This window comes from Mesoplodon mirus (genome assembly GCF_964341445.2).
Source record: "Mesoplodon mirus genome assembly, chromosome: 2".
Taxonomy (NCBI): domain Eukaryota; kingdom Metazoa; phylum Chordata; class Mammalia; order Artiodactyla; family Ziphiidae; genus Mesoplodon; species Mesoplodon mirus.
In genome coordinates, this window is record NC_138977.1 from 135326519 (window position 1) to 135398607 (window position 72089).

Below are 72089 nucleotides of genomic sequence, written 5' to 3' on the forward strand. Positions count from 1 at the left end.
ATTTAGCAAGCACACATTCTAGTGGAATTTATCAAGCACAAACGTGTGGAAGTAAAGACTTTTACTTCTGAATGCCATTCCACTTTATGTAACATGAGATTATGATACAAAATTTTCACCTTATATTCCAAGTATTTATATGCAATGCACTTCTATTTTCTGCACTTAGTGTGCTTCTTAATGAGAGGTAATATGCCTGATTACATTATAAATCACCCTTACCATTATCCTACTTCCTTTCATACTATATTTGGTAAATAAATGCAAATAATGTTTTCATTTTAATAAAAATTTAATGCTTTTAAGTTTTTGTTATATCACCAGTGATAAAGGTGGTACTCAATTTCAATTTAATAATTAGTAAGACATATTTAGATTAGATTGTAAAAAAATGGTACATCACAATTTCAGAGGACAAAAACAAAAGGACAACTCTCATAAAATGATATAATAGTATGTGAATTTGAAAAACTGTCTCTATATTCACTAATCCAAAAAGTTCAGTGATCAAATGTGGCAGATATGCTTATACATACAAAAGCAACAATATCCTTGCTTTGTGAGAGTTGATATAACAATAAGGAAAAGCAGCTGAACAGTGGTAAATGTTATAAAGAAAACAGGGAAAGAAATATGATACTGTGATAAATAAGAGGAAGGTGAGGAATTTTAAACTGGGTTATCAGGACTAAAGATTAAATAAAATAACAAATAAAATTATGTATATATACACATATACACAACAATATATATAGCATATGGTGAATGCTACCTCTCTCTATATATATACAAATAGAGATAGATATCTCACAGGATCAAAGAAAATGGAGAAGTCAACATATTTTGGGGTGATGAAAAGTCAATATATTTTGGATTGAGCTACTCTACAAAAGACACCATCAAGAGAATAAGAAAACAAGACAAACTGAGAGAAAATATTTGCAAAAGACATATCTGTTAAAGAACTGTTATCCAAAATCTACAAAGAACCCTTAAAACTCAATGATAAGAAAACAAGTAACCCAACTGAAAAGTGGGCAAAAGATCTAAACAGACACCTTACCAAAGAAGATATACAGCTGGTAGCCAAGCATATAAAAATATATTTAATATCGGTTGTTATTAGGGAATTAAAATTTTGAAAAACAATGAGATGCCACCATAGAATGGCTAAAATCCTAAACACTATAATGTCAAATGTTGGTGTGGATATGGAGCAACAGGAACTCTCACTCATTACTGGTGGGAATGGAAAATGGTACAAGAACTTTGGAAGTCAGTTCTACAGTTTCTTCGAAAACTAAACATACTCTTACCAAAAAATCCAGCAATCATGCTCTTTGGTATTTACTAAAATGAGTTGAAAATTTATGTCCACACAAAAAACTACACCTGAATGTTTTATAGCAGCTTTATTCAGAATTGCCAAAACTTAGAAGCAACCAAGATGCCTTTCAATAAGTGAATGGATAAATTATGATACATTCATACAATGGAATATTATTCAGCTCTAAAAATAAATGAGTGTCAAACCACACACTCACAAAAGGAGAAAACGTATAGGCATGATTTTAAATGAAAGAAGCCAATTTTAAAAGGCTACATAGTTAATGATTCCAACTACGTGATGTTGTGGAGAGAGCAAAACTACAGAGACTATAAAAAATTGGTGGACATCAGGGTTTTCAGGGGGAAGGAGGGATACATAGGTGGAGCACAGGAGACTTTTAGGGCAGTGGAACTATTCTAGATGATACAATCAAATTGGATACTAATTATTACACATCTTTCAAAACTCAGAGAATGTACAATGCCAAGAATGAACTCTAAACTATGAACTTTTTGTTAATGATGTGTCAATGCTGACTCATCGATTACAACAAATGTATAACCATACTAATATAAGCTGTTAATAATGGAAAACTGGGGGGGGGGTGGAGGGAGTATATGGAAACTCTCTGTACTATCCATTCTGTTCTGCTGTGAACCTAAAACTGCTCTTAAAAATAGTCTATTGATCTTTTTCAAGTGGATGGTGAATGATTTAGCAGACTGTCTGAAGTAGAGGATGCTGATAAGAAGTTAACCTGTTCATTATCACAGCAGAGTAGATGTTGCATTCTCAGAAACAGAAAAGGATGCAATTAAAAATGCAAACTCAGGGAAGAGTTTGCAGATATAAAATACATATTGTATTAAAAAATTATAGAAATATAAGTTAAAGTTGAGAAAACCTCCAAGAAAATAGAACCAAAATGAAAAGAGATGGATAATAGAAAGGAAATCTTAGGAGGATTAATCTATGAAGTTTAATACATACCTAGTAAGAATTCAGACAAAAGAATGGACAGGAAATTACCAATAATTCAAAAATATTTTCAGAAATTGAAAGAAATCACTCACTAAACCCTAGAAAAAAATGGATTAAAACAGTTCTACAAAGTGCACATTTTAATGAAGTTTTAGAATACCAGGGTTAAGAAAAATTCTAAAGTTGTTTAAAAAGGATAAAACAACAAGTCACATAGAAAGCAATTTGTATATAAATGACATCAGAATTCTCTAATGCTGAAAATTTGAAAACAACAAAACAAAGCCATCAAAATTCTGAGAAAAACAATTTCAACCTAAAAATTCTGAAACTTGACAAACTATGATGAGAGAGCACAGAAGAAAGAAATTTTCAAAGTGATTTCAAAAATTTACTGATCATATACCTCATCTCAAGAAGCAACTAGAATAGGTTTCCCAAGTGTGATGCACTAAATTACAAAAAAAAAAAAAAAAAAAAAACGAAAGAAAGAAAGGAAGAAAAGAAAAAGACATGGGATCCAGCAAATAGTGCATTTACCATAGTAGAATGACAAAAAGAAATTTAGTATGGAGTGAAGAAAATTCTCAGTGTGACAGCTCTGCAGTAGTCTTAAGTTTAGGAAATTAATTATTAATAGATATATCCAAAAATACATGTTTTTTAGAAATTTCTTATTATCTACAGGAAAAGAAGAAAGGAAATGCAATCATGGTAAATGCTTACAATATTTACATAGTTTATCATGAGGCAGGGATGTTGATTCAATAAAAAATCATAACATTAATTTAGAAGGGTGGAGGAAGGGAGCAAGAATAGAAATTAAGAGTGAGAATTTGGGCCTCCCTGGTGGCGCAGTGGTTGAGAGTCCGCCTGCCGATGCAGCAGACACAGGTTCGCGCCCCGGTCTGGGAAGATCCCACATGCCGCGGAGTGGCTGGGCCTGTGAGCCATGGCCACTGAGCCTGCGCGTCCAGAGCCTGTGCTCCACAACAGGAGAGGCCACAACAGTGAGAGGCCCCCGTACCACAAAAAAAAAAAAGAAAAAAAAAAAGAAAAGAAAGAGTGAGAAATCTTTACCTTTCACAAAATGAGACAAAGTCTGAAGTTGGTACTTCAAAAAATAGAAGCAAAATATATAATTTTTAAATATAAAATAAACAAAACTTTAAAAAAAGTGAAAACATTTGTCTGTCGGGAGTCAGACAGAATAAATGAGGCTACTAGTTGACTTTTTAAACTATGTGCATTTATTACTCTCATAAGAATAAAAATAGTTAAAACAAAAGATTAAATAGAATAATAGGATGAGGAGGAGTAAAAAATTTCAAAGGGTGATGGTTCTGACAGTTCCCCGCTTTGGGTGCAAATAAAGCAGTTACCAGTACTGCATAGCTATTGTTGGAACTGAGACAGGCACCCAACTTCTCTCTAGGTAGAATATTTTAAGGACAAAGAGATTTTCAAGTTTTCATAATTATATTTAATAATGTATCTTTTTAGTAACAAATGATGTCCCTCAATTACTTGAACTTTTCCAAAGTACTTGAAATATTCATCTGAACACACACATACACACACGCAGAAGCATGCACCAAAAAGTCAATTTCTACGGTTTATATTCGCTTTACTGGCTTTTACATTTCTTATAGTACCACACATCTAAACTAAAGAGTAAAGATCATAATGTTATTTCTACTATATTAGTTACTATATTTCACAACTGGAAACTTATTCACCTGTTTGATTTCAGCAGTTTATAATTCTTGAACATATTTTGTTCTCCTTTATTTGGTATAATAACACGGAGCAAACATTCACATACTAACATACCCATATACACGTTGGTGTCCAACTAAATAGATTTAGCCACTTTCGTTTCTTTAAAATAACAGAAATTTTATTTTTAAAAGACTAAAAAACATATTAATCTTTGTTAAGAGAATGAAGTGAGGCGATCGTATTTCTCACCAATTAAATAAGAACAGAGCTAGGGATGGGACTAGACAAGGATTCACATGTGCAGGCTGGAGGGCTGTGGAGCTCAAACTTCCTTCCAGTGAAGAGGGATCAAGAAGGGCATGTGGGGGTCGTCCCTGGTGGTGCAGTGGTTGAGAGTCTGCCTGTCGATGCAGGGGACACGGGTTCGTTCCCCGGCCCGGGAAGATCCCGCATGCCACAGGGCGGCTAGGCCCGTGAGCCATGGCCACTGAGCCTGTGCATCTGGAGCCTGTGCTCCGCAACGGGAGAGACCACAACAGTGAGAGGCCTGCATACGGTCAAAAAAAAAAAAAAAAAAAAGAAGGGCATGTGGGTTTCCTTATCTAAAGTAACTAGATGTGTGGTGGCGAGTAAGGGAAGTATAAAGCCTAAATCCTGTCAATGGTCAAACATCAAAAATCATGTCAGAATTGTTATTACATCTTCACTTATAAACGTCAAATATAAGTTGATGTTTTTCAGCATCACCAAGGACTGTATCTCTCACTTAATCACTACTGCTGTTAAATCCCAAGATGATAGATGCATCAGTGTGTCCTACTTGACAAAGTGCAGCTATAAGTTTAAGTAGTTTAAATATCTTGAAAATGCACTAAGAATGTTGGGGCACCCTTCCTGTCAATATCCATTTTTACTTACCATGTAATTAAAATTTTTACTATTTTAATTACTTCCTTTGTCTTTTTTTTTTTTTTTGCCTTATAACAAATTTAATCAGTTATACATATACATATGTTTCCATATCCCCTCCCTTTTGCGTCTCCCTCCCACCCTCCCTATCCCACCCCTCCAGGCGGTCACAAAGCACCGAGCTGATCTCCCTGTGCTATGCGGCTGCTTCCCACTAGCTATCTATCTTACGTTTGGTAGTGTATATATGTCCATGCCGCTCTTTCACTTTGTCACAGCTTACCCTTCCCCCTCCCCATATCCTCAAGTCCATTCTCTAGTAGGTCTGTGTCTTTATTCCTGTTTTACCCCTAGGTTCTTCATGACATTTTTTTTTCTTAAATTCCATATATATGTGTTAGCATACAGTATTTGTCTTTCTCTTTCTGACTTACTTCACTCTGTATGACAGACTCTAGGTCTATCCACCTCATTACAAATAGCTCAATTTCATTTCTTTTTATGGCTGAGTAATATTCCATTGTATATATGTGCCACATCTTCTTTATCCATTCATCCGATGATGGACACTTAGGTTGTTTCCATCTCCGGGCTATTGTAAATAGGGCTGCTATGAACATTTTGGTACATGTCTCTTTTTGAATTATGGTTTTCTCAGGGTATATGCCCAGTAGTGGGATTGCTGGGTCATATGGTAGTTCTATTTGTAGTTTTTTAAGGAACCTCCATACCGTTCTCCATAGCGGCTGTACCAATTCACATTCCCACCAGCAGTGCAAGAGTGTTCCCTTTTTTCCACACCCTCTCCAGCATTTATTGTTTCTAGATTTTTTGATGATGGCCATTCTGACTGGTGTGAGATGATATCTCATTGTAGTTTTGATTTGCATTTCTCTAATGAGTAAAGATGTTGAGCATCCTTTCATGTGTTTGTTGGCAGTCTGTATATCTTCTGTGGAGAAATGTCTATTTAGGTCTTCTGCCCATTTTTGGATTGGGTTGTTTGTTTTTTTGTTATTGAGCTGCATGAGCTGCTTATGAATTTTGGAGATTAATCCTTTGTCAGTTGCTTCATTTGCAAATATTTTCTCCCATTCTGAGGGTTGTCTTTTGGTCTTGTTTATGGTTTCCTTTGCTGTGCAAAAGCTTTGAAGTTTCATTAGGTCCCATGTGTTTATTTTTGTCTTTATTTCCATTTCTCTAGGAGGTGGGTCAAAAAGGATCTTGCTGTGATTTATGTCATAGAGTGTTCTGCCTATGTTTTCCTCTAAGAGTTTGATAGTGTCTGGCCTTACATTTAGGTCTTTAATCCATTTTGAGCTTATTTTTGTGTATGGTGTTAGGGAGTGATCTAATCTCATACTTTTACATGTACCTGTCCAGTTTTCCCAACACCACTTATTGAAGAGACTGTCCTTTCTCCACTGTACATTCCTGCCTCCTTTATCAAAGATAAGGTGACCATATGTCCGTGGGTTTATCTCTGGGCTTTCTATCCTGTTCCATTGATCTATCTTTCTGTTTTTGTGCCAGTACCATACTGTCTTGATTACTGTAGCTTTGTAGTATAGTCTGAAGTCAGGGAGCCTGATTCCTCCAGCTCCATTTTTCGTTCTCAAGATTGCTTTGGCTATTCGGGGTCTTTTGTGTTTCCATACAAATTGTGAAATTTTTTGTTCTAGTTCTGTGAAAAATGCCAGTGGTAGTTTGATAGGGATTGCATTGAATCTGTAGATGGCTTTGGGTAGTAGAGTCATTTTCACAATGTTGATTCTTCCAATCCAAGAACATGGTACATCTCTCCATCTATTTGTATCATCTTTAATTTCTTTCATCAGTGTCTTATAATTTTCTGCATACAGGTCTTTTGTCTCCTTAGGTAGGTTTCTTCCTAGATATTTTATTCTTTTTGTTGCAATGGTAAATGGGAGTGTTTCCTTGATTTCACTTTCAGATTTTTCATCATTAGTATATAGGAATGCCAGAGATTTCTGTGCATTAATTTTGTATCCTGCAACTTTACCAAATTCATTGATTAGCTCTAGTAGTTTTCTGGTAGCATCTTTAGGATTCTCTATGTATAGTATTATGTCATCTGCAAACAGTGAAAGCTTTACTTCTTCTTTTCCGATTTGGATTCCTTTTATTTCCTTTTCTTCTCTGATTGCTGTGGCTAAAACTTCCAAAACTAGGTTGAATAAGAGTGGTGAGAGTGGGCAACCTTGTCTTGTTCCTGATCTTAGTGGAAATGGTTTCAGTTTTTCACCATTGAGGACGATGCTGGCCGTGGGTTTGTCATATATGGCCTTTATTATGTTGAGGAAAGTTCCCTCTATGCCTACTTTCTGCAGGGTTTTTATCATAAATGGGTGTTGAATTTTGTCGAAAGCTTTCTCTGCATCTATTGAGATGATCATATGGTTTTTCTCCTTCAATTTGTTAATATGGTGTATCACGTTGATTGATTTGCGTATATTGAAGAATCCTTGCATTCCTGGAATAAACCCCACTTGATCATGGTGTATGATCCTTTTAATGTGCTGTTGGATTCTGTTTGCTAGTATTTTGTTGAGGATTTTTGCATCTATGTTCATCAGTGATATTGGCCTGTAGTTTTCTTTCTTTGTGACATCCTTGTCTGGTTTTGGTATCACGGTGATGGTGGCCTCGTAGAATGAGTTTGGGAGTGTTCCTCCCTCTGCTATATTTTGGAAGAGTTTCAGAAGGATAGGTGTTAGCTCTTCTCTAAATGCTTGATAGAATTCGCCTGTGAAGCCATCTGGTCCTGGGCTTTTGTTTGTTGTTGGAAGATTTTTTATCACAGTTTCAATTTCAGTGCTTGTGATTGGTCTGTTCATATTTTCTATTTCTTCCTGATTCAGTCTTGGCAGGTTGTGCATTTCTAAGAATTTGTCCATTTCTTCCAGGTTGTCCATTTTATTGGCATAGAGTTGCTTATAGTAATCTCTCATGATCTTTTGTATTTCTGCAGTGTCAGTTGTTACTTCTCCTTTTTCATTTCTAATTCTATTGATTTGAGTCGTCTCCCTTTTTTTCTTGATGAGTCTGGCTAATGGTTTATCAATTTTGTTTATCTTCTCAAAGAACCAGCTTTTAGTTTTATTGATCTTTGCTATCGTTTCCTTCATTTCTTTTTCATTTATTTCTGATCTGATTTTTATGATTTCTTTCCTTCTGCTAACTTTGGGATGTTTTTGTTCTTCTTTCTCTAATTGCTTTAGGTGCAAGGTTAGGTTGTTTATTCGAGATGTTTCCTGTTTCTTAAGGTGGGATTGTATTGCTATAAACTTCCCTCTTAGAACTGCTTTTGCTGCATCCCATAGGTTTTGGGTCGTCGTGTCTCCATTGTCATTTGTTTCTAGGTATTTTTTAATTTCCTCTTTGATTTCTTCAGTGATCACTTCGTTATTAAGTAGTGTATTGTTTAGCCTCCATGTGTTTGTATTTTTTACAGATCTTTTCCTGTAATTGATATCTAGTCTCATAGCATTGTGGTCGGAAAAGATACTTGATACAATTTCAATTTTCTTAAATTTACCAAGGCTTGATTTGTGACCCAAGATATGATCTATCCTGGAGAATGTTCCATGAGCACTTGAGAAAAATGTGTATTCTGTTGTTTTTGGATGGAATGTCCTATAAATATCAATTAAGTCCATCTTGTTTAATGTATCATTTAAAGCTTGTGTTTCCTTATTTATTTTCATTTTGGATGATCTGTCCATTGGTGAAAGTGGGGTGTTAAAGTCCCCTACTATGAGTGTGTTACTGTCAATTTCTCCTTTTATGGCTGTTAGTATTTGCCTTATGTATTGAGGTGCTCCTATGTTGGGTGCATAAATATTTACAATTGTTATATCTTCTTCTTGGATCGATCCCTTGATCATTAGGTAGTGTCCTTCTTTGTCTCTTCTAGTAGTCTTTATTTTAAAGTCTATTTTGTCTGATATGAGAATTGCTATTCCAGCTTTCTTTTGGTTTCCATTTGCATGGAATATCTTTTTCCATCCCCTTACTTTCAGTCTGTATGTGTCTCTAGGTCTGAAGTGGGTCTCTTGTAGACAGCATATATATGGGTCTTGTTTTTGTATCCATTCAGCCAATCTGTGTCTTTTGGTGGGAGCATTTAGTCCATTTACATTTAAGGTAATTATTGATATGTATGTTCCTGTTCCCATTTTCTTAATTGTTTTGGGTTCATTATTGTAGGTCTTTTACTTCTGTTGTGTTTCTTGCCTAGAGAAGTTCCTTTAGCATTTGTTGTAAAGCTGGTTTGGTGGTGCTGAATTCTCTCAGCTTTTGCTTGTCTGTAAACATTTTAATTTCTCCATCAAATCTGAATGAGATCCTTGCTGGGTAGAGTAATCTTGGTTGCAGGTTTTTCTCCTTCATCACTTTAATTATGTCCTGCCACTCCCTTCTGGCTTGTAGAGTTTCTGCTGAGAGATCAGCTGTTATCCTGATGGGGATTCCCTTGTGTGTTATTTGTTGTTTTTGCCTTGCTGCTTTTAATATGATTTCTTTGTGTTTAATTTTTGACAGTTTGATTAATATGTGTCTTGGCGTATTTCTCCTTGGATTTATTCTGTATGGGACTCTCTGTGCCTCCTGGACTTGATTAACTATTTCCTTTCCCATATTAGGGAAGTTTTCAACTATAATCTCTTCAAATATTTTCTCAGTCCCTTTCTTTTTCTCTTCTTCTTCTGGAACCCCTATAATTCGAATGTTGGTGCGTTTAATGTTGTCCCAGAGGTCTCTGAGACTGTCCTCTGTTCGTTTCATTCTTTTTTCTTTATTTTGCTCTGCAGCAGTTATTTCCACTATTTTATCTTCCACCTCACTTATCCGTTCTTCTGCCTCAGTTATTCTGCTATTGATCCCATCTAGAGTATTTTTTATTTCATGTATTGTGTTTTTAATCGATGCTTGATTCATCTTTAGTTCTTCTAGGTCCTTGTTAACTGTTTCTTGCATTTTGTCTATTCTATTTCCAAGATTTTGGATCTGGGAAATAGAATCTTGGATCATCTTTACCATCATTATTCTGAATTCTTTTTCAGGTAGACTGCCTATTACCTCTTCATTTGTTAGATCTGGTGGGTTTTTATCTTGCTCCTTCTCCTGCTGTGTGTTTTTCTGTCTTCTCATTTTGCTTATGTTACTGTGTTTGGGGTCTCCTTTTTGCAGGCTGCAGGTTCAAAGTTCCCGTTGTTTTTGGTGTCTGACCCCAGTGGCTAAGGTTGGTTTAGTGGGTTGTGTAGGCTTCCTGGTGGAGGGGACTAGTGCCTGTGTTCTGGTGGATGAGGCTGGATCTTGTCTTTCTGGTGGGCAGGTCCACGTCTGGTGGTGTGTTTTGGGGTGTCTGCAGACTTTTTATGAGTTTAGGCCACCTCTCTGCTAATGGGTGGCGTTGTGTTCCTGTCTTGCTAGTTGTTTGGCTTAGGGTGTCCAGCACCGTAGCCTGCTGGTCGTTGAGTGAAGCTGGGTGCTGGTGTTGAGATGGAGATCTCTGGAAGATTTTTGCCGTTTGATATTATGTGGAGCTGGGAGGTCTCTTGTGGACCAGTGTCCTGAAGTTGGCTCTCCCACCTCAGAGGCACAGCACTGACTCCTGGCTCCTCAATTTGGGATGATGTGTTGTCTATTCATGTATTCCACAGATGCAGGGTACATCAAGTTGATTGTGGAGCTTTAATCCGCTGCTTCTGAGGCTGCTGGGAGAGGTTTCCCTTTCTCTTCTTTGTTCTCACAGCTCCTGGGTCTCAGCTTTGGATTTGGCCCCGCCTCTGCGTGTAGGTCGCCGGAGGGCGTCTGTTCTTCGCTCAGGCAGGACAGGGTTAAAGGAGCAGCCTCTTCGGGGGCTCTGGCTCACTCAGGCTGGGCGGGAGGGAGGGGCACGGAGTGCGGGGCGAGCCTTTTGGGAGGTCTGGGGTCTTCTGCCAGCGTTCAGTAGGTGTTCTGTAGGAGTTGTTCCACGTGTAGCTGTATTTCTGGTGTATCCGTGGGGAGGAAGGTGATCTCTGCGTCTTACTCTTCCGCCATCTTACCCGGAAGTCCACTTCCTTTGTCTTAAAGCTTTTACCTGGGATCACAGTGCACTTGCCTGAGGAATACATTTTAACACTTGCTTTAAGAGAACTTGCTGGTACAAATTTTCTTAGTTTTTGTTGTAAAAGACATCTGTATTTTGCTTTTATTCTTAAAATAATACTTTTAATTAGATATAGAAATCTAGGTTTGCAGTTAATTTTTTAAACACAGAAGACAGTAATACATTGTCTTTTGGTTTCTATTATTTCTTTGATAAGTCTGCTCACTTTATCACTGCTTACAAAATAGTGTGCCTTTTATCTGCCCTTCTGAATACTGCTAATATTTCGCTTTGTTTTTGATGTTCAGCAATCTTACTGTGATTTTCTGTGGTGTAATTACTTATAATTAAACTGATTTGAACTAGTAGTAATTTTTAAATCTGTGTCTTGATATTTATATCAATCTTTTAAAAATTCTTAATCTTAATATTCTTAATTCTTAATAATTTGGTTTTTTTTTTTTTTTTTTTTTTTTTGCGGTACACGGGCCTCTCACTGTTGTGGCCTCTCCCGTTGTGGAGCACAGGCTCCGTATGTGCAGGCTCAGTGGCCATGGCTCATGGGCCCAGCCGCTCCACAGCATGTGGGATCTTCCCGGACCGGGGCACGAACCCATGTCCCCTGCATCGGCAGGTGGACTCTCAACCACTGTGCCACCAGGGAAGTCTTAATTTGTTGCTTTTATTCCCTTTCTCTATACCTTTCTCCTGGGTATCAAATTATATTTATGTTCAGACATTTCTGTGTCTTCTAGGTCTCTCACCTTCTCCTCTGTATTTTCTACCATTTTGTCTCTCCTTGTAACCTAGATATTTTCTTCAATTCTGTCTTCTAGTTCCACTTATACTCTTTTCAGACATATCAAATATGTTATTGCCTTTGTCTACTGAGGTTTAGAAAAAAATTAATAGACTTCAATTGTTAGAATAGTTTTATAATTATAGAGTTTGTCCTTTTATTAACTTCCTGTGTTAACGTGGTATATTTGTCACAATTAATAAACTAACATTGATATATTACTATTAACTAAATTCCACTGTTTACTCAGATTTTTAAAGCTTTTATTTATTACTCTTTTCTGTTTTAGGATACCATGAAGGAAACCACATTACACTGAATCATTTTATATCCTTAGGTTACTCTTGACTGTGACAGTTTCTCAGATTTTCCTTGTTTTTTTTTTTTTTTTTTTAATGACCTTGACAGTTTTAAAGACTGTTGTTCAGGTATACTGCAAGATGCCCCTATGAAATTTGTCTGATGTTTGGAAATTGTCATGGTTATACTGGAGTTATAGGTTTTAGGAAGCAACATGCAGGTAAAGTGCCATTTTCACCTTATTATTTCAAGGGTACATGTTGCGCCAATGCTGACATTGACCTCCTCGTTGAAGTAGTGATTGTCAGGTTTCTCCACTGTAAAGTTACTCTTTTTTACTCCCTTTCCAAACTATTTTCTCTGGAAGGAAATCACTCTATGCTGCCTATACTGAAGGATTGAGGAATTATTTTTCTCTTAATTTAGTGCACAGTATCTACATGAATTATTCAGAATTCTAGATGGGAAATTTCTCTTTCTTTCCTTTCTTTCTTTCTTTCTTTCTTTCTTCTTCCTTCCATCCTTCCTTCTTTCCTTCTTCCTTTCTTCAATCATATATTTTTATCAGTGTGAGTCATAAATATTTATACATTGCATGTTAATAAAATGCTATCTTATTTTATTTTTCTGCTCAAATTGTCCCAGTTTTGGTCATTGGTACCTCTTTCATTTGGCTCCTATATCCCTTTCACATACCCCCATCATTGCATTTGCTTGTTATTTTACCTCCTTATTTCTTGGCACTACAAGTTGCTCTAGTATCATCTTGTATATTTCCTGCCCCAATCCTAGAATAGCCATTTCTCCATGGTGCCCTGGTTCCTTTTATTGGAGCATGATTCTAGAAACCAAATCTCGGTATTGGTGTGCTCATTGTTACTGGTGTAATCCACTGAGGTTTTGGTTTTTCAGTTTTAGTTTTGGAATTACTTTATTTCTTATTTTGCAAATGCATTGTATCTTGTTTTCAGTGTTTTCTTTTCCAATACCTTGTCAAAATTATATTTCATTTCTGTAAACAGAGAAAATATAGTTAAAGTTTCTGTCTGATAATTCAAATATTTGGAGTACCTTTGGGGATGTTTTACTTGATATCATTTCTTCCTTTCGTTGCCCATGTGGTCTTGCTTTTCACTTAACAATTTTTCATTGTCAGGATACTGCATTTGAAAAATTATGGACGGACTTCCCTGGTGGAGTAGTGGTTAAGAATCCACCTGCCAATGCAGGGGACACGGGTTTGACCCCTGGTCCAGGAAGATCCCATGTGCTGTGGAGCAACTAAGCCCGTGTGCCACAACTACTGAGCCTGCGCTCTAGAGCCCATGAGCCACAACTACTGAGCCCAAGTGCCACAAGTACTGAAGCCTGTGCACCTACAGCCCATGCTCCGCAACAAAGAGAAGCCATCACAATGAGAAGCCAACTCACCACAACAAAGAGTAGCCCCCACTCGCCACAGCTAGAGAAAGCCTGCACGCAGCAATGAAGACCCAATGCAGCCAATAAATTAATTAATAAATAAATTAATTACTTAAAACAAGAAAAATTATGGAAGTAATTAAAGACCTAGGAGTATATTATCTTTCTCCAGAAACAGTTAACGTTTGTTTATGGTGGGTGGCTAGGGGCACTAGCAATTTGGTAACTCCTGACTAGATCAACTCAAAACCCCAAATTAAAGGCCTAGCAGAAAGAAATACATACCATTTTAGGCATTAAAACTATTTATCTCCATTTCCACTATCCCACACTTTATGTCTGACTTTCCAGACAACTTTAAAGGTATACAAAAAAGCAAGATAAACAACACAATGCCAAGAAATAGATTCAGATATGACACAGATGTTAGGAAACAAAGATTTTAAAATAATCATGATTAAAATTATAAAGGCACTAAGAAGGAATCTTCATAATGGGTGTTTCCAAAGAATTCATTAAAATATCCATGACTTATATAATGAGCTGCAAATATTTTCCAAGATCTGAGAGCACTGATGCTAGACCACTACCACAATGCAGTAAATCCCCTACATACGAACGAGTTCCTTTCTGAGAGCACGTTTTGAGTCCAATTTGTTCATAAGTCCAACAAAGTTAGCCTAGGTGCTCAACTAACACAATATGCTATATAGTCCTGTATTGTAATAGGATTATAATACTTTTCACACAAATAATACATAAAAAACAAACAAAAAATAAAGAAAACATTTCTAATCTTACAGTACAGTACCTTGAAAAGAACAACAGTACAGTACCTTGAAAAGTACAATAGTACAGTACAACAGCTGGCATACAGGGGCTGGCATTGAGTGAACAGGCAAGAAGAGTTACTGATTGCAGGAAGGAGAGGAGGGGGAAGATGGCAGAGCTGAAGGATCATCAGGAGTAGGAGACAGAGGGCAAGCTGCAACTTCACTCACGCCTGACGTGGATGGCATAGGTTCTGGTTCCTTGCTCAATTCAATCTACCCCCGTGAAAAAATGGTCCATTAATGTCTGGGTAATAGCTCTTTTTTTCTCGTCATAGATGACATGGTAGCATTGGACTATATTCTGAACAGCTGCTGCAACTTTCGTGTGCTGTTCTACGTTCAGGTCCTGTGGCTCAAAATCTAACAGTGCCTCCTCAAATAAAGACAATCCCTTGCCATTTCCTGTGTAATGAATCTCTTTGGTTCTTCAGTTACTTATTCCACTTGTCTCTTTGTCCTTTCTCTGGGTCTCCAATTCCATCAGGTCTTCATTAGTAAGCTCCTCGTGTTGCACAGCAAGGAGTTCAATGAGGTCGCCCTCTTGCAGGTCGAGCTCCGGCTTCTCGCTGAGGGTCACTAAGTTGATGAAGATCTCTTTGGACTCCTCATCCAACTTCTCAAATCCACGAAAATCATGAACAAACTGAGGGCAAAGGTTCTTCCAAACCCCATTCATGGTTATGGCCGTAATCTCACGCCAAGAAAAGTCAATGTTTTTTATGGCCTTGTAGATGTTATAGTCCTTGCAAAATTGTCACAAGGGTTTTCCCTGATTCATCACTTGCCTTTACTGCCTGACAAAAAGTGTGACGTAAATAATATTTCTTGAAAGTTGCTGTAACTCCCTGGTCCATAGGTTGGATAAGGGACATAGTATTTGGTGGCAGATGCACTACTTTGACATTGGGATGAAAGTCATCCATGAATGGGGAGTGGCCCAGAGCACTGTCAAGCAGCAAAAGAATATTGAATGGGACGTCCTTCTCCAAGCAATATTTCTCCATCTCCGGGATAAAGTCATGGAAAAACCAATCCTGGAAAATGGCCTGTGTAACCCAGGCTTTGGGGTTACTCTTCCACACAATAGGAAGAGAGCACTTAGCTGTGTTTTTAAGGGCTCCTGGGTTCTCTGAATGATAAACTAAGAGAGACTTCAGCTGCACATCACTGGAAGCATTGCCACCAAACAACAGAGTTAGCCTATCCTTCACTGCTTTATAGCCTGGCATCAACTGTTCCTCCTTACTGATGTAACTTCAGCCTGGCATCCTCTTCCAGTACAGTCCTGTCTCATCCACATTAAAAACCTACTTGGGTAAATATGTGCCTTCATCAATAATTTCTCGGGCTTCCCTGGTGGCGCAGTGGTTGAGAGTCTGCCTGCCGATGCAGGGGACACAGGTTCGTGCCCTGGTCCGGGAAGATCCCATATGCCGCGGAGCGGCTAGGCCCGTGAGCCATGGCCACTGAGCCTGTGTGTCTGGAGCCTGTGCTCCACAACGGTAGAGGCCACAACAGTGAGAGGCCCACGAACCGCAAAAAAAAAAAAAAAAAAAAAAAAAAAATTCTCAAAGCATTTCAGGAAATCCGGGCAGCTACCATATCTGCACTTGCTGCCTCGCCACTTACTTTTTACGTTGTGAAGGTTAGCTGTAGCCTTGAACTGATGAAACCAGCCATGGCTTGCATTAGAAGATGTGCCCTCTATTTGTAAAGCAACTATACTCCAATAAAAATTAACCAAAAAAAAAAAAAAAAAGATGCTCTGCCTGATTCTTCACCATGTTTCTTTTTCAAGTCTTCATAAAGGCTTTTAGCTTTCTTTTGAATCAGCATTAAGTTGAGGGGGACTCAATGCTGATGCTGATCCTGCATCCACACCCTAGAAGTTTCTCCATCTCCTCCAGCATTTTTCCACGCTTCTTCGATATTACTTTTGACATCATTGGCACAGCAGACTTCACGTGTTCAGTGATCTAGTCCTTGTTCTTTAGAATTGTGCCTATGGTTGAACAATTCATGTTACAAGAACGAGTGACGTCTACCATCTTTTTGCCTTGCTCCAGTCTCTCAATTATTTTCACGGTTTTTTCCATCATTATTGCTTTGCACTTCTTAGCAGTACCAGCTACATCACCTCTGCTTTTACGCTTGCTTCCAGACATCCTGGGCTTGAAATAAAAGATACTGTACTTCTGTACTATATACAGTACTATAAAGTACACAAAAACACAACCACTTTTAGAGGATGCACACATGTGACAATGTATGCCAGACATGTGAACTAACACATGATTGGACATGCGAACACACGTTCGCAAATTTTTAAGTTCACAACTTGAAGGTTCGTATGTAGGGGACTTAACTGCACCCACTGAGTAAAAACTTTTCTTCTCTGCTTGTCCCCCATCAAACTGTTTAAGCCTTTTTCCAACTTTTCCTTGATATAAGCTTAGTAAACTTAGAGATTGCCACTAGCCATATGGAGGCAAGAAGTAAAAGTGGCTGGTGAGAAAAGAGAAAAGGATCAGACCATGGATTCCTATCTTCTTCTTGATTTTAGACTATCCATTGTGAAGGCCAAGGGATTAGAGAAGACTCACCTTTAACTCATGTTATAGTTGTGGTTACTACACAGTAACAAACACTTAAGAGTACTGGAGTGGGGCTATTTTATAACTTAAACTAATCATAGGAGTTTTCATTATTTGAAAGTAACCAGAGAAGACCTAGGGCCTGCTCAGTTTTAAACTCAGGGGCTAAAATCCATCAATCACCTAATAATCTAGACCCATAATATTTTTTTTAAAATAGAGATTAAAAATTAAGTGAGATCCTTAAAAAAATAACAAATCAAATCCAACAATGTGGGACTTCCCTGGTGGTCCAGTGGTTAAGATTTTGCCTTCCAATGCAGGGGGTGTGGGTTAGATTCCTAGTAGGGGAGCTAAGACCCCACGTGCCTTGCTGCCAAAAAATCGAAACATAAAAAATAAAACAGGGCCTCCCTGGTGGCGCAGTGGTTGAGAGTCCGCCTGCCGATGCAGGGGATACGGGTTCGTGCCCCGGTCTGGGAGGATCCCATATGCCGCGGAGCGGCTGGGCCCGTGAGCCATGGCCGCTGGGCATGCGCATCCGGAGCCTGTGCTCCGCAACGGGAGAGGCCACGGCAGTGAGAGGCCCGCATACCGCAAAAAGAAAAAAAAAAAAAAAATAAAAAAAAAAAAAAAAAAATAAAACAGAAGCAATACTGTAACAAGTTCAGTAAAAACTGTAAAAATGGTCCACATCAAAAAAAAAACTTAAAAAAAACAAAAACAAAAAAATACAAATCCAACAATGTATAAAAAGAATTATACATCATAGTCAAGTAGGGTTTATCTTGGGCATGCATGGCTGGTTCAAAATTGAAAAATCAATTAATACAATCCATCACATCAACAGACTGAGGAAGAAAAGTCATATGATCATATCAAGTAGATACAGAAAAAGCACCAGACAAAATCCAACATGAATTCATGATAAAAACTCTCAGTAAACTAAAAATAAAGGGAAACTTTTTCAACTTGATAAATACCTACAAAACAATATAGCTAACATCATCATACTTAATGCTGAGAAACTCAAAGTCTTCCCACTAAGATCAGGTACAAGGCAAGAATGATACCACTCATTACTCCTTTTCAACATCATACTGGAATTTTAGATAATGCAATGAAACCAAGAAAAAAAAAGAAAATGAAAGATATACAGATTGGGAAAGAAGATATAAAACTGTCTTTGTTCACAAATGACATGGTCATCTATGTAGAAAATCTGAATGAATCAACAATAACAACAAAAAACCTCCTAGAACTAATAACTGATTATGGCAGGTTTACAGGATACAAGGTTACCATACAAAAGTCAATTGCTTTCCTATATGTCAACAATGAACAAGTGGAATTTGGAATTAAAAACATACCATTACATCATCATCTCCCCAAAATAAAATACGGAGGTATAAATCTAACAAAATATATACAAGATATAGATGAGGAAAATTACAAAACTCTGATGAATGAAATCAAATAAATGGAGATATCTTCTGTCTTCATGGACAGAAAGACTCAATATTGTCAAGATGTCAGAATTTCTAACCTGATCTATAGATTCAATGTAATTGCAATAAAAATCTCAGCAAGTTGTTTTGTAGAGATTAAACTGATTCTAAAGTTTATATGAAGAGGCATAAGATCCTGAATATCCAACACAATACTGAAATATAAGAAGAAAATTGAAGGACTGACACTACTCAACTTCAAGTCTTACTATAAAGCTATAGTAATCGAGACAGTGTAGTACTGAAGAGAGAATAAACAAATAGACCAATGGAACAGAAAAAAGAGCTAGACGTTTACCAACATAAATATAGTAAACTGATCTTTTACAAAAGAACAAAGGCAGTACAATTGAGATAAAATAATCTTCAATAAACAGTGCTGGAACAACTGGACATCCACATGCAAAAAAGATGAATCTTGATATCAATCTTACACTTCTAACAAAATTTAGCTCAAAACGACAGATATAAATATAAAATGCAAAACTGTAAACATCCTAAAAGATAATATAGAAGAAAATCTAGATGACTTTGGCTTGGGCAATAACTTTTTAGATGCAACACTAAAGTCACTATCCATGAAAGAAAAAAAAATGATAGGTTGGACTACATCAAAATTAAAAATTTCTGCTCTGCAAAAGGCAGTCAAAAGAAAAAAAAGAAAGCCACAAACTGGGAGTAAATATTTGTAAAAGATTTACCAGACAGAAGATTGTTATCTAAAATATAAAAAGAACTCTTAAAAGTCAACAATAAGAACACAAACAACCCAATTTAAAAACGGGCCAAAGACCTTAACAGACATCGCACCACAGAAGAATACAGTGGCAAATAAGCACATGAAAAGATGCTACACATCATGTGTCATAAAGGAAATGAAAATTAAAACAACATATTACTACACACCTAGTAGAATGGCCCAACTCAGGAACACTGACAACAACAAATGCTGGTGAGGATGAGGAGCAATAGGAACTCTCAGTCACTGCTGGTGGGAATGCAAAATGGTGCAGTCCCTCTGGAAGACAGTTTGGCAACTTCTTACATAATTAAACATATTTTTACCATACAGTCCAGCAACTGCACTCCTTGGTATTTACCCAATATATTTCCAAACAAAAACCTAAAAATAGGTGTTTATACCATCTTTATTTATAATTGCCCAAACTTGGGAGCCCCTAACGTGTCTTTCAGTTAGGTGAATAGATAAACTGTGGTACATCTTTATAATGGAATATTATTTAGCACTAAAAAGAAATGAACTATCAAGCCATGAAAAGACATGGAGGAAACTTAAATGCATATTACTAAATGAAAGAAGCTCATCTGGAAAGTTTACATACTGTATGATTTCAACTATATGGCATTCCAGAAAAGGCAAACCTCTGGAAACAGTAAAAAGATCAGTGGTTGGGGGGAGGAGGGGAGGGATGAATCAGCAAAGCATAGAGGATTTTTAGGGCAGTAAAACTACTCTATATGACACTAAAATGATGGATATGTGTATTATACATTTGTGCAAACCCATACAGTGTACACCACTGAGTGACCATAACATAAACTGTGGACTCAGTGATAATGACATGTCATTGTAGGTTCAGTTGTAACTAAGGTACCAAACTGGTGGGTGACGTTGATACTTGGGGAGGCTATGCATGTGTGTGGGCATAGTGTACACCAGAAATCTCTGTACATTCTGTTCAATTTTCCTGTGAACCTAAAACTGCTCTAATAAATAAAATCTATTAACAAGTTAAGTGACAGACAAACATTAAATTTCTTTATTGTTACACTCATGATTATAATTGTCTGTATAATGATTATAATATGAAGGTCTCCAGATAAGACACTGGGCTAGACAAAGAAGAATATGTTCTAAAAATGAACTTGCCCCTGGAAAAACAGACAACTAGTTTGATCACTACATAGAAAAAAAATTCCCAATTTTTGGAAAACTGGATTACTCAACATGTAACTGAACAAGACTCATACTTTATGTTATTTTTACTGTTATTATTAAATTATAATTATGAGATTTTTTGTCTGAATTTTTCATCTGATTATATTTGACCACTGAGGTGATTTTAAAAGACCAGTTATAAAAATATTGCTGCAAAGCACACACAAACATTGTTTGTGCACTAAAATGAGTCAGTCTTGAATAAGCTTTTCAAACCAGGAAGACATCACCTTAGCAAAATGATCAAAATCATCATAATTAGTACAAGGACAAACCGACACCATGTGCCTCTTGATTTGTTACACTGAGAAAAACTTCACATTGTTTTTGTGCTATTATGTTCCCCCAAAAAATAACCTGAGTATAATTGTAATAAACATTAGAAATAGGGAAATTATGAGACATTCTGTTAATAACTGAACTGTTTCAAAATAAAGAATACTAAAGAAACATGAAATATAAATGTACTCCATATCCTTGGCCTAGAATAATGATAATTACTATTATTATTATTTGCTATGAAAGTCTTTAATGAGATAATTGGCAAAATCTGAACATGGTTTGTACACGAGATAACAATATTATACTGGTGTTAATTTCCTGATGTTGATTTCACCATAATTATATAAGAAAATATCCTTATTTTTAATTAAATATACACTAAAGTATTGGGGGCGCATTTCTCTCTTTCTTCCTAAGTCTCACCATCTCTCTGTCTTTCTCTTCTCTCGATATCCCTAAGTATCTGAGAGAGAGTTTTAGGTATTATAGATCAGAGGAAAGGGAGAGACACAGAGACAGAGATGGAGAGACAGGGAGTTGAGATAGAGAAAGAAGGACAGGGAGAGACAAAGAGACTGAGAGAGAGAGAAAGTAAATATGGTAAACTTAATAATCACGGAATATGGTTGAAAGATATATAGAAGTTGTGTATACTATTTTAAATTGTTTTCTGTAAGTTTGAAATTATTTACAAATAAACTTTATTCCCCAAAGAGCATCTTTGTATTCAGATGAGGTAAAGCTACCTAAATAAATAAATTTTAAACTGATTTTTATTTAAATCAATATGATAAAGATGAAATGCACACATTTAAGCAGAACTTCCAAAGTCAACAAAAACCAAAACACCAAGATATCTTTAAGATTATATCTACAATCTTACTTTACATGATTACCAATGACCTAAAATATGGGACACATCATAATTACTTGTATTTTGAGCTTAACATTTCGCATTAAAAGAACTATGGCTATTTACTCTTTCTGCTAAATTAAGCTGAGCTTCTTTGTCATGTAGACCTATCACATTTCAGGTATTATTTGTAATATTTTAAAAAGTCTTTGCATTATCATTCCAAAATAAAAGACAAAATTTAAAGGTTATTATTTAAAATACTAGGATAAATCATTTTCTGAGAACATAAGTGTCTACCTTACACCAGTATTTGAACACATTCCAGTAGCTCTAATGCCATTTTCCAATACTAACTTCTCCTGGCTGGTCTGATATTACGAAGAAATAAATCTTGAAGTCAAAGCTTTAATGAAAACATCTGTCTCCCTCATTATTTTAAAAAGTATATTAGTTGCTTTTGAATTTTAGGGATATCTTTGAAACTTTAATATTTATAGATACTTCCTAAACTGGCAGCTGTCCCACACACTCAAAAACAAGCAAACAAAAATATAATTTAAAAATTACACATAAACAAGAAAAAACTCAAAATCTACATCATCACTTTTTTCATTAAACATTTTAAAAGAAAGATGAATCAACTCCTGGGAGTTCTGTTCACTGGAAGTTTAGAGTAAGAGAGAGTTTAGGTTCTGTGAAGTGACAAAATCCAGAAGCGGTTCTCATCCAGGGCTCCTGGAACTGACTTTGGCCCCTGGAGAAAGCTGTCTAAAAGAGATTAAAATCTCATTGCTAAATATTGAAGCTCTCCTAGCTTGTAGTATAAAAGGGCTTTACTGAAACCCAAAATAACTGAGTATCATACGAGGAAAGAACTGCATTAAAAAGGCTCTGCTCTGGGAGTAGTGTTAACACCTGAGCAGAGGATTGTGCATCTAAGGAGTGGCTAAGAAAGGGAAGGTAAGCCATAGCAATTTGGCTATTTAAAGGAAATATACCTGATGGTCTTTTCACAGACTGGTGATAAGAGGGCACACTTTTTATTTATATGAATAAATCTTTTAAAAATATACTTCAGAAAGTCTTCAACCTCTTTTGAAGAAGTATGAGCAGAAAACTTAAACGCTTACAGTGAGTGAATATTTTATATTTTATGCAACTAGATTTGTAGGAAAAACAGAGAATATCAACTTTCATACTATTCTGAATAAAGAAACTCCTAGTTAGGTGTCAATATAAGTTGCTTCTCTTTTTAAAAAATTTTTATTGGAGTATAGCTGCTTTACAACATTGTGTTAGATTCTACTGTACAGCAAAGTGAATCAATTATAAATATATATATATATATATATATATATATATATATATATATATACATACACACACACACACATATCCCCTCCTTTTTGGATTTCCTTCCCATTAGGTCACCACAGAGCAATGAGTACAGTTCCCTGTGCTATACAGTAGGTTGATAGACTCATTAGTTGTCTATTTTATACATAGTAGTGTATATATATCAATTCCAATTTCCCAATTCATCCAACCCCCCATTCCCCGCTCGGTGTCCATATGTTTGTTCTCTATGTCTGTGTATCTATTTCTGCTTTGCAAATAGGTTCTTCTGTACCATTTTTCTAGATTCCACATATATGCATTAATATACAATATTTGTTTTCTCTTTCTGACTTCACTCTGTATGACAGTCTGTAGGTCCATCCATGTCTCTGCAAATGGCACAATTTCATTCATTCTTATGGCTGAGTAATATTTCATTGTATATATGTACCACATCTTCTTTATCCATTCCTTTGTTGATGGATATTAAGGTTGCTTCCGTGTCCTGGCTATTGTAAATAGTGCTGCAATGAACACTGGGGTGCATGTATGCTTTCGAATTATGGTTTTCTACAGGTATATGCCCAGGAGTGGGATTGCTGGGTCATATGGTAGTTCTATTTTTAGTTTTTTAAGGAACCTCCATACTGTTGTCCATAGTGGCTGTATCAATTTACATTCCCACCAACAGTGTAGGAGGGTTCCCATTTCTCCACAGCTAATCCAGCATTTATTGTTTGTAGATTTTTTGATGATGGCCATTCTGACTGGCGTGAGGTGATACCTCATTGTAGTTTTGATTTGCATTTCTCTAATAATTAGTGACGTTGAGCATCTTTTCATGTGCCTCTTGGCCATCTGTATGTCTTCTTTGGAGAAATGTCTATTTAGATCTTCTGCCCATTTTTTGATTTGGTCCTTTGTTTTTTTGGTATTGAACTGTATGAGCTGTTTGTAATCCCTTTTCAGTTGCTTCATTTGCAAATACTTTCTCCCATTCTGAGGGTTGGCTTTTTGTCTTATTTATGGTTTCCTTTGCTCTGCAAAAGCTTTTAAGTTTAATTGGGTCTCATTTGTTTATTTTTGTTTTTATTTTCATTATTCTAAGAGGTGGTTAAAATGGACAACCTGGAAGAAATGGACACATCCTTGGAAAGTTACAATCTTCCAAAACTGAACCAGGAAGAAACAGAAAATATGATCAGATCAATCACAATTAATGAAACTGAAACTCTGATCAAAAATCTTCCAACAAACAAAAGTCCAGGACCAGATGGCTTCACAGGTGAATTCTATCAAACATTTAGAGAGGAGCTAACACCCGTCCTTCTCAAACTGTTCCAAAAAATTGCAGAGGGAGGAACACTCCCAAGCTCATTCTATGAGGCCACCATCACCCTGATACCAAAACTAGACAAAGATATCACAAAAAAAGAAAATTATAGGCCAATATTACTGATGAACATAGATGCAAAAATCCTCAACGAAATACTAGCAAACACAATCCAACAACACATTAAAAGGATCATACACCATGATCAAGTGGGATTTATTCCAGGGATGCAAAGATTCTTCTATATATGCAAATCAATCAATGTGATACACCATATGAACAAATTGAAGAATAAAACCATGTGATCATCTCAACAGATGCAGAAAAGGCTTTTGACAAATTTCAACACCAATTTGTGATAAAAAGTCTCCAGAAAGTGGGCATAGAGGGAACCTACCTCAACATAATAAAGGCCATGTATGACAAACCCACAGCAAACATTATTCGCAGTGGTGAAAAACTGAAAGCATTTCCTCTAAGATCAGGAGCAAGATAAGGGTGTCCACCCTCACCACTCCTATTTAACATAGTTTTGGAAGTCCTAACCATGGCAGAGAAGAAAAAGAAATAAAAGGAATACAAATTGGAAAAGAAGTAAAACTGTCACTGTTTGCAGATGACATGATGTTACACATAAAAAACCCTAAAGATGCTACCAGAAAACTACTAGAGCTAATCAATGAATTTGGTAAAGTTGCAGGATACAAAATTAATAAACAGAAATCTCTGGCATTCCTATACACTAACAATGAAGAATAAGAAAGAGAAATTAAGGAAACAATCCCATTTACCATCACAACAAAAAGAATACAATACCTAGGCATAAACCTACCTAAGGAGGCAGAAGACCTGTACTCAGGAAACTATAAGATACTGATGAAAGAAATCAAAGATGACACAGATAGAAAGATATACCATGTTCTTAGATTGGAAGAATCAATATTGTGAAAATGACTGTAGTAACCAAAGCAATCTACAGATTCAGTGCAATCCCTATCAAATTACCAGTGGCATTTTTCACAGAAGTAGAACAAAAAATTTTACAATTTGTATGGAAACACAAAGGACCCTGAATAGCCAAAGCAATCTTAAGAAAAACGGAGCTGGAAGAATCAGGCTCCTGACTTCAGACTAAAGCTACAGTAATCAAGGCAGCATGGTACTGTCACAAAAACAGAAATATAGATCAACAGGATAGAAAGCCCACAGATAAACCCACACACCTAATCTATGACAAAGGAGGCAAGACCATACAGTGGAGAAAAGACAATAAGTGGTGCTGGGAAAACTGGACAGCTACATGTAAAAGAATGAAATCATAAGACTCCCTAACACCATACACAAAAATAAACTCAAAATGGATTAAGACCTAAATGTAAGACTAGACACTATAAAACTCTTAGAGGAAAACTTAGGCAGAACAGTCTTTGATATAAATCGCAGCAAGATCTCTTTTGACCCACCTCCCAGAATAATGAAAATAGAAACAAAAATAAGCAGGTGGGACCTATGTTGCTCCTTAATTTAATATCCATTTTGAATCACTGTTCTAAGTAAAATTGTATACAGCAAATGGTTTGATTCTGGTAGTAGATAATAGGATATTTTAAGAACTAAACTCCACCATTAAATAGAGTAGATGCTTCTGGTCTTCTTGTATTTCTCTGGTTGACTGAGCCTAACAGAAACTTAAGTTGGAAGAAGGGTGTGTTCTTGTTTAATACTGAGACATGCTACTGGAGTATTTTCTTATTATTTTGAAATGCATACATATTAGATTGAGGTCTCATGTCGATTTTGCTGAAAATGTTTTTTAAAACCTATCAAATAAAAAGTTATTTATATTACTGAATCCAAACCAACAAACTGTTTAAACCAAGAAAGCGAAACAAAATAAAAAGTTGAGATCATATATACTTGATACTGTAAATCTAATTTCAATCCAAATACTGAAACTTTGTTTTATATAATATGCATATATAAATGCATTCTATATATATTTTAAATACATATATTATCTATATTAATATATTATGTAATAATATATTAAATGTGATATCATTTATTATAATATTTATATAGTTTGTGTTATAAGCTTATTATATTTATGTATTATATATGAATGATATAATATTGTAATACATATATACACACACACACACACACACATATATACGAGTTCACACATATTCTCACAAGTAGCCTGTGGCATTTAAAAATTATAATAATGGCATCTGGTGCTGTGTGATCCTCACCAAATCTTCCCATGACTGACTCTCATTCCTTTGTTAGGAGTTAATTCAAGGGAAATAATCCAAACTCTCAAACCAATGCAAACATCCTACAAAGTGTATGGGAATTTAAGGCAGTTTTACTGCTGAAAAACGTCAAAGAGAAACATCCCATCAGAGCCCCCAGAGAAAAAGAATGTCAATAACAATTAAGCTGAAGCAGCTTTACTGGCCCCTCTGCTCTCACTTAGTCGTGGAGCAGTATTTAATCAAAAGGGATTGGGAAAGGATTATAAAGGATTGTGTTTACCTTAACCAGGGCAGTGAATGTTCAGCAATGTGTAACAAACCATAGAACTCTAAGATGTAACCACGTATAAGAATTTAAAAGGGGTGAGGAGAAGTTGAATACAGCATTAAAGCAAGAATCCCCATCGCTTTCCTCTGAACTTTAGAATTGTGGTTAGTTCAGCTGAACACAGGGGACCCATCTTATTGTTTGCAGTGCAATAGACAGTGGAAAATTGTAACTTAGAGTTTTAGAGGTTAGTCTGTGCTCCAAAAAGTCATACAAAGGTAGCATAGAGTTTGACTTTATTTATCATCTGTATATGCAGTCTCTACATAATGTAATTGACTTCCATGTCAGTGGAGAAATCTATGAAACCCTGTTCAGTGGGCCATTTGCCCCATAAAGCATAGCTACCCTGAGACTGAGCAAAAAAAGATGAATCAAACTGATATTCCTCTTGTAAATCATCCACTCTCCTAAAAAGTCTCTTTACCAATTGAAGTGCTTGGAATTATGCAAGGACAGACTTCTACTCATATTTTTAAAGAAAAAATATGTAAAGTATCTAAGTGGATAAAATTAGCCTAAGTGTTCACAGAAACATTACAAACTATAATACATACTTAAATTCCTTCTTCCTTTTCAAAGAAATGTTTTTAAATATCAATCAACTTTCTGCTTGAATAAGATGTATCCAAGTGAACATTTTTTAAACAAAGAAAAAATGAGCATTTACTATCTAAGCACTTCCAATGTGTTTTGGAAGAAGTAAGCAAATGTAAGTTCAACTTTATAGATCTTAGAACCTAGTGGGGATCATAATAAGTGTAGAGAAATCACCTTAGTACATATCAGAACATAAAGCAATTTGAAAATTTCAAAATTCAATAATAGCTCAAAGTTAAAGGAGAGAAGCTAACCAAGATTGATGAGTAAGATGAGGTGTTCATGAATGTGCTGTGCCGATCAGCTGGGCCTTGAAGGCTGAGTAAAATTTTCACAGGTACAGAAAGCTGTGAAGGATATTCTAGGCAAAGAGACAGAATTAGTGAGAATGTCCTCTGGAATAAAATTTACAGAGATCTCAGTGATATTAAGCAATCTTACTTTGTTTGGCCACACATTTTAAGACTTGGGATGAAAGGAAGTTGGGAATCAGATGGGCACTAGACACTGTGCTTCAGCTCAGACAACACCAGACCCAACTCTCTTCTCCATCACCTGCCTCCAGCCCAGAAGATGTAACTAATCCCATCTGACAGTTTCATGTTTAGCCATGAAGCACATTTCTACTAATGAAGAAAAGAAAGTGTGCTGCTTCTGTCCTTTCTCTCATCTTCATGTCTCCAAATTTTTTTTTAATTTTTATTGGGGTATAATTGCTTTACAATGGTGTATTAGTTTCTGCTTTATAACAAAGTGTATCAGCTATACATATACATATATCCCCATATCTCCTCCCTCTTGTGTCTCCCTCCCACCCACCCTATCCATCCCTCTATGTGGTCACAAAGCACTGAGGTGATCTCCCTGTGCTATGCAGCAGCTTCCCACTAGCTATCTATTTCACACTTGGTAGTCTGTATATGTCAATGCTACTCTCTCACTTCATCCCAGCTTACCCTTCCCCCTCCCCGTGTCCTCAAGTCCATTCTCTACGTCTGCATCTTTATTCCTGTCCTGCCCCTAGGTTCTTCATAACAAAAATTTCTTTTTTTAGATTCCATATATGTGTGTTAGCATACGGTATTTGTTTTTCTCTTTCTGTCTTACTTCACTCTGTATGACAGACTCTAGGTCCATCCACCTCACTACAAATAATTCAAATTTGTTTCTTTTTATGGCTGAGTAAAATTCCATTGTATATATGTGCCACATCCTCTTCATCCATTCATCTGTCGATGGACACTTAGGTTGTTTCCATGTCCTGGCTATTGTAAATAGAGCTGCAATGAACATTGTGGAACATGACTCTTTTTGAATTATGTTTTTCTCAGGGTATATTCCCAGTAGTGGGATTGCTGGGTGGTATAGTAGTTCTATTTTTAGTTTTTTAAGGAAACTTATACTGTTCTCCATAGTGGCTGTATCAATTTACATTCCCACCAACAGTGCAAGAGGGTTCCCTTTTCTCCACACCCTCTCCAGCATTTACTGTTTGTACAGTTTTTTGATGAAGGCCATTCTAACTAGTGTGAGGTGATACCTCATTGTAGTTTTGATTTGCTTTTCTCTAGTGATTAGTGATGTTGAGCATTCTTTCATGTGTTTCTCGGCAATCTGTATATCTTCTTTGCAGAAATGCCTATTTAGGTGTTCTGCCCATTTTTAGATTGGGTTGCTTGTTTTCTTTGATATTGAGCTGCATGAGCTGCTTCTAAATTTGCAAGATTAATCCTTTGTCAGTTGCTTCATTTGCAAATATTTTCTCCCATTTTGAGGGTTGTCTTTTCATCTTGTTTATGGTTTCCTTTGCTATGCAAAAGATTTTACATTTCATTAGGTGCCATTTGTTTATTGTTGTTTTTATTTCCATTTCTCTAAGAGGTCGGTCAAAAAGGATCTTGCTGTGATTTATGTCACAGAGTGTTCTACCTATGTTTTCCTCTAAGAGTTTTATAGTGTCTAGCCTTACATTTAGGTCTTTAATCCATTTTGAGTTTATTTTTGTTTATGGTGTTAGGGAGTGTTCTAATTTCATTCTTTTACATGTAGTTGTCCAGTCTTCCCAGCACCACTTATTGAAGAGGTTATCTTTTCTCCACTGTATATTCTTGCCTCCTTTATCAAAAATAAGGTGACCATATGTGTGTGGGTTTAGAAACATGCCAAGACACATATTAATCATACAACAAAAATTAAATACAAAGAAAAAATATTAAAAGCAGCAAGGGAAAAACAATAAATAACATACAAGCGAATCCCCATAAGGTTAACAGCTGATCTTTCAGCAGAAACTCTGCAAGCCAGAAGGGAGGGGCAGGACATATTTAAAGTGATGAAAGGGAAAAAACCTACAACCAAGATTACTCTACCCAGCAAGGATCTCATTCAGATTTGATGGAGAAATTAAAACCTTTAAGACAAGCAAAAGCTAAGAGAATTCAGCACCACCAAACCAGCTTTACAACAAATGCTAAAGGAACTTCTCTAGGCAGGAAACACAAGAGAAGGAAAAGACCTACAATAACAAACCCAAAACAATTAAGAAAATGGTAATAGGAATGTACATATCGATAACTACCTTAAATGTAAATGGATTAAACACTTCAACCAAAAGACACAGATTGGCTGAATGGATGCAAAAACAAGACCTGTATATATGCTGTCTACAAGAGACCCACTTCAGACCTAGGGACACATAGAGACTGAAAGTGAGGGGATGGAAAAACATATTCCATGCAAATGGAAATCAAAAGAAAGCTGGAGTAGCAATTCTCATATCAGACAAAATAGACTTTAAAATAAAGACTATTACAAGAGACAAAGAAGGACACTACATAATGATCAAGGGATCAATCCAAGAAGAAGATATAACAATTGTAAATATTTATGCACCCAACACATGAGCACCTCAATACATAAGGCAAATGCTATCAGCCATAAAAGGGGAAATTGACAGGAACACAATCATAGTAGCGGACTTTAACACCCCACTTTCTCCAATGGACAGATCATCCAAAAAGAAAATAAATAAGGAAACACAAGCTTTAAATGATACATTAAACAAGATCGACTTAATTGATATTTATATGACATTCCATCCAAAAAAACAGAATACACTTTCTGTTCCTTTTTAAACAAGTGTTTCACTGTAAAATCTATAAGGTATACAAACGTGTGTGTGTTATCTATATACAAGCTAAAGAAGAAGAAAAACTGAACCCCATAGTGCTGCCAGCCAGTTTAAAAAATACCAAATTCTTTTCTGTTTATATCGGTCTTTCTCTTTTATATTGTAGTCCTTTCTCAAATATTCAGTGATATCTCATACTTAAGTGTGATGCATGAGAGAGTTCTTTGTGTGCAAACCGAGTTTGTTATTTATTTATTTATTTTTTTGTGGTTCACGGGCCTATCACTGTTGTGGCCTCTCCCGTTGTAGAGCACAGGCTCCAGACACGCAGGCTCAGTGGCCATGGTTCACGTGCCTACCTGCTCCACGGCATGTGGGATCTTCCCAGACCAGGGCATGAACCCATGTCCCCTGCATTGGCAGGCGGACTCTCAACCACTGCACCACCAGGGAAGCCCATTAATTTTTAAATTATTAGGCAGATGTCTAGGAATTTCAGCAGTAGACCATAAAAGTTTATTATCTGTAGGTTTAGTCTCTGGGCCATTCAGTTTCTCTTGAAAATATTCTTCTTGTTTCCTATAAAAGGCGCAATGGCATCCTCTACTCACAAGGGAAAGACCAAGAGAATGAAGAGATGTCAGTCATGACATCATTCAGCAGATTAACTCTGCCTCAGAACTACTCGTTATTATGTAACAATAGCAATAAAATCCAATTTTCTTACACTAGTGTTCATCAAGATTCTGTTACTTCCAGCTGAACGTTCCAAATTGATATAACACCCTAAATAAATTGGAAATAAATGAAATGAGTGCACTCTGGAGAAAAACTCTAAATGTTCTCAAACGGTCCTTTTTTTTTTATGGCAAATAAGTAACATCCCAATGCTTGGATGAGAAGAACTACTAAAAGTTAACATTTTTCCCGTAGAAGATGAAATAAGGACAGGGAATAATCTCCAAAGTGTACTAGTGTCAGAGGAGATGGCAGCAGCGAACAAACACAACATATAAATTAGTAAATGGTTAAAAAGATAAGCACTTAAAACACAAATCTATCCTCTAGGAATTCACACCATAATGACTGGTTCATCCTGAAGTGTGTTATAGGAAAAGCTTAAGATTAGATATTCACCAGAGTAGGTAGGGTACTGCCTGGTACAGAAAGAAGAAAAGAATGACAACCAGACACAGCTAGTTCTCAAGCCGTCAACCTCAAGAGCAAGGCTTAAATATCAGACAGCAAAACAAGGTCAAAGATAATCCATTCCTATTATTTTATGACGCCAACAGCAGATCCAGATTACCCCCAATTAAAGATAAATATGCAAGAAGAAAAAAATGAGACTAATTTAATGCACTAATATAGAATAATAAGTAAGTAGGAAAGTAAGCAAATAAGTAAATAAATAAGTAAATAAAAATATATAAATATTAAAGCTAGGGGCTTATTATGCAAAATGCAGATAAAGAATTTGCTCCCCAAATCTGAAAACAGAAAGTAGTCACTACTTAGCAAGGTCAGGAAATAATAAAGAACATAGCTTTAATGGTATGAGACTTCAAAGGTGAGATGCTAGGGTAACAGAAGGAAATTTAAAAGAAGCTGTCAAGAAAGAAATGGAGAAACAAAACTGCCTTTTCTCAACAAAGCAACATATTAGAAACAGCAAGGGGTAAAGTTGACAACACAAAAAACCAAATCAATTATGTGTAGAATAGGGCTAAAAAAAATCACAGTAAATGCAAACAAAAATGGTAAAGAGAAGAATGATTAGAAGGACAATGAAATTAGAAGGAAAAAACAAAGTTAACATTTATTGCCAAGCCCATGAATTATCTCAGTTAAATAATTACTGAAAAGAAAAAATCCTATGTGGTAAGTTGTATTGTTTCCTCATTTTACAAAAGAGCAACTTGGCCAAATTCATTCAGCAAGTGAACATTGGATTTAAATTTAGACTCAAGAAACATGCCACTACAGAAGCTAAGTTCATAACTGTTATTCTATTAATACATTCTGTAAGATATTAGAAAATAAATTTCTCATCTATTTCTTTTTGGTTGGTCTCAGAAGTCTCTTAAAATGAGACACACTTTTTCTTGAGGAGAAACTGTCTATTGCCTTCACAGTGAACCATCTCCCCTAAAACTCTAATTTTCTTCAGGAGCCGCCCATTCCGCAAATTAGCCCATATGATTAAGGAGAAGCTGATCCCATATCCAACTCCAGGGGTGGATGTGTATTACTTTAGATCATCATAGGCATTGCAGCTCTTTGCCAGGGACTGGTTAAGGAAACTTGGTTTACACTAATCAGTGCATATTATAGTCTGATGATTGTTAACTGAATGAGCACTTCACCTAAGTTGGGCCAGTGAGACTGAATGGAAGAATTTTATATTCTATGGTTTTGGGAGAGATTCTTCTCTTACTTGTACTAGAAGTGAACATGGAAGCTCACTGCCTTGTTTTCTTCTAACAGCCATCTTATGACCATGAGAAAAGGCAGTCTGAGAAAACAACAACAACAAAGCACCTGCATACCAATAAGGGAAGAGGGGAGAGAAGGGCAGATAAATGGAGCTAGAGCCTGAAACTATCTTACTTCCTGACTTTGGGTTATGTGAGATAAAAATGTCCTTGTTGTTTTAGCCACTTAAGTTTTCTGATGCTCAACTGGAATAACTATTTTCACTGATAGCATACAGGCACACCCATACCGACATACACACACACACACACACACATACAAAATGTTCCAGTTACTGAATATTAAAGACACCACATCTACCTAAGCCTTTACCTTAGTAACGTACCTTTGTATTCAGAAAAATAGTGTTTCCAGATTTCAAGTTACAATAGGATGCTTAAAGTTATCTACATCTACTGATTAAGGAAAACAGAAAATTGTCCATGACAAAACAAAACTCGATATTTGTCAATTACTATAGAAAAATAAGAAATATTAGTAAATAAAAATTTGCTTTAAAATAGAAGAAAGGTATTATTTCAGTTGAAGTTAAGAAGCAGGATGATATTTTCATTTCTCTAGTCTCATTATACTTGTGTGACACACGGGCCCTCTAATTCCTGCTATGCTGCTAATTCCCATTACAGTGGTGACCTCACCTATTGCAGAAACATTAGCAGCCAATCCCAGGCTTCCTGAAGCTCCCTGAAACCCAGTCCTAGACGGTTTCACTGCTTCTTTCTCAATTACCAGTTATTAACATTAGTAATGTCCCAGACTGCACACTAGGTAGGAAGAGAGAAGAACCATTTTGAGTGTCAGCCTCTAGTTCTACAGAAAGTATAAAACTAATGCGTAAAAGAGACTTGTTGGAGCCACTGGGGTTAGGATTTGATTCACCTGTCACCTCAACAGCAGAACAAGGTTGGATTCCCTGTAATTCTGGAAGGCTGACTGTTGTGCCCAGATGTTGAAAAAGTGGCAATGAGATACGAGGAATTATTAGTTGAGGGAATTTCAATCTTATTGAACTACTTAGACCTTAGTTTGGCTTGATGAAAATACTATTCCTCTTATAGAAATCTTTTGGTTAAAAGTAATATATCTCCTCTTGTTGAAGCAACTGGGGCAGAAATATTTATGTTTGCTCTCAGTAAATTTGAACAGAAGAGGCAGTTGGGATTGGATCATTGTTGAGAATTTTGGTCTTTATTTTAAGAGCAATTATCCATAATTGATAACTCATGTGAGATGGAAGGGACGTTTTAGGTCAAATATGAGTCCTGGGAATTCATCCTATAGCAACCAGTCAGGCATGAGAATTAGATTGGAGGCCCAGGATTTTAAATAAAGACCTCCACGTTAGCCCCAATGATATAAAGTATTCTAAAAATGAAAGATTAAAAACAAACAAACAACAAAACAAAACCCAGGACAAATGTGTAAAGAATCAGAGTGAGAAAGAATATGCTTTAATTCAATTCTACACCAGTAATGCCATTGTTCACTTGTAAAGCTAACATAAAAAGTCTCATAAATGTGAAAACTCAGGAGCTCTACTGTACATATACCCTTCGCACAAAGCCCTGTTCAGTAGTGCAACCCAGAACTCATCCAGAGATACCCCAAATAAAGAAGACATAAACACGGGCATGGATTATAAAGAATAAGCATCAAGTTTTAATTGTCTATTAAAAAAACTAAATCTAAAATTCATTAGAGATTATGTGTATTATACAAAATGTAGATTTTGAACTTCTTGAAAGAAATACTCTGGAATAAAAATAACAAAAATGGACAAACATAACAAAACAGACTAACAAAATACTGGAAAGATAATTGGAAGAGGAAGTATAAGGGTACAACTTTATCTTTCAAATAAGGAATAAAAATATTGCTTCTGATATGAAGTTAATAGATATGGATTCACCTGGTTTATTTAAAGTTATAAAATAAAGAATAAAACAAATAGGCTGTATATCTCCCAAATTATCATATTAAAAAAAGAAGAAAAAACATATACAAAAGATAAAAATTTGAAATATTCATTCAGTCTTTCAGTGAATACTTATGGGGCTACTACTATAATCCACATCCTGTTTAGAGAGGCAATGGGAAAAAAAATCAGCCATGTCTCTGTCTTTATGGAAATTTGAAACTTTTAAGGAAAGCATTCAATCAATGATCACTATTGAATATAATCACTATTGGCTATTGTAACCGCTAAATAATGAAAGTAAAGTGTAAAATCATGTAACTGAAGGATGTGAAGTCTAGGGAACATCTAAAAGAAGAGAGCAGTGACTTGATGGCGAAGAGGATGAAAAAGTAATTCTGTCAGTGGAAGCAGCTTGAGTGACAGTCCTAAGGGAAGGAAAAAGAAGTGGTAAAGCAATTGAATTAAGATTTGTATAACAGCTGAAATGCAGACAACACAGACAAGAGTGACATTAGCTCTGCTGGAAGAACATGAAGTGGATAAATATCCACAGCAGACCCTGGCAGTTGTTGCTAAGAATCAGCTCCCTTCTTCTGAGGGTCTTACACTCTAGGCTTCTGCCCTGTAACTTGCAGCTCTTTTGTAGGGGAGAATCCTTCCTGGCTCCATTGTCAGCCATGACCTTTGACTTGCTTTGGTCGGTGGAATGGGATTGGATGTGACATATACCACATCTGAGCTAAAGCTTTATGTGGGTTGTGTGATTCAGCTTGTGTTTCTCCTCTTGACAATGAGAATGGTGCATTCCAGATGGGGGCTGATCCTTCAGCCTGGGCCCTAAGAGAAGGAGATTCATAGGGCTCGGGCCAGCCACAAAGATGCGGTAACAATCATACAATTCAAGAGAAAAAGTGAAATTCATCACTGTATGCCTCAGAGATTTGGGCATTTCTTTAGTTAACACATAACCCAGACACAATTAACTAAAAATACATATAATTCATGTTCTCGCAAAAACATTTTCTAGAAGTTTCTCCCCCCAAGACACCATGGATCATGATTAGACTTGTATAAGTTTATACACACACAGATATGCATCTAGAACATTCTTTAACTAAATGCTTTTTGTGGGCTGAGTGCCATTTTTCTGCCCTTTTTAAAAATATTTTTTCTAGTATCTTGTGAATATATGGGAGCTTCGTGAATTTAAAAAATCCCACTAACAGAAAAATAAAGTAAGAACAGGGTCTTTAAAAAGTATTATTTAAAATGCAACTTATCTAAAGTAACAATGTTTTATATTTATAATAGTTACTACGATATTGAGGAAAAGAAATTTTTAGTGGAGAGGTGTATGGTATATATCACATGACAGATCAAAGCAGTGCTTCTCCAATTAGCATGTATCAGAATTTTCTGGAGAGCTTATTAAAACGCAGATTACCAAACCCTACCTCCAGAGTTTCTGACCACTTAGGTATGGGGAGGGGTCTGATAATTTGCATTTCAACTATTTCCCAGGTGACACTGATGCTACTGGTCTAAAAACACACTTTGAAAAGTAATATATTAAATGTTCAGACAATTACATCCTTAGATTAAGAATTTCATTTCGGACCCATAATTTCAAAAAATCAGCAGATTTGATTGTTCGTTTGGCCAAACTGGTGTTTGAGAAACACTACGTTGTTTGCCTCTAATGCCTCTCTTTTTTAATATATGGCTTATAAATAAATAATTGAGGGGGCTTCCCTGGTGGCGCAGTGGTTGAGAGTCCGCCTGCCGATGCAGGGGACACGGGTTCGTGCCCCGGTCTGGGAAGATCCCACATGCCACGGAGCGGCTGGGCCCGTGAGCCATGGCCGCTGAGCCTGCGCGTCTGGAGCCTGTGCTCCGCAATGGGAGAGGCCACAACAGTGAGAGGCCCGTGTACCGCAAAAAAAATTAAAAAATAAATAAAAATAAATAAATAATTGAAAGCTGGTGAGTTAGTTCCAATTAAATAGCTCTATTCTTATAATTCTATATGCTATTTAAAAATATCCATAAAGGTAAGAATTAGGACATGCACATAAACACATAAACACACACATACACATTTCCTTCCTGTCCATGGAGAAGTTACATTTTCAGAGGTAAGGCATTGACTTTATGATTCTAAATAACCATCTCTGCTACTGTAATCATTATTTTTCCCTTTTTTTTTTTTTTTTTGCGGTACGCGGGCCTCTCACAGTTGTGGCCTCTCCCGTTGTGGAGCATAGGCTCCGGATGCGCAGGCTCAGCGGCCATGTCTCACGGGCCCAGCCGCTCCGCAGCATGTGGGGTCTTCCTGGACCGGGGTATGAACCCGTGTCCCCTGCATCGGCAGGCGGACTCTGAACCACTGCGCCACCAGGGAAACCCTTCCCTTTGTTTTTGACTTAAGATTTTCCTCCAGGCATTTAACATCCTTGACCTTGTTCATAATCAGTTCACAAGTATCCTATAGAACTAATTTTGAACTTCAGATTCCCTTATAAAATGGAAAGGCATCATTCTCACAGAGCTAGAGAAAAAAATGAGCAGATTACTGTTTTCTTTGCAGAAACTGGAATATTGTTGAATTCCACTCTTTAATTAGAAAAGAAAAGAGAGGAGCAAAAGAAGGATTTTGGGGGGTTAAAATTTTTTCCAATGTATCTTCGTTAAAGCTTGAGACAACATTTAACCTCTATCACACACTGTTTTTTGCAAGGTCAAGATCCAGTACCTCATTAAATCATTCTGCCAGAGGAAAAAGTTGTTAGAAAGTACATAAAACGCTAGGTAATCTGCCTTTGGTGGAACTTGACTTTCTCAAACATCTGAAACACAACTTTTATGAAATTGAAATGGAGAGGTCTGGGCAGAAGCCTTGAGGGAACAGAACACTCAGCCTCAGAGTCAAAGCCATAAAACACTTTTTGTTATCACCAAACAGTTACCCTTCTAGCCAGCTAACAAGAGGAGAATTAATAGTCTTTGAAAGGTATCTGATACAGTTTGCCTTGAAGACAGTTATGTTGGTAAAACCATGGGTCCTCTAAGAAACAGTAAGATTAAAACTAGGATATTGGGGGGATGGTATTTGGGAATAACAGAATTTTAGAGTTAGAAAAACCTCATTCAATTTCCCCTTTCAAAGCCAGACAATAAGTTTCTGTGCAATAAAAAGAGATAAGAAAATTTAAATTGTACTTTGTTTCTCAAACCCCATAGAACCTGATTGCAGAGGAGAAGGTTTTCTGCGTTACTTTTTTTTTTTTTGAAATGAGTTTCCCCTGATCCACTATGACTAGGGAACAGTCTCCAATATGCCTATTCAAGGTTAGAATTTCCAAATCTTCATTAATATTTTGCTGTTGCACCAGGATCATTCATGCTACGCTGCATTTGCTTATTAAATTAATAGCTACAAACGCTTACCAAAGAGATTAACTTAGGCACTGCCCTCCCGAGAAGAGCTGGTTGCTAGGCAGCCCAGGGCGAAGACTTGGTATGAAGCTCCTTCTCTCTCAGGACAGAGACTACTCTGAATCCTTGACTGGTAGAATGAACGCTATGCTGCTTTCAGTAAGAGCATTCACCTTCGTCTTTACATCTCAATTGCTCCCCTTTAATTATTTTAATTACTAGGTGCATTCTGCTGTTTCAAGTCTATTTAATCTGAAGTATATTGTGTCTCATGCTTTGTGGACTTGCTTCGATGTCTTATCTTATTCTTGCCTCTTTACAAGCATCAATTTTACATACACGTGGCTTTCCTACCAACAACAGGCATACTTCATGACTCCTGAAGCTTTTGCTATGATTTGTAATAATATAGATTTTTTTGCATATTCCTTCAACTCATATAACTATAGGTTGCCAGATATTTGTTGATGTAACTTCTGGTTTTCCACACTACCCTACTCTTTATTTTTTGAGATTTCATCTTTCTTTTCTAGCTACTATATCTACAGACAGCACAGCCACTTGGTGTTCCTACTAAAGATAGATGTGACACATCTCCTCTGCTCTAGGATGTACTTTCTGCTGCTAAATTTGCTGTCAGCAAGTTTGTCATTTGTACAACTTGGCCTTAACCCAAATTTGAATTGACATTCTTTCTTCCTTGCAAACAGGTGGCTCTTCTAAACTTTAAACCAAATACAAGTGAACAAAGAGACTGTGTATAACCACCATTACAAAAACAAAGTAATACATGCATGTTTTATCAAAAGTACACTGTTTTATAAAGTACTTTGGGGCTTCCCTGGTGGCGCAGTGGTTGAGAGTCCGCCTGCCGATGCAGGGGACACGGGTTCGTGCCCCGGTCCAGGAGGATCCCACATGCCGTGGAGCGGCTGGGCCCGTGAGCCATGGCCGCTGAGCCTGCGTGTCCGGAGCCTGTGCTCCGCAATGGGAGAGGCCACAACAGTGAGATGCCCACGTACTGAAAAAAAAAAAAAAAGTACTTTGATCATAATATTAGGCTAGCTCTAGAACGATCAAGGAAACTGTGCAGGATGAGCATTCTTGGAGAAATTTAACAGTTTTTGGTCAAAATAGCTCAGTTCATTAGGAAACATAAGGCTAAATGTATCAGAGGTTCTGACATAAACTCTGCCTGAGTGTGAGATCTTGTCTTTTTTACAAGTGGTATGTGTGGGCTTATCTGTAAGTCTGTGTGTGTGCGTACGTGTGTGTGTGCACATGTGCCCATGCATTCATAGAATACAGGTTTGGGGGGAGGAAAAGTAGCAGCAGCAGAGTATCTGAAGGGCTCCATGTAAAAGCCATAAACATCACTAGGGTTTAGTGATATTGCCTGGAATATTTAGTGCATGGCTTTGTCTCTTTAGCTAAGGGAATCTGTAATACAACTTAAATGGAATACATTTTTATTCATGCTCACATAACATACCAGAGGTGAGAGATCCAGGCTGGCAGCACAACTTGGCTCCAGAGCTCATCAGTGACCTGGGTCTGGTCCCTCTTTTCGCTCTATCATGCTCTAAGAATGCTTCTCATTTCCATGTTAAAGTTAGGTCACCTTATGTCATATTGCATCTCATTGGGCAGAAGGAAGAGAATGTGGAGATCAAATCAATTTTCTTTTCAGGAAATAAAAGAGAAATTGCATACACCTTTGCCCATAACAACATTCGGTCGCAGGACCTAGTTGCACTTGAGGCTGTGAAGAAGCATAGTCTCTAGCAGGCATGCCCCACTAAAACTTTAATAATATATATGAAGGAAAAAATGGACTTGGCTGAAAGTATCACTCAAGGTAATGTAAGAGAAGCAGAACCATTTTGATTGCTTTAAAATAAGGATTTATAATAGAAATTAGACTTTACTCAATTGTGAGAGGAGATAGGTAAGTAAAGGTCTAGAGGGGAAGTTAGAAGATCAGAGATAAGCTAATTCTATGGAAAACTAAAAAACCTTCAAAAAAAGATAAGACATAATTGGAGTACAGTGATTCACCTATAAATGGTAGATACAAAGTTATACAATGTAAACACTAAGTGACTATTGATTTTTAAAAATTGTAAGTTAATTACAGTGGGACTATTGAAGGATGAAGAATGTATGCAAGAGAACTTAATCTTCATTTTCCTTTTTATGAATATATGAAAATTTATATTGAAAAATATAAATTAACAGCATAAATACATTATTTAGAATTACTGAGGTAAATATTGGAAGAAAAACAAAAGGACAGAAGTGATCGACTCTAAGAAGCAGGACTTTGTGATGGGAAAGAGTAGGGCAATAGAAGATTATTTCTTGTTATTATCATTTTAAACGATGGACAGAGGATACTTTGATAAAAATAAATATTAAATTAAGAAACCTGATTTCATGGGCCCATCCTTTATTAAGCTCAAAACTCATTTGCCCAGAATGCTTTACCACATATTTATCATATTTACTAGACACACATTAAGAATAAATTCAAATGTTGTTCCTTCCTTGAGCTTGTTCTTAATCTTGTAGGCAATTTGTTTTATACTACTCTACACTGCTATAAGCCTTGCTTGTTGTTTACTTTGCTTCATTTTTTTTTTTTTTTTTTTTTTTTTTTTTTTTTTTGCGGTATGCGGGCCTCTCACTGTTGTGGCCTCTCGCGCTGCAGAGCACATCCTCCGGACGCGCAGGCTCAGCGATCATGGCTCACGGCCCCAGCCGCTCCACGGCATGTGGGATCTTCCCGGACTGGGGCACGAACCGTGTCCCCTGCATCGGCAGGCGGACTCTCAACCACTGCGCCACCAGGGAAGCCCTTTGCTTCATTTTTTACACCTTGTAATTGCAATACACATGCATATATGTATATACACTGTCCCCCACCCTGCCCCTGGTCAAACTATTTTATATTGAGGCAGTGTTAGTGTCCTGTTGCTCCTGTAACATCTTACCACACACCTGGTGATCTAAGCAACACAAATTTATTCTCTTACAGTTCTGGAGTCCAAAATCAGTCTCACTGGGCTAAAGCCAAGGTGTTGGCAGGGATGGTTCCTTCTGGAAGCTTTGAGGGAAGAATCCATTTCCCTGCCTTTTTCAGTTTCTAGAAATCACTTATATTTCTTGGTTAGTGGGTCAGTGGTCCCTTTCTCTATCTTCAAAGCCAATCTCTCCCTCTGTCTGTCTGTCTCTCTGTCTCACACACACACACATACACACACACACACACTACCTCTGCTACCGTCTTCACATCTCCTTTTCTCACCCTCACTCTCCTGCCTCCCTCTTGTTGGGTCCACCCAGATAATCAAGGATAATCTCTCCATCTCTGTATCTTTAACTCAATCACATCTACAAAGTCCCTTGGCCATGCTGTCCCACAGTCTGTGGATATGCAGTTGTTTGTTCAGTCTTTGTGCTCTCTGCTTTTGAATTTTGTAGGTTTCTGTTCATAAATCCTCTAGCTCAGATACTCTTTTCACAGCCATGTCCAGTTCAGAATAAGCCCATCGAGACAGTCTTCGTTTTTGTAAAAGCATTTTTTATCTCTAGCATATTTTTTTGGTTCTTTCTTAGATTTCCAGCTCTTTACTTACATTGCTCACCTATTCTTTACTTTATCTGTTAGCACCCTCAGCAATATTAATCACAATTGTTTCAAATTCCCTGTCCAATAATTCCAGCACCCCTGCCATGCTGGTTCTGATGCTAGCTTTGTCTCTTCACATTGTATGTTTTGCCTTTTAACATGTCTTAGAGTTTTTTCTTGGTAGCTGGACATGATTTCTAGGTACTGGATGAAAGGAACTACTCTAAATAGGCTTTTATTATGTGGTGTTTAAGTGAAGGGAGAGAGGGGAAGCTTTCTATGGTCCTATGATTAGGTTTCAGCCTTTTAGTGAGTGCTATCTCTCGTCTATGAACTTCACCAGTTTTTCTCAGATTTTTTCTCCCTGCTTAAGTAGGGATGAATTTGGGTATTTCCCTCCCCCTAGCACAGTTAGGCTTTGATAATACCCCAGTAGGTTAGGCTCTGGTTAGCCAGCTTCTCCTGAGGACAGTCCTTGGAAAGAACAACGGAGTGCTTTCGTATATTTCAAAATCTGTCCTTTCTTCTACCCCTACCAGAAGCATGAAGGGACTTTTCTCTGATATTTACTGTGAGAACCTGATCAAGCTCCTGGAAGTAAATCTTACAAATGTTGGCAGCCCTCCTCTGACTGCATCCTCCTGGAGTCTTTAACTCCCAGAGTGGTCCACATTGACTGTGTGGAAGTTTTTAACTCGTATCAAAACACAGTGTGGTCTCAGAGGATTCTACGAAATATGAGCTAAAACATCAACATTGGACATACAGGAATTCCAAATACCACTTCAATAAACACAACCCACAATATGATGGTAAAACAAGACTTTTCAGGATGGGGTATTTGAAAACTGATTGAGAAGAGAGAAATAAGCTGATGAGGGGGGATTCTAATACACAAAGAAAAAATTATAATTAAAAGATTCTTGATCTGGGTTCTCTGGATAGGTTTCAGAAGATTCTGTGATCTCTCTTATATTTTAAGCAAAATACTGTGCATACTAACATTTTTCTAAGGGGAAGTATCCTTACTGTCCATCAGATATACAAATCGGCCTGAAATGCAAATAAACAATAAGTAAACAAAACTATTACTAGAGGAAAAAAATAAAAGAAAAAGCTATAGCAAGAAAACATTTAAGATAAAGTTTCTTCCCCCTTGTGACTATATATTCTGCTAACAATCATTTAGGCAAATCTGTGGACTTATGTACAGTAGCAAGGATAATGGTATCATGTTTTCAAATATTTAGTGCATTGACTACAATGGCACGCAGTGAATCTCAGAAGTATATCTCCTAAATGCAGCAAGCTCACTGTAGTAGGTTTATAGCTAGATCACAAATTCTGCTTTGCACTATTCTGCTAGAGCACACAAACTTGAGTTGTTATTCGCAGAAATTTTAAGATCTAAGTTTATTATGCTGTTGCTCATACAAATATGCAAAAACAATATATAATTGCTACTGATTCAAAGTCTATTCCTATTCAAAAATTCATATTTATTGAAAATTATAAGGCAAATATAAGTTAGGCAGCTCTGCATTGTGCTTTAGTAACTGAGTGTTTTGGGGTTTTGCTATAAATATCTACATAAATTAGAAAAATTTCTATATGTTTTATCCATAAATGCCTCCATAAAGTGCGACTAATTTTTTTAAACATCTTTATTGGAGTATAATTGCTTTACAATGGTGTGTTCGTTTCCGCTTTATAACAAAGTGAATCATATATATATATATATATATATATATATATATATATATATATATATGCCCATATCTCTTCCCTCTTGCGTCTCCCTCCCACCCTCCCTATCCCGCCCCTCTAGGTGGTCACAAAGCACTGACCTCACCTCCATGTGCTATGCGGCTGCTTCCCACTAGCTATCTATTTTACACTTGGTAGCATATTTAAGTCCACAACACTCTCTCACTTCGTCCCAGTTTACCCTTCTTCCCCTCATGTCCTCAAATCCATTCTCTACATCTGCGTCTTTATTCCTGTCCTGCCCCTAGGTCCTGCAGAACCTTTTTCTGTTTTTTTTTTTTTTTTTTTTTTTTTTTTTAGATTCCATATATATGTGTTAGCATACAGTATTTCTTTTTCTCTGACGTCCTTCACTCTGTATGACAGACTCTAGGTCCACCCACCTCACTACAAATGACTCAGTTTTGTTTCTTTTTATGGCTGAGTAATATTCCATTGTATATATGTGCTACATCTTCTTTAACCATTCATCTGTCAATGGACACACAGGTTGCTTCCATGTCCTGGCTATTGTAAACAGAGCAGCAATGAACACTGTGGTACATGACTCTTTTTGAACTATGTTTTTCTCAGGATATATGCCCAGTAGTGGGATTGCTGGGTTGTATGGTAGCTCTATTTTTATTTTTTAAGGAACATCCATACTGTTCTCCATAGTGGCTGTATCAGTTTACATGCCCACCAACAGTGCAAGAGGGTTCCCTTTTCTCCACACCCTCTCCAGCATTTACTGTTTGTAGATTTTTTGATGATGGCGATTCTGACCGGTGTGATGTGATACCTCATTGTAGTTTTGATTTGCATTTCTCTAGTGATTAGTGATGCTGAGCATTCTTTCATGTGTTTGCTGGCAATCTGTATATCTTTTTTGCAGAAATGTCTATTTAGGTCTTCTGCCCATTTTCGGACTGGGTTGTTTGTTTCTTTGATATTAAGCTGCATGGGCTGCTTATAAATTTTGGAGATTAATCCTTTGTCAGTTGCTTCATTTGCAAATATTTTCTCCCATTCTGAGGGTTGTCTTTTCATCGTTTATGGTTTCCTTTGCTGTGTAAAAGCTTTTAAGTTTCATTAGGTCCCATTTGTTTATTTTTATTTTTATTTCCATTTCTCTAGGAGGTGGGTCAAAAAGGATCTGGCTGTGATTTATGTCAAAGAGTGTTCTGCCTATGTTTCCCTCTAAGAGTTTTATAGTTCCTGGCCTTACATTTAGGTCTTTAATCCATTTTGAGTTTACTTTTGTGTATGATGTTAGGAGGGAGTGTTCTAATTTCATTCGTTTATATGTAGCTGTCCAGTTTTCCCAGCACCACTTATTGAAGAGGCTGTCCTTTCTCCACTGTATATTCTTGCCTCCTTTATCAAAGATAAGGTGACCATAAGTGTGTGGGTTTATCTCTGGGCGATCTATCCTATTCCATGGATCTCTATTTCTGTTTTTGTGCCAGTACCATACTGTCTTGATTACTATAGTTTTGTAGTATAGTGTGAAGTCAGGGAGCCTGATTCTTCCAGCTCCATTTTTCTTTCTCAAGATTTCTTTGGCTATTTGGGGTCTTTCTGTGTTTCCATACAAATTGTGAAATTTGTTCGAGTTCTGTGAAAAATGCCATTGTTGGTTTGATAGGGATTGCACTGAATCTGTAGATTGCTTTGGGTAGTATACTATTTTCACAATCCAAGAACATGGTATATCTCTCCATCTGTTTGTATCATCTTTCATTTCTTTCATCAGTGTCTTATAGTTTTCTGCATACAGGTCTTTTGTCTCCTTAGGTAGGTTTAATCCTAGGTATTTTATTCTTTTTGTCTCAGTGGTAAATGGGATTGTTTCCTTAGCTTCTCTTTCAGATTTTTCATCATTAGTGTATAGGAATGCAAGAGATTTCTGTGCATTAATTTTGTATCCTGCTACTTTACCAAATTCATTGATTAGCTCTAGTAGTTTTCTGGTAGCATCTTTAGGATTTTCTATGTATAATATCATGTCATCTGCAAACAGTGACAATTTATTTCTTCTTTTCCGATTTGGATTCCTTTATTTATTTTTCTTCTCTGACTACTGTGAGTAAATCTTCCAAAACTATGTTGAATGATAGTGGTGAGAGTGGACAACCATGTCTTGTTCCTGATCTTAGAGGAAATGATTTCAGATTTTCACCACTGAGAATGGTATTGACTGTGGGTTTGTCATATATGGCCTTTAGTATGCTGAGGTAAGTTCCTGCTATGCCTACTTTCTGGAGGGTTTTTTATCATAAATGGGTGTTGAATTTTGTAGAAAGCTTTTTCTGCATCTATTGAGATGATGATATGGTTTTTCTCCTTCAATTTGTTAATATGGTTTATCACATTGATTGATTTGCATATATTGAAGAATCCTTGCATTCCTGGGATAAACCCTACTTGATCGTGGTGTATGATCCTTATAATGTGCTGCTGGATTCTGTTTGCTAGTATTTTGTTGAGGATTTTTGCATCTATGTTCATCAGTGATATTGGTCTGTAGTTTTCTTTTTTTGTGACATCTTTGGTTTTGGTAACAGGGTGATGGTGGCCTCATAGAATGAGTTTGGGAGTGTTCCTCCCTCTGCTATATTTTGGAAGAGTTTGAGAAGGATAGGTGTTAGCTCTTCTCTAAATGTTTGATAGAATTTGCCTGTGAAGTCATCTGGTCCTGGACTTGGTTTTTTCCGAAGATTTTCAATCACAGTTTCAATTTCAGTGCTTGTAATTGGTCTGTTTATATTTTCTATTTCTTCCTGGTTCAGTCTCGGAAGGCTGTGCTCTTCTAAGAATTTGTCCAGGTTGTCCATTTTATTGGCATATAGTTGCTTGTAGTAATCCCTCATGATCCTTTGTATTTCTGCAGTGTCAGTTGTTATGTCAACATTTTCATTTCTATTCTGTTGATTTGAGTCTTCTCCCTTTTTTTCTTGATAAGTCTGGCTAGTGGTTTATCAATTTTGTGTATGTTCTCAAAGAACCAGCTTTTAGTTCTATTGCTCTTTGCTATTGTTTCCTTCATATCTTATTTATTTCTGATCTGATCTTTATGATTTCTTTCCTTCTGCTAACTTTGGGGTTTTTTTGTTCTTTTTTCTCTCATTTCTTTAGGTGTAAGGTTAGGTTGTTTATTTGAGATTTTTCTTGTTCCTTGAAGTAGGATTGTATTGTTATAAACTTCCTTCTTACAACTGCTTTGGTTGCATCCCACAGGTTTTGGGTCATTGTGTTTTCATTGTCATGTTTCTAGATATTTTTTGATTTCCTCTTTGACTTCTTCAGTGATCTCTTGGTTATTTACTAGTGTATTGTTTAGCCTCCATGTGTTTGTATTTTTTAAAGTTTTTTTCCTCATAGCATTGAGGATATCTAGTCTCACAGCATTGTGGCCAGAAAAGATGCTTGATACGATTTCAATTTTCTTAAATTCACCAAGGCTTCATTTGTGACCCAAGATATGATCTATCCTGGAGAATGTTCCATGAGCACTTGAGGAGAAAGTGTATTCTGTTGTTTTTGGATGGAATGTCCTATATATATCAATTAAGTCCATCTTTTTTAATGTATCATTTAAAGCTTATGTTTCCTTCTTTATTTTCATTTTGGTTGATCTGTCCATTGGTGAAAGTGGGGTGTTAAAGTCCCCTAGTATGACTGTGTTACTGTTGATTTCTTCTTTTATGGTTGTTAGTATTTGCCTCATGTACTGAGGTGCTCCTATGTTGGGTGCATAAATATTTACAATTGTTATATCTTCTTCTTGGATTGATCCCTTGATCATTATGTAGTGTCCTTCTTTGTCTCTTGTAATATAGTCTTTATTTTAAAGTGTTTTGTCTGATATGAGAATTGTACTCCAGCTTTCTTTTGATTTCCATTTGCATGGACTATCTTTTTCCATCCCCTCACTTTCAGTCTGTATGTGTCTCTAGGTCTGAAGTGGGTCTCTTGTAGACAGCATATATACAGGTGTTGTTTTTGTATCCATTCAGCCAGTGTATGTCTTTAGGTGGGAGCATTTAATCCATTTACATTTAAGGTAATTATCGATATGTATGTTTCTATTATCATTTTTTTAATTGTTTTGGGGTTGTTATCTTAGGTCTTTTCCTTCTCATGTGTTTCCTGCCTAGAGAAGTTCCTTTAGCATTTGTTGTAAAGCTGGTTTGGTGGTGCTGAATTCTCTTAACTTTTGCTTGTCTGTTAAGGTTACAATTTATCCATCGAATCTGAATGAGATCCTTGCTGGGTAGAGTAATCTTGGTTGTAGGTTCTTCCCTTTCATCACTTTAAATATGTCCTACCACTCCCTTCTGGTTTGCAGAGTTTCTGTTGAAAGATCAGCTGTTAACCTTATGGGGATTCCCTTGTATGTTATTTGTTGCTTTTCCCTCGCTGCTTTTTTTTTTTTTTTTTTTTTTTTTTGCTGTACGCGGGCCTCTCACTGTTGTGGCCTCTCCCGTTGCGGAGCACAGGCTCCGGACGCACAGGCTCAGCGGCCATGGCTCACGGGCCCAGCCGCTCCGCGGCATATGGGATCCTCCCAGACCGGGGAACGAACCCGTATCCCCTGCATCGGCAGGCGGACTCTCAACCACTGCGCCACCAGGGAGGCCCTCCCTCGCTGCTTTTAATGTTTCTTCTTTGTATTTAATTTTTGATAGTTTGACTAATATCTGTCTTGGCGTGTTTCTCCTTGGATTTATCCTGTATGGGACTCTCTGCACTTTCTGGACTTGATTGATAATTTCCTTTCTGATATATAGGGAAGGTTTCCAGTATAGTCTCTTCAAATATTATTCTCAGTACCTTTCTTTTTCTCTTCCTCTTCTGGGACCCCTAAAATTCGGATGTTCCTGCATTTAATGTTGTCCCTGAGGTTTCTGACACTGTCCTCAACTCTTTTCATTCTTTTTTCTTTATTCTGCTCTGTGGTAGTTATTTCCAATATTTTATCTTCCAGGTCACTTATCTGTTCTTCTGCCTCAGTTATTCTGCTACTGATTCCTTCTAGAAAATTTTCAATTTTATTTATTGTGTTGTTCATCAGTTTTTGTTTGCTCTTTAGTTCTTCTAGGTCTTTGATAAACGTTTCTTATATTTTCTCCATTCTATTTCCAAGATTTTGGATCATCTTTACTATCATTACTCTGAAATTCTTTTTCAGGTAGACTGGCTATTTCCTCTTCATTTGGTCTGGTGGGTTTTTATCTTGCTCCTTCTTCAGCTGCATATTTCTCTGTCTTCTCATTTTGCTTAACTTACTGTGTTTGGCATCTCCTTTTTGCAGGCTGCAGGTTCATAGTTCCTGTTTTTTCTGGTGTCTGCCCCCAGTCGGTAAGGTTGGTTCAGTGTCTTGTGTAGGCTTCCTGGTGGAGGGGACTTGTGCCTGTGTTCTGGTGGATGGGGCTTAATCTTGTCTTTCTGGTGGGCAGCACCGAGTCTGGTGGTGTGTTTTGGGGGTGTCTGTGAGCTTAGTATGATTTTAGGCAGCCTCTCTGCTAATGGGTGGGGTTGTGTTCCTCTCTTGCTAGTTTTTTGGCATAGGGTGTCCAGTTTGGAGCTTGCTTCTCATTGAGTGGAGCTGGGTCTTAGTTTTGAGACAGGGATCTCTGGGAGAGCTCTTACCGATTGATATTACGTGGGGTTGGGAGGTCTCTGGTTGTCCAATGTCCTGAACTCAGCTCTCCCACCTCTGAGGCTCAGGCCTGACAACTGGCCAGGGCACCAAGACCCTGTCAGCCGCACAACTCAGAAGGGAGAATGAAAAAGAAATAAAATAAAATAATAAAATATAATAAAATAAAAGCTATTAAAATTAAAAATTTTTTTAAATATTAAAATAAAAAAGTAATAAAAAAAAGGAAGAGAGCAACCAAACTAATAAACAAATCCACCAATGATAACAAGCGCTAAAAACTAAACTAAGATAAACATATAAATCAGTAAATAGTTAGTCGCATACAGCAAACCCCAAATCTGCCATTGCTCCTAAAGTCTACCACCTCAATTTTGGGATGATTTGTTGTCTCTTCAGGTATTCCACAGATGTAGGGTACATCAAGTTGTTTGTGGAGGTTTCATCTGCTGCTCCTGAGGCTGCTGGGAGAGATTTCCCTTTCTCTTCTTTGTTCTCACAGCTCCTGGGGTTCAGCTTTGGATTTGGCCCCGCCTCTGCATGTAGGTCACCCTCTGGCATCTGTTCTTCCCCCAGACAGGAGGGGGTTAAAGGAGTGGCTGATTAGGGGTTTCTGGCTCACTCAGGCCGGTGCGAGGGAGGGGTACGGAATGCAGGGCGAGCCTGCCGTGGCAGAGGCTGGCATGATGTTGCAACAGCCTGAGGCGTGCCATGTGTTCTCCCAGGGAAGTTGTCCCTGGATCACGGGCCCCTGGCAGTGGCAGTCTGCATAGGCTACCAGGAGGGGAGGTGTAGATAGTGACCTGTGCTCGGACACAGGCTTCTTGGTGGCTGTAGCAGCAGCCTTAGCATTTCATTCCCTTCTCTGGTGTCCACGCTGATAGCAGTGGCTCACGCCCATCTCTGAAACTCATTTAGGCAGTGCTCTGAATCCCCTGTCCTCATGCACCCTGGAACAATGGTCTCTTGGCCCTTAGGCAGGTCCAGAGTTTTCCCTGGACTACCTCCCAGCTAGCTGTGGTGCACTAGCTCCCTTCAGGCTGTGTTCACACAGCCAACCCCAGTCTTCTCCCTGGGCTCTGACCTCTGAAGCCCGAGCCTCATCTCCCAGCCTCCACCTGCCCCGGCAGATGAGCAGAAAAGCCTCTCAGGCTGATGAGTCTAGTCGGCACCAATCCTCTGTGCCGGAACCTCTCCTCTTTGTCCTCTGCACCCCTGTTGCTGCATTCTCCTCCGTGGCTCCGAAGCTTCACCCCTGCCCCCAACCCCCATTTCCGCCAGTGAAAGGGCTTCCTACTGCGTGGGAACTTTTCCTCCTTCACAGCTCCCTCCCAGAGGTTCAAGTTCCATCCCTATTCTTTTGCCTCTGTTTTTTCTTTTTCTTTTGCCCTACTCAGGTACGTGGGTAGTTTCTTGCCTTTTAGGAAGTCTAAGGTCTTCTGCCAGCGTTCAGTAGGTGTTCTGTAGGGGTTGTTCCCCATGTAGATGTATTTTTTATGTATTTGTGGGGAGGAAGGTGATCGCCATGTCTTACTCCTCTGCCATCTTGAAGGTCCTCCCAGAATCCACATTTTTTGACCTGGTGAAGTATCTGCCAATTTTCAGAAAACCCAGTTTATCTCTACAGATAGGTGTGCAGGCCAATATACATGAAGCTACTCAGTAAAGTCATAAATTATAATCAGGATGCAAAGTGGCCATGCTGCCACTTGTAGATTGGTACATTCAAACACAAGTGGGGATTTTTAGGAGCTAAAAGAATACATTTCATTTTCCGATTTCCATTGAGACTTACCAAATAAATACCAAAAAAATACCTGATTTTGAGTTCAGATATAGCATAAGTACTACTCATTTCAACACATGACCTAAACTGAACTTTTCTTTTTCTGTTTCTCCTTTGTAATCCCAACTGCAGGTGGTGATATCCCCAATGATTTAGTCATTTAGGTCAGAAAATATGAATTATACACTCTGCTTCCCTTTCTCCTTATGACCCCATTTCCAATAAATTACCGAATATAATTTATTTCACTATGTCACAAATCCATGCTCTTTTGGCCACCTCACTGATATTACCTTAATCCACAATCTTATATCCCACAAGGACTATTTTATTAGCTTTTTATCTGTTTTCCCTATTTCCAGGTTTAAAAATTTCTCTATGTATCTTATAGTCAAATAGATTGTTTTAATATATATATCTAATGGTATCACTCCAGTACAAACACTTGGTCTAGACACCTATCCATTTCTTCAATCACTAAAAACAAGTAACAAAAATAAATAAATAAAAATCTGTAGCTCATCTATGGGCCACACACTGTTCAAACTCCAGGGATTTAAAAATAAAATACAGCTGCTCTGCTCTCAAATATCCACATTTTAATAGCTTTCTGTTGTGAATGGCCACAAGTCAAGTTCCTTATTGTAACATAAATAATTCTCCATGATCTGCTTTTTTTTTTTTTCCTCTTGAGGATTATCTTTGGACTTTTTACAATGCTGACTATTTGTACTTCCATTTTGCTCATTTGTTTCTGAATAAATTCTTCCTTCCATCCAAAATGCCCTCACCCTATTCTTGACTGTGTAATAACTGTTCTTTCTTCATAATGCTTACTTACTCTATAAAGCTTTTTCTAGCCCCATCTTTGCCTAACACAGACTTCCTCTATACAACCTCTCTTTCTTAGACATAATTTTTTATTGCATTTGGCAAAGTATTATTATTTCTTCTTTCTTAAATCTACCTTCCCTTTAGATAGTGAAAAAAACAGCTTAATTAGGAAAAATCTTGACTTACATTTGAGTCCGTGTTACTTACTAAAGTGTCTAGAATATTGTACACAGTTTAAATGTATGGACAACCTTCTTGTTAAACTAAGACACTGTTCCAGTTGATTTCACTTAATTACGCTCAGTTTATCTAATACTTATAGAGAGTTTCTGATATGCTCAGAAGTGTATTAATTGTTCATTGTAGAAGATGCAGATGGCAGTACAAATGGTCCTTTCATTCTAGTACCTTCTATGATAGAAAGAGCATGCTGAAAGTTGTAGTAAATTAGCATTTTGTAGAATTTTGAACTTCTTGGGGACATTTAACTCTATGGGAAAGTTTTCATTAAAAACCTACCATTAATCTGTAATATTTTTAAATGGAAAATAATCTATAAAAATAGAGTCACTAAGCTCTACACCTGAAACTAACAGTGTAAATAAACTATACTTCAGTAAAAAAAGTAAATAAATGTAAAAAAGCAACCTTGACATCAAATAACTTTTAAATATATTTCGTATATTATTTTTTTTAATCTTGCATCATGGTAATACATTACAAATGCCTAATTAACAAGCTCAATATCAAAATATCAAAATCTCATATATCAAAATTGACGGAGGTAGTCACAGAATTCTTGGGAAGTTTTACTAGTTCAAAACCTATACACTCATAACAACCATGGCAGCAATATAACTTTTCCCAGCCTTGTGTGTGAAATTCTGGGGGGCACTTAACTTGATTTTCAGTCTCCCAAGCTTCCTAGGCCTGCATGGTATGTGCTGAGTCTTCAGAGCATCTAGATATACTCTCAGCTTTTCCTAACCCGAGCCACTCTTTCTTCTTTGTACATTTCTGGGCCTGTCCCCCTGGTTGTTCTGTCTTTTTTGCTTCTAGTATCCAGGAGCTACATACCATGTAGATGATAACATCAATCTAGTTTTCTCTCCACCTGGGGCATTCATGAAGCTTTTCACTTCTCTGATACCCCTGAAAGAATTCAGGCTTTACTTTTCTTAGTGTTTATGCTCTTGTTTTTATCTTCCATTGGGCCTTTAAAGACACATATACCCACTCTGTTATCCAAACTCATAACACTCTATATTTCCTTCTGGTATTATTGGACTACTAACATTTATTTCTTTCAAAGATTACGTGGATTTCCTCCAGGGTCCTATTACATATGCTTGAAAAAGGATGACTGCTATTTGGAGACAATATTATTGCTAACTAGAGAGTTAAAGATCTTTGTTTTATTTTTAATATCCAAATTTATTCTATATTTTGTGACAGCCAAATTAGATTTTAGCCCCAACGGCAGAGCTCCTCTTGGGTATGGGATAGCATAGTGTCTAGTGGATTTTAAATGTCAACACAAAGTTCATCAGAATACTCTCAGACATGTTTCTTCAAGCACTGAATTTCGACAAAGGGTAAAGTCAATGTCAAATGTCTATTTTTTCACAGAATTCATTCAAAACTGGGACAGGAATGTAGACTATGGAAAGAGACAGAGGAGACTAGAGGGCAAGGGATGCTGAAAGCATTTTTAGTTAAGTAATTGGAAGTATGAGTTCATGGCTCTGTGCACCCCAAGGACCCCTCAGCTGCGCATTAATAACAGATTGAGCAGTGCTGAATTTCAAAATCTTTTTTTATGAATTTTTTTTTTTTTTTTTTTTTTTTGCGGTATGAGGGCCTCTCACTGTTGTGGCCTCTCCCATTGTGGAGCACAGGCTCCGGACATGCAGGCTCAGCAGCCATGGCTCACGGGCTCAGCCACTCCACGGCATGTGGGATCTTCCCAGACCGGGGCACAAACCCGTGTCCCCTGCATCAGCAGCGGGACTCTCAACCACTGCGCCACCAGGGAAGCCCAAATACTTATTTTTTTTGAATTTTATTTTTTTATACAGCAGGTTCTTATTAGTTATCTATTTTATACACATCAGTGTATCTATGTCAATCCCAATCTCGAAATTCATCCCACCACCACCACCACCCCCCACAGCCACTTTCCCCCCTTTGTGTCCATATGTTTGTTCTCTACATCTGTGTCTCTTTCTGCCCTGCAAACTGGTTCATCTGTACCGTTTTTCTAGGTTCCACAAATATGCATTAATATACGATATTTGTTTTTCTCTTTCTGACTTACTTCACTCTGTATGACAGTCTCTAGGTCCATCCACGTCTCTACAAGTGACCCAATTTCATTCCTTTTTATGGGTGAGTAATATTCCATTGTCTATATGTACCACATCTTCTTTATCCATTCATCTGTCGATGGACATTTAGGTTGCTTCCATGACCTGGCTAGTGTAAATAGTGCTGCAATGAACATTGGGGTGCATGTGTCTTTTTGAATTATGGTTTTCTCTGGGTATATGCCAAGTAATGGGATTTCTGGGTCATATGTTAATTCTATTTTTAGTCTTTTAAGGAACCTCCATACTGTTCTCCATACTGGCTGTATCAATTTACATTCCCACCAACAGTGTGAGAGGGTTCCCTTTTCTCCACACCCTCTCCAGCATTTGTTGTTTGTAGATTTTTTGATGATGCCCATTCTAACTGGTGTGAAGTGATACCTCACTGTAGTTTTGATTTGCATTTCTCTAATAATTAGTGATGTTGAGCAGCTTTTCATGTGCTGCTTGGCCATCTGTATGTCTTCTTGGAAAAATGTCTGTTTAGGTCTCCTGCTCATTTTTTGATTGGGTTGTTTTTTTAATATTGAGCTGCATGAGCTGCTTATATATTTTGGACAGGATAAATCTTTATTCAGCTCCCTAACAGAAGGGCTGCAAGCCAACTGAAATTTTAAAATACCTGTCCAAAGCCCAAGAATTTCCTGAATACTCAAGGAATGAAAATGACCTGAACATGGAGATACTATAAACTAATATTCTTATTGTCTTTGAAATAAATAAAAGTCTCTGTAAGAAACACCATTAAAATAACTTTCATCAGCAGGCTTGGCCTGAAGAAAAGACGGTGGGGAGGAGGATTGACTCCTGTCTTTCAAATCATCTAGACAGATGTTGAATTTAAAAACAAAATAAAATTACACTTAAAGAAACTGCCAGTTAAATATACCTTTCAAACTCAGACTGAGGATGCTGGGTAAAAAATACTCCTGCTTAAGGGCATGCCGTAACCATCAGATTCATCAAAATTTGGAACGATATGGTTAAAAACTCCCATTTTTTAATCAACATACAGGAGAATCTACCAACCCTCTAGTAGTGGACACAGCCATGCATGCCCCGAACTGTCCTACTGGACAAAAGCACTCATCTTCCCAGATACTAATAGTGTTAATGGCTGACAACTCGCAGCTGAGTACCAGCTCCTGGTCATTGCCCTTGGCTGAAAAAGGCTCCCTCATCCAAAGCCACACTGCCCTCACAGAGCAGCTGCATCCAAAGACAAGTCTACATGAGAGGTATGAAGTCTGAGTTCCTTTACACCAACTCAGGAAGGATTGTACTGGGTCCAGAGCCCTTTTGGAAACAAACAGAAGCCTTCATTGTGACTTCATCTGAGACCACCTACTTCTTCCTACTCCTGCTTCTTCTACTCCCCTACAAATGTTGATCCCAAGAGTATTCTCCAGTAAACTTCCTGCACAAAATCCTACTTCTCACTTTTGCCTTTGGAACTTGAACTGAAACATGCACCTCTGAAAGAGCTAGAGCTGAAGGGCCTCTGCGTTTGCTACAGAGTATAATTTTAAGACTTGAAGTAAGATCTAAAGTACTGTGAAGAGACAGGGAAGGGATATTAAAGGCTGTGTGCAAAAGGGGAAGACCTGTGGGCTATTATTTGAGAAAGGCTTATAAGAAGTGTCTGATTTAAATTTCGAAGGGGACCTCTCCTTCATGTCTCAGTTTATTTTTGCAATAAACTCTATTGCTAAGTTGATCCCTTGTTGAATAGATGCTATTTAGTAGAAATCTGAAGAAGATCACAGACTTGCTTCATGGTTAGTATACAGACAAAAGGAACCTCTATTTGAGGTCACAGCCAAATCCTGGTAGCACACAGAAAACTTTCCATTTCTCTCTACTCTGAACATTTGAGCATTTGTCACAGTATAGAAGGGGTGGGTTCTGATGGCATTCATAGGTGGAAGGAATATTTATGTGTGCTTCATTTGGCTATAAATATAATTTCTCTATTTTGAATATGAACTAAAACTCAAGCTCCCTTTCCTTTTCTTAACTTGACCACTGAGCAAAATCATAAAACTCTTGATATTTCTTTGGTAATACCATAGAACAGAGAACATGGAACATGCATTATTTGTAGCAATCAAAAGTAGTTATTGTCGACTCTGTCATAGCTGTTTGTTGACTGCCAGCTCTGGAATCAACTTTTATAATTCCCTTTGTATCTCTTGGGCTGAAGCCTGCAAACTACACTTTCCAGACTCTCTTGTCATCTGTCTTCTTCAGGTTTCCCCAATGGGCAAATTGACAGGAGTTTGGAAACACAGAAGGAAAGGAGAAGCCAGTTACATTCTGTGTTTGGCAATATCTTCCTTCAATAGTGGCCCTTCCAGCACCTTCCAACACCTTTATAATCAATACCCTGAATTAAATTCCTCTGCTTGAAATATCTAGAGTGGTTTCTATTTTTTGACTGGATACTGAATATTCAGAGAGGGTAGAAGAGCACTTATTTATGAGGTTAATTCTGTCTTTCAAGAAGGCATTTGATCTATTAATGGACTTGATATTTTTATAACATTATTGAAATTTCCAATTTTATGACCTCAAAGAAATCACTTAACTTTTCTGAGCTGTTGTTTCCTTAGGATATTTTCTTCTTTCCTTAGAAAAATGCAGAGCTTGAACTTCATAAACTTTATGGAAGTTTTTAACTTTAAATATTAGGAATCCAAATAAAGTAGAACTATTGGATTCTCACTAATGCTTAAATTTTTCTTGTTTAAAGATCAGGCTCAAGAAACAATGGTGGAAGGGTCAGATGGTGATGGACTTAAAGTATAATTATTTGGAGGATGCTTGATATTTTTAACCCCTGTGTCAACAAACAATTTATCATATCATGAGCAGTAGGGAATCCAGAAATGTACTATATTTTAAAGGAACATAAAGTGCTTTACAAATTAAATCATAAGGAATTGCCACTTGTCACACAAAATAAATTGTGAGCTGTGCATTTTTCCCTAAAAATCTAAAGCTAACAGAGTACAGTACTGACACTATATTCTAAGACATTCTTAAGGGGTAGCTAATCTTGCAATAAATAGAAAATGATTCATTTGACATAGTCAGTAACTGAAGTAACTGATAATCAAGACATGCATATATGTTTTTTCATAGAAAATAACTTGCTATGTGAATGTTAACAACTTGGATATTAATAACTCAAAAAATACTATTGCTGCCATTTAAAGACATAACAAAATGTAGCTTAAATCTGTGGCTTGTTTGAATACGTGTGTTATAGAGTCATAGAAGCTGCTGGGATCATGCTCGCGTCATATATCTAATGAGAAATGTTTCTTAGCTTCATAACTACAAGGCTTCACCCTCATCAACTATCTTTTGTCTAAACTGTAATCACACAAAATTACTGGGAGTGAGAGCTTTGGTTACTGGCAGTCACAGAGTAATTTATAATGTTGGAAAGGCTTTGCCATTTCCCTAATTGATGCTCTAAGTCAGGACTGCATTTGGATCTATCATTGTCACTTGGATGTCACACAGAGTCAGATGTAAGCTGTGCATTTTAAATACCATTGCTATATATGCTGTTTCTTCTGTTTCAGCAAAACAGCAAACACATGTCTGGATTCATCACATGTCATAACAATGATTTCAAACCTTCAAATTTGTGTTCAGGATATGCGTGAATCACCTTGGAACTAAGCAAAACATTCGTAAGTAGAAGAAGTGATGTTACCTTAAAATAAATTGATCTTCAGTTTATTTTGGAAGTTAGCCATTAATCCATGCTAATTCTTTCTTAAACCATATGGTATGAATTTTGAAATTAAGACTTTATTAAATATGAGATTTATAATAGCTGTTTCCTCAAATATTATGCATTAAAAAACAACTTTTAGTAAATATAGATAAGATGGGATTATTCTAAAATAACATGCAGACTTCAGTTGTCATATATAATGACATTCTAAAATAAGACAAATTACATTAAAACATGAGCATGTGCATAAAAATAACACATACTAAGCATGGAATTGCGTTATTTAAGCATCATAAACATCCATGTTTATCTTTCCATTTATTATAGATTCCATAAAATGATTTTATATAAACTATACTAAAGTATTCTGTTATCTCATATACCTTGCAGGCAAAATAAAGAAAAATTTATATCTCAGTGTATTAATTATCTATAATTACCTAACAAATTACCCCAAAATGTAATAGTTTAAAACAACAATTTTTGTGCATCAGTACTCCAGGCAAAGCTTACTTGGATATTTTACTGCAGGGTATTCACAGGCTATAGTCAAAATGTTTCTGGGCCATAATCATCTTATGTTTTGACTGGGGAAAGGTTCTCTTCCAAGTTCACATAGTTCTTGGCAGGACACAGTTCCTCATGGGTTGTTGGACAGAGAGCCTCAGTTCCTTGCATTCTGTTGACCAGAGACCATCCTCAGACTCTTGCCACATGAGGTTCTCCAAAATGATAGCTTATTACATCAAAGAATTGAAGGAGGGAATAGAAACATTCAGCTGGCAAGATGGAACGTACCATCTTCTGTAATGTAGTAACAGAAGTAACAATTTAATGTTGCTGTATTCTATTGGTTAGAAACAGTTCCTCAAGGGGAGGGGATTACACAAGGCCACAAATACCAGAAGGTGGAGATTGATAGGGGCATCTTAGAGGCTGCCTGCCGCAGATACCTTATATGTGAATCAGAATCAACATAACAATATAAAATCTAAAATTTTTTAACAATGCTCTCTTCTCCCTTCTGAAGGTCAGTCTTAAAAATATGCTTTCCAGATATTAAGTTTCCTTGGATAACATTTTTCTACCCTTTATATCAGAACTTAACCCAGGAGGGCAATGCGAAAATTATCCCTCTTCCATTAGAAATGGAAGTATATTTAAAGGAAAACAATTTTATCACACACACTGAAGATAAGATAAGCCCCAGAAGAAGTAACCAAACATGTTCATGAGCAATGAATATACATTTTCACTGCATATATTTTGAATTATTATTCCTCATTCAATATAGTAGATAAGGAAAAACTGAACCTTAATTCCCAATATCCATGATTTAATTTCTGATAATAAAATTATGTATTTAAAGAGGTACATACTTTTTCAAGTCAATAGAACATTATTAGTACACTTCACTAAAGAAGTGAATTCCATATTCCAACTTCTTTTTAGTTTATATAAACAACTGATAAGAAATGGATCCGGGCTTCCCTGGTGGTGCAGTGGTTGAGAGTCCGCCTGCCGATGCAGGGGACATGGGTTCATGCCCTGGTCTGGGAAGATCCCACATGCTGCGGAGTGGCTAGGCCCGTGAGCCATGGCCGCTGAGCCTGCGCTCTGCAACGGGAGAGGCCACAACAGTGAGAGGGCCGTGTACCACAAAAAAAAAAAAAAAAAAGAAATGGGTCCAGTTTAATGAGTTATCAAAAATGAATAAAACATTGAAGACAATGTGCACAAACTACACACAGTCAATATCTACTGAAATATTGTTTCCCAATATGCAAAATATCTGATAAAAACCTGCTTAATGTTAAGAAAAGAAACATAAGGCCTAAAAAAATTAGATAATATGTAACGAATATGCAAAATATATGATAAAACCTGCTTAATCTTAAAAAAAGAAACATAAGGCCTAAAAACATTAGATAATATGTAACGAGTCACTTGTTCATATGTGTTAGCACATATGGGTTAAAGCCACAATATTTTTTAAATTTTTATTGAAATATAGTTGATTTATAATATAATGTTAGTTTCAAGTGTACAGCAAAGTGATTCTGTTATATACAATGTGTGTGTATATATATACACACACACACACACACACACATATATATGTATACATACTTTTTTTACATTCTCTTCCATTATAGTTTATTACAAGATACTAAGTATAGTTCCCTGTGCTATACAGGACCTATACAGTAGGTCCTTGTTAGTTATCTATTTTATATATACAGTACTGTGTATATTTTAATCCTAAACTCCTAATTTATCCCTCCCTCCTCCTCCCCTTTTGTAACCACAGGTTCGTTTTCTATGTCTGTGAGTCTATTTCTGTTCGGTAAATAAGTTCATTTTCATATGATATTGCTAATATGTGGAATCTAAAGCCACGATAATTTGAAGGAATTTTATAACGTGTTATAAAATGTGTATTTACTCTAGGGTCACAATCTACATTCAGATGCTGCCATTTCAAGAACAAGAAGAGCAGAAGGAAGCAGATGAAAGAGCATGAAAGGAAAAGCAAGAGTCAGAGAGGGTGGTCCTCCAGTGCTCATGTTCCTCCCACTGTATTTTTAAAGACATAAGTTTTCTCTGCACTCAGCCAAATGAGGTATGGAAGTATACAGATTAATAGACTCATTTGTAAAGTAACTGTTTTCTTCAACATAAACTAAAACATACTCTGTTAACATATAAAGATATGCTGCTTCCTATTATAAAATTTATTTTTGTAACATGAGAAAGATATAAAATATTTTTGTGTTTCATTACAATATAAATGAAATTTTGTTTTTGCCTAAAAACTAAAGACTTTGCTGTTTAACTTTCAGTCTCTATTTATTCCCTCCGAGGCTTCTCCTTTTGAAGATTTAACATCAGCTTTCCTCCCAATATCTTATCTTTTAACTAGGAACTCTATTACATATTCTTTTTTTTTCTTCAATTTTTATTGTTGATAACAGGCTCCAATAAAATGGGGCTTCTTTGTCATCCTGTTCTGCTGCCCCCTTCACTTTACCTTTGAGGAGAAAGATCGCTCCTTATCTGGCAGGTTCAAGGACATAGATTAGGGTTCGGAGCCTAGAAAATGATGGTTATGGTTTGACCTTCCTATTCCCTAGGGTGTGGAGACATAAACAGGGCTGCAGACGATTGCTACCTCATGAAAACACAATCTTCTCTCTGTGTCAGCTCACTTATTTCCTCCCTCTGTCACTGTCTCTCCCACGTATCTGGGGGCAGTCAGGTGGACAGCTGGACTGCACTCTGCTCAGGAAATGCCTAGGCAAGAATGCTTGGCCGAGAGGCTCTGGACACAGAGGAGCTCTTGCTGGTCTCCTGGGTCTCTTATGCTTTTGCTTCACTCTTCTCTGCAGATTTCTACTGCCTTTCTTTCCTACTAGAGCCAGAGGATCCATGTTATTTTAGGTTGCAAGCTTAGAGAGATAGCTAACATCAATCGAATTATTCAGCCTACTTTTGTTCTAAGCCCTAGCTTGTTTCTAACATGGATAAACAGAGTCCTCCATGTGGTCCAACTGACCTTACCACAAAGCTCTACAGTGCTTGTTTGTCTGGCACATGGTTCTCCATGAGAATAGCTCTCTGACCACCAGGAAAGATACTTTTTAAAGGACAGATTGTAGTCTCCGATTTCTCTCTTTCTCCATCTCTCCCCCTCTGACTTATTATTACTCCATTTTATAAATATATATGGTATAGTTATACAAATATATACATTTTATAGATGATGCATTTTCATAAATAGTACATATTTATATATGGTATTTTTAAAATGTATGTATATATAATATATACATATGTAATATATATATAAATATAAATTAGAGACATATAGCCCTTTTAAACAAATCTTACAAACATGCTCAAGAAATCTAAGAGTTTGGGGCCTCCCTGGTGGCGCAGTGGTTGAGAGTCCGCCTGCCGATGCAGGGGATACGGGTTCGTGCCCCGGTCCGGGAGGATCCCATATGCCGCGGAGCGGCTGGGCCCGTGAGCCATGGCCGCTGAGCCTGCGCATCTGGAGCCTGTGCTCCGCAACGGGAGAGGCCACAACAGTGAGAGGCCCACATACCGCAAAAAAAAAAAAAAAAAAAAGAAATCTAAGAGTTTGAATAATAACAGGAAAGATTCATATTAATTGGCATCGTGATATTTAAACATCCAATGACCTAAAGGTAAAATGTCATGTCTGTTTTAATAAATGAAAAAATAAACAAAAAGAAGATTTCACAACCACAATTGTGTACTGGCCATACAAAAGTAGTCTGGGAGACAATCATTACCCTCAAGAAGAGGACCAAGTACTCTGGGGCTTACTAAACCTCACACAGAAACTGGTGATAAAGAAGGAGCCCTACTCAACAAATCTGACAATACTGCTTTCACCTCAGGGCTGGATGTGAATGCCGCACCATAACACTTTTCCTGATGCTCTGTCAAAAGAAATTAGAAACTCTCTTGACTTTGAAGCTTTCTTTTTGAACCACATTATAATTATTTATGTTTTTTTTTTCATTTAGTAATCATCTTAGTAAATTCTTCTAGAGTAAGTATATCTTTAATTGTCATTTCTTTCTCAGAAATAGTGTACAGATATCCACATGTTTGTTGCTTAAAAAATAATTTTCTTGGAAAGAATACCATCATTATTCACACTTGCATGAAGGAATAGATTCATTTGTTCAAAGGTATTCATCAAATGTCTTCCATGTTGTGGAAGACTCTGTTCTATGCATTTGGGGTATATGACTGAATTAAATGTACAAGAATTCCTGCTTTCATAGAGCTTACATTTCAGTGGGAAACATAGGCAATAAATTATAATCATAATGAGTAAATAAAATTAGGTTAAAATGTAATGTGTAATGGAAGAAAAGACAAACCAGGGCAAGTTAAGGGCCACTGGGAGCAGTGGGGAAAGGAGAGACCGCTCAGGTAATGTCACTCGAGGTGATAATAACAAGAGGCAATGAGGAATTTTGCCATGTGTTGACAGCTGCCCAAATTTGGTGTATATTAAAATTCACAGATTTCGGTTAACTTAGAGCCCATGAAACTCATGGCTTCGAACTATTTAATTTAAATGTTTCTGAATTATAAAACTGAAGCAGGCTTTCAGAATATAAAGATTTTTTTTTCTATAAGAAAACTGTAGCAAGTGACTATTCTAAACTGTCCCTAAAATAGGAACCCAAGAACAGACTGCTATGCTATTTCTCTAAGAAAGCTGACTACTATTATAGCCACCAAATTCACATGCCAGCTGAGAAAATTTATGTTCATAGAAAAAAGCATTTCTTAGTGAATTTGGTGCTTAGCAAGCACCCATTGCTAAACCATTTTTGTTTTCTTTAAAAATGTCTTAATTAAATGAAAAGACACAATGCAATTATGCAGAGGAAACTTTAGAATTAAATTTAAGGTTATTGCTCAAGACATCTTTTGAAGATGTCATTTAGTAGAGGCTAAACCAATTGCTTTTTACTGAAAGCCCTCTGATACAACTGAATGACTTTCCCTCTGCAGTGCAACCATCAACTGCTTAAATCAATATTGACGAAATCATTCTGTACAATACTACCTGGGTTACAGAGAATAATTTCCCAATTGTAGAACCATGTGTATTAGACAAAATACAGAAAATGCACACCAAGTGCCAAACATATGTCAAGAAAATCTATCCCTGATAGGAGGACTAAACAGAGCAAAGAAATGAACTTCAACTCCACACTGAATTCTGAAGAGACACATAAGAACAAGCAAATAACAAAAAATTAAAGAGAACTTGACAGAAAAAAAACTTTGTATCTCTACTAAGTAATGGAAAAGCAATAAATTTGAGCTACTGATGAGGTTGTGATTGGTGCATGATTTTGTGTGTAAATATGCCAAAAGATTGCTCAGCTTCCAAAAGGCCATATGTAGCATCATGAAAGTATGTAAAAGATGTCCATCATATTTAAAATGCAATTTCATAGTCAGAAAAGAGTTCTGGATAAAACCCAAAATATCTAGGATAACTATCAATAAACTTCTGTCAACAAATAGTACAGTCTTGGATTGTACCTATTTTTGATTAGAGAATTCTTAATTCTTACTAGATTACCTCTACAACCTCTTTGTCCTGTAAAATCTGAGTATATAATATAACTTTTATGTATGCATCTACAGAAAAAAGTACATATGCCAATCTTCTAGGTGATAAGCATAAAACATTTATTAGGATATTGATAGACTCTGCCTTTCAAGGAGCTCAAAGTCAAGTAGAGAAATGCATATCTATTTTCTATTGTTATAATGGGATGCATTTTAAACACTGATTCTAAGATAAAATATGCATGGTATTACTTCTATCTGAAGTGTGCTCTGAGGAGCACTGGATAACCAGAAGATCAGGAGAAGGAAAAAGACACAAGCTTGAATGCTAAAATTTAATATTGTTGGATTTGCTTAAGACTTTAAATAAGCAAACAGCTCTTATTGATAAATAAATACAATTAATGAGATTAGATACACTTATTAAATGTGGTCTTGTATTTTTTAATAATTTAACAGATGATACACTATTATTTACTGGTGTAAGAGATGTCCAAGCATTTGAGTGCTTTCTAATAACGATTATGCCTTCTGATCATAACACTAATTATAATATATACTGTTGATTTTAAAAAATGGAAAAAATTGAGGTGATCATTATTATATTTGCAGTGAATGAAAGAAAATAATTATGTGACAAAATAAGATCCTGCTGTTCTTTAATTTGTTAAATATAAGCAGAGGAAAAAATTTAGGATACAAAAATCTACATTTAGTTCATCCCACAATAATATTGGGCAAGTCTCCTGTGATCCAGGGGAACAGAATATTAGAGTATCTTGGCATTAATTTCTTCATAACTTTGATTCTATTTTCATGTGTGTAAGGTTAGGTAGGTAAGAGAGATTTTCTGTTTACATATAATAAGATCTCAGGAAAGAATAAGTAAGAATAAATATGAGAGAGCATAGGGAGTTTATGAATTTTCATTGAAATTGGCATAAGCCAAATTATCTTTGGAAAGTTACAACATGATAGCCCTAAAGCCATTCATTGATGCAGTAAAAGGGAATGAGAATTACAGACTAAGTTGGTAGTACATTACATTTAATTATTATTTTCTTTATAACTCAATTTTCTCCACATTTTATGTATATTTCAATAGGAAAATTTACTTTTAACATAAGTAATGTAAAAATTCCAAATACATGTTATGTTGATGAAAAAATTCAAAAGGATTATATACAAATATGTGTATATGGATTCTCAAAATCTTAAAGCCAACATAAGCTACAAAATATATATATACATAATATTCAAGATGTATGTTCTTTTTTTTTAAATAACAGAGTAAAAGAGACTAACTAAAAGAAAATTATCTCACTACTACAATCAATCATGTTCATCGACCTGAGAATGATATCATCACTGAACTTCCAGAGCCATTACAAAGATTTAATTTACGTTCTGCAAAATGCTACCATTTGGAAAGTTCAGTCTAAGTGTTATTTACTGTACTGGAGCATTCAAAATCAACCAAGTCCTGAAATTCTCTAATAACTGACTGACATTTCATTTAACCTTTTTAGCTAAAATAGCATATAGAGTTTATTTTCTTGAATGCCAGGTGAGGCTAATCTTTACTTGATTCCACAACCCAGAGATAATAATGTGACATATCAGCTCTTTTATTAATGAAAATATTAGTTACTTCTAGGGGAATCTGAGGCCATGGCATTGTTTCAAATAGATTGTTCAATATTTGATTAAGTATTACTAAAAATGCATAACATGTTCATTTACTTAGCAAAAAAAGAAGAGTTCTTATAAAGTATTCTTAAGAAAATTTTTTAAATAGTCAGCTTAATCATTAGGATATCATTGTGATTATCTATAAAAGAAAGAATTCAATTACTAACACTATATTCAAAACATATAACTAAAATTGATATTCATGTATTAATCATGAGATTTGAGATTAAATGCATTCTTTTTCAGATGATCTTTACTTTGCCAAAGGAATAAAGGATTCAAGATTTCTGGTCCAGCTTTTTTATTTTAAGTAACAAAGAGTTTCCTCAGTTTCCCAAGATCAAGTATTATATTGTATCAAGAAAAGATTCTGAAACTTCCCCTTTCGGCTTTGATATGCAACAGACCAAATTTCCCACCAAGTTAAAAAAAAAGGGGGGGATTTTGTGTGTGTGTGTGTGTGTGAGTGTGTGTGTTTGTAGGTATCAGCTACCAGTGCCAGGACTTGAGTGGCCAAGATTGTGATGACAAGGGAAACTTAATGAGATGATCATGACATCCTACACCATATTTTTCCTCAAGGCATTTGTCCCCCTTTTTATTTTTAATTGGAGGATAGTTGCTTTACAATGTTGTGTTAATTTTTGCTGTACAGCAAAGTGAATCAGCCACATGTATACATATATCCCCTTTTCATTGGATTTCCTTCCCATTTAGGTCACCACAGAGCACTGAGAAGAGTTCCCTGTGCCATACAGTCGGATCTCATTAGTTATCTATTTTATATATAACAGTGTATATATGTCAATCCCAGTCTCCCAATCCATCCCACTCCCCCTTCCCCCACTTGGTATCCATATGTTTGTTCTCTATGTCTGTGTCTCTATTTCTGCTTTGTGAATAAGTTCATCTATACCATTTTTCTAGATTCCACATACATACATTAATATACAGTATTTGTTTTTCTCTTTCTGACTTACTTCACTCTGTATGACAGTCTCTAGGTCCATCCACATCTCTGCAAATGGCACAATTTCATTCCTTCCTATGGCTGAGTAATATTCCATTGTATATATGTACCACATCTTTATCCATTCATCTGTCGATGGACTCTTAGGTTGTTTCCATGTCCTGCCTACTGTAAATAGTGCTGCAGTGAACACCGTGGCACATGACTCTTTTTGAATTATGGTTTCCTCAGGGTATATGCCCAGTAGTGGGATTGTTGGATCATATGGTATTACTATTTTTAGTTTTTTAAGGAACCTCCATACTGTTCTCCATAGTGGCTGCATCAATTTACATTCCCACCAACAGTGTAAGAGGGTTCCCTTTTCTGAACACCCTCTCCAGCATTTAATGTTTGTAGATTTTTTGATGATGGCTGTTCTGACTGCTGTATGGTGATACCAATGGAACAAGATAGAAAGACCAGAGATAAACCCATGCACCCATGGTCACCTAATCTTTGACAAAGGAGGCAAGAATATATAATGGAGAAAAACAGTCTCCTCAATAAGTGGTGCTGGGAAAACTGGACAGCTACATATAAAATAATGAAATTAGAACACTCCCTAATACCATCTACAGAAATAAACTCAAAATGGTTAAAGACCTAAATGTAAGGCCAGACACTATAAAGCTCTTAGAGGAAAACATAGGCAGGACACTCTTTGACATAAGTAGCAGCATGATCTTTTCTGACCCGACTCCTAGAGTAATGAAAATGAAAACAAAAATAAACAAATGGGACCTAATGAAACTTAAAAGCTTTTGCACAGCAAAGGAAACCATGAACGGGATGAAAAGACAACCCTCAGAATGGGAGAAAATATTTGCAAACAAAGGCACTGCCCAAGGATTAATCTCCAAAATATACGAACAGCTCATGCAGCTCAATATCAAAAAAAAAAAAAACTGAATCAAAAAATGGGCAGAAGACCTAAATAGAAATTTCTCCAAAGAAGACATACAGATGGCCAACAAACACATGAAAAGATGCTCAACATCACTAATTATTAGAGAAATGTCTCCTTTTTAAAGCAGCATGGGACAAGAATAAGAAAGACCCCAAGAAGAATTCCCAAGGGAAAGTAGTAGCCAAGCAGAGGTTTTAGAAGTTTATAGGGCTTGAAAAACAATAATTGGATTTTAAGGCTATGAAAGCTGCCTGGACCTGAGGGGACAAGATCTTGGAGTAACAGGAACCCAAAGAAGTGAATGGACCTATTATAGTTCTCCACTTGAATTACCTGCCAATTTCCAAGAAGTACAAACTAAGCAGAGGGCAGCAACTAAGAAAGTGGCTGAGAAGCTAAGTGAACCTTGGCAGTCTCATGGTGTTAAGCAGACAAGTTCAGGTTCCACCAATGAAAAGGGCCCACGTATGCCCCTGGATCTCAATGGAATTCTATTTGTAGGGTAAAATCAAAGTTATACCAAGCCTCATGAAGAATGAAATCTGATCTTGAATCTATCCAATCCCTAATTGGATTAAGATGATATTCCCCTAATCTGCCTGCTAGTTAAAGAAAATAATATATACTTATTTGTATCATCTTAAAATATCTCCTATGTTGGAAGAAAATATCATTCAGGTATTCTACATTTTTTATTATAGAATGTCCAGGAATTGATCAAAAATTACTAAGCATAGAAAGAAATAGGACATAGGACACGGGTTAGCATACAAACATATTTCCTTCTTCTATCTGCTGAGTGGGCCTAGAAGCAACCACAACCCACTAGCAATCAGCAGGCCCAACATCCAGATTTTGCTTTTTCATAGCAATTAAAGAAACCAGGACTCCTTAGAGACATGACCAATTCCAGACTTTGTTATGAAATATACAAGAGGAGCTTGGAGCTTCCTATAATGTCAGAGAGTAAGGAAGTGCATAAAAGAAAGGAACGAGGGGCTGGGGCATCTCAAAGGAACACAGGAGCGAACTGAAAGAGGGCCCAATGGCCAAATCTGGAACAATTTAGGCAATAAATAAATAGTAAAATAATGATTAACTTAATAAATAAACAAGGGAATAGACAAATCCCCTATGTAGAAGAATTCCAAATAATCTATGTAGATACTTTGTCCTTAAAGAGGTGGACTACAGTAATTCCCCAACCTTAAGGATGGACTGAACAAAGTGACTGCGTCCCAAAGAATACAGTACAGAAAGGGAGAAAAACATAACTTTACACTGGTGAAATTTGTCAATGACGTCTTCAGTAAGGTGATCAAGATTAACATCAACAGTGATAAGTCATGTTGGTGGCATATACCCTTGATATGATGTAATGAGAATGGTACCTTACTGATGTGTTCTCTTCCCCCCAAAAAACTATAACTCCAGTGTAACCATGAGAAAACAACAGACAAATTCCAATACAGTAAAATTCTCAACATACCTGACCAGTATTCTTCAAAAGATCATCAAAAACAAGAACAGTTTGGCAAAAGGAGAAGCCTAAGGTGATCTGACAACTAAATATAAACTAAATGTATCCTGGAACAGAGAAAAAGAGGACATTAGTTAAAAACTAAAAAAATCTGAACAAAATATGTACTTTTATTAATAATAATGCATGAATATTGATCATTCTGTGTGACAAATGAACCATATTAATGTAAAATGTTAGTAATAGGGGAAACTGGGTGTGGCGATAAATGGGAACTCTGTACTATCTTCACAACTTTTCTGTAAATCTAAAACTACTCTAACACAAAAAGAAAAGTTTATTTTAAAAAAGACATAGGAATAGTTAGGGAGTTTGGGATTGACATGTACACACTGCTATATTTAAAACAGATAACAAAGACCTATTGTATAGCGCAGGGAACTCTGCTCAATATTATGTAACAACCTAAATGGGAAAAGAATTTGAAAAAGAATAGATACATGTATATGTATAACTGAATCACTTTGCTGTACACCCGAAACTAACACAACATCGTTAATCAACTATACTCCAATATAAAATAAAAAGTTTAAAAGAAGCCATAGGAACAAAATAAAAACTAAAGTTTTAAAAGAGATCTGCAAGTGTTCCAGAAGCTGGAGCTATCAGCCACAGACTTCAAAATAACTTGATTAATATTAGGAAAAATATGATAACATGCTGAATGTTATTATAATATTAGTGATGCCTACTTTAGATATAGAGTAACACTCCATCTAACATCCTCCAAGAGGAAGAGATCAGATTCATTCAGTAAAGGGTCTCTCTCCAAATAAATCTCTTCACCAATATCTCCCTTTTTTGCCCTTTCTGGTTTCTTGATATAATACAGAACTTTACAATTGTGAAATATGTTTTCCCTCTTCATTTGGAAATTCCCCCAAATTTGTGTGAAGTTTATATTTCCAATAAACTTTGGTATTTTAATATATATCATATCTCTACCTAATTCAAAATCAAGGAACCTGGTTATAACATCAAATCAGTAATAAAATTACTATCAGGCCCTTGTTCAAAGCCCTTCAAAACATGCCAAGTCACCATCACAGGCCATAACAGAAGAGATTATATTAGCTTAGCTATTCCAATAAGAACAATCATAAAAGTAGAGGAATAAATGTAAATGTGAATGTAAATCAATTTTACTACTTTGGAAAAGCATTTGTCATTATCCACTAAAGTTAAATGTATATGTGTTACATCCAGCAATTCTACTCATAGGAATATACACAACAGAAGTAAGCACATGTGTGCAAAGAAGATATTTACACAAATATTTGTAATAGCTGTATTCACAGTATCCTGAAATTGTAAATAATTCAAATGCCCATCAAAAGAAGAGTGGATAAATAAATTATTATAGAGTTGTACAAGGGAGTACTACATAGCAATGAGGAAAGAATGGAGTAGAGCACCACACGACAGGAATGAGTTTCACAGACGCCATGTTGAGCAAAAGAAGCTAGTCCCATAAGCATATTTCAATGAATGATGAACAATGTCACAGTCTAGAAAGAAAGCTAATATCAAAAAATATTATTATATTGAAAGTAACAATAAAATCTAAATGTATGTAATTGATACATAAATTATTTAAAAATGAAAACAAATACTTTCCACATTTAAAATTCTACAGTCCTCCCTTTCGTCAAGTAAAAGAACATTGAGGGGCTTCCCTGGTGGCGCAGTGGTTGAGAGTCCGCCTGCCGATGCAGGGGACACGGGTTCGTGCCCCGGTCCGGGAAGATCCCACATGCCGTGGAGCGGCTGGGCCCGTGAGCCATGGCCTCTGAGCCTGCGCGTCTGGAGCCTGTAATCCGCAATGGGAGAGGCCACAACAGGGGGAGGCCCGTGTACCACAAAAAAAAAAAAAAAAAAAAGAACACTGAAAATGTAACAAAACCTACTCTTCCTCTTTGGTGCTCCTGCTTATAATAGGCTTTAGGACTTCAAACACACATATAAACAAAAATAAAAAAAGATCATACTCAAAGTATGATAGTCAACAGTACCAGTGCCAGCTGTAGTATCCTCCATTCTGGTATATTTGCTATCTTTTTTGACAGTATATTAGATATCATCCTTTGTATACTCCATGGTTTTGCTTTCTCACAAACACAGAATGGCATTTATTTTTCTGTGCTGCAAAAGCCATGCTGAAGACGTAAATTACTCAACACTGTAACCAGAAGAGTCCATTAGTTCTCCAGTCCTCCTGCCAATGTTGCATTAGCCCCCATACAGATGTTATCATTGTGTACCACATATTGAGATTGATAATATAAATCCCTTCCTACCTCCTGTCTTTTGTAAGCATATAGGCCCATTTGAAGCATAGAAAGTTTTCTTTTTTTTTTTCCAAATAAATTTATTTATTTATTTTTGACTGCATTCGGTCTTCGTTGCTGCGCATGGGCTTTTTCTCATCGCAGTGAGAGGGGGCTGCTCATCGTTCTGGTGCACGGGCTTCTCACTGCGGTGGCTTCTCTTGCTGTGGAGCATGGGCTCTGCGCGTGTGGGCTCAACAGTTGTGGCACATGGGCTCAGTAGTTGTGGCTTGCGGGCTCTAGAGCA